Source organism: Lycium ferocissimum, chromosome 5 (assembly GCF_029784015.1).
Source record: "Lycium ferocissimum isolate CSIRO_LF1 chromosome 5, AGI_CSIRO_Lferr_CH_V1, whole genome shotgun sequence".
Taxonomy (NCBI): domain Eukaryota; kingdom Viridiplantae; phylum Streptophyta; class Magnoliopsida; order Solanales; family Solanaceae; genus Lycium; species Lycium ferocissimum.
This window is the reverse complement of record NC_081346.1, coordinates 23,097,755-23,169,843: the sequence shown is the minus strand read 5'-3', so window position 1 is coordinate 23,169,843 and position 72,089 is coordinate 23,097,755. Positions and strand designations below refer to the sequence as shown.

Sequence of the window (72,089 nt, the reverse complement as noted above, 5' to 3'; positions counted from 1 at the left end):
TTATACACAAAGGATTGATAACTTGAAGATGCCTGTTGGCTATCAACCTCCTAAGTTGCAGCAATTCGACGGCAAGGGAAATCCAAAACAACACATAGCACACTTTGTTGAAACTTGCAACAATGCTGGAACATATGGTGATTACCTCGTCAAACAATTCGTTCGATCCCTCAAAGGGAATGCCTTCGATTGGTACATAGACCTCGAACCTAATTCCATTGATAGGTGGGAGCAACTAGAGCAAGAATTCCTCAACCGCTTCTACAGCACAAGGCGTGTTGTAAGCATGATAGAGCTTACAAATGCCCGCCAAAGAAATGGTGAGCAAGTTGTTGACTTCATCAATCGGTGGAGGAGCTTGAGCCTTAACTGCAAAGATCGCCTTAGTGAAACTTCTGGGATCGAAATTTGCATCCAAGGTATGCATTGGGGTCTTCGTTACATATTGCAAGGAATAAAGCCCAAGACATTTGAAGAGTTGGCAACCCGTGCACATGATATGGAATTAAGCATTGATACAAGTGGAGATCAATGGTTTTCTGTCCGTGAGCCTCACGAAGATGAAGATATAGAAGACTTCCATAGTGGGGGCAAGTTTGAATCCAAAGATGAAATAGAAGAGTCTATGTATGTTACAACGCTCCTCGACGCAAGAGCCTAAACTGCAAGTTGAACCGCTCCTTGACGCATGAGCATAATCTGCAAGTTGAAATGCTCCTTGACACAAGAGTCTAAACTGTACGTCACAAGCCTTCAAATTCAGGCTAAATCCTCAAGTCGTAAAGCTCATCAAATTCGAGCTAAATCTTCATGTCAAGAAATTCCTTAAATTCGAGCTAAATCGACAGTCGTGAAGCTCTTTAAATTCAAGCTAAACCTTCATATCAACAAGCTCCTCAAATTCGAGCTAAATCTACAAGTTGTGTCGCTCCTCAAATTCGAGCAAAGTCTTCAAGTTTCAAAGCTTCTCAAATTCTAGCTAAATGTTCAAGTCACTGGGTTGTTCAACTATGAGCCAAATCTTCGAGTTGTGGAGCTCTTCAAATATGAGCTGAGTCTTCAAGTTGCGAACATCTTCAAATACGAGCCAAATCTTCAAGTTGCAAAGCTTTTTAAATTTCAGCCGAACATTCAAGTTGCAAAGCTCTTCAAATACGAGCCGAGTCTTCGCGTTGCGAAGATCTTCAAATACGAGCCAAATCTTCAAGTTGCAATGCTTTTCAAATTTCAGCCGAATCTTCAAGTTTCAAAGCTCTTCAAATTTGAGCCAAATCTTCAAGTTGCAAAGCTATTCAAATTTGAGCTAAATTCTGAAGTTACTAAGCTCTTCAAAGTCGAGCAGATTCATGAAGTTACAAAAGCTCTGTCTTCAAGTTGAATACTCCTGGCCTACCTGAGTTTAAACTGTGTATGGCACAACAAAAAAGATGTCCGCTAGGTTGAAGACCTTAAATGAGGTGGCCTGGGAAAAAGTTAGGACGTCAAAAGAAATCAATCTTTCTGAACTACGTTATGACTTGATCCTCTTCACGAGGTACGTAGGCGCTTAGAGTTACATTCTAAGTTCAGTCGCACATGTTTAACAAATAAAGGTGTGGCAAGATGTGGTCACCGAAATTAAAGTTGGGGGGCCATCACATTAGTTCTTTCAAATGCAAAAATATACATTGCTAAAGGATCAAGACGATTTGCGTCAAACTGAAAGGGACATTTCATTGCTTCAATATTACATTACAAGAATTTGATACATCCGAAAAATGGAGCAACGATGAAAATAGATAGATGACATCCTATACGAAGAGCTTAAAGTCATGTAAATGATTGAAAGCTGAGTTTCATTGTCGATTTATCTGGAAGGCTTCTCCCAAATTTTTTAGATGTCTTAAGATTTGATGAATCACCCTCAACGGCTAGCATCCGCATTCAGTAGTTGTGTTGATTGCTTGAGCATGGGTCTCTTTGTTAAGCCATGAGCATGGTGATTTTTGTGCATGTGTTTATTGAAGTTCCATATGTGAGAAGTTGTCTCTTTTTTTTTTTTTTTTTTTTTTAAAAAAAGAACCTCCAATCATTGGAGAGCCACCTTTGATGAGCTTCAAGAATACAAAAACAAATCAAGTATATCTTTGGAGAAGGAGCAGCTTTGCGAGATGATCTACTGCAACAAACCTTTCTTTTGCATTGAGATGTTGCTTGCTACTTGGTACTGAAAACTTCAATATATTCACATCTTGTGTATCTCCTTGGTTTGATACCCTCGGCATTCCATTACAAACCTGCAAGAGAAGCAAAGAGAAGGAAGTGAACAGTTGTGAAGCATGATATGAAAAGTAGCCATGTGTCTTATTGTAGAATCAATTTTGAATAAAAAATCATGTGGTTCAATCCAAGATAAGTTCAGTCTCAAACTTTGTCGTGACCGTAGGTTTTGAAGATTGGAAGTTGAAGAATCAAATGAATTGCAATTCGGACTCTGCAAGCATATGATATGAACATTGTTTTTGGCCTAAAGCATGCAAATCTAAAGTTTCAGCACAGTTGGGTAAACTTCGACAAGCTACTGCGGCTAATGTGGAAGGAATTTCGCCTTGAATTTTGAATAAATTGCAGATCTTTCAGTTACGCTTCTATACGATCAATTATCTCCCAAATTGAACACTTCAATCACGAGATATGATTTTTTTCCGCCCAAGCATGCAAATCTGGAAAGTCATTGCGGCATATCCATTGATCAACTTCAAAATTTAATTCAAGTCAATCCTGAAGGATTTTGGCTCTAATATTTTGATATGTCGCCTCTTTTGAAGTCTAGTTTCTTCAGAATCAAGAGGATCTCCATTCCATCATTCCTACATCAAAGAATAAATATTTTTGCAAAGATGCGCCAAGTACTTGATCGCCGAAGTTTGGAAAGGGATACCCCAAGAGTCAACCTCGCCAAGTCGCAATGATGATATGCACCACATAGTTTCTCTCCAAGCTTCAACAGTAGATGCTAAACGCTGCCAAAGGAGTGCTCCAAGTGCTTTTTACCGAGCCGCAAAGAGGAGACAGCTTCATCTACTTCAATGCCAAATATTAGACGAAGAATTCACCATGTACATCTTCGACAAACTCAAGAAGAGGATGCTCCATGATTCATGAGCTTCGTCGCCAAAAAAGATGCACCACGTGTGGTTCGGTGCCAAAGCCGCAATTGCAAACGAAGGTATACCAAGTGGTTCTTCGCGGATCATTTAGCCATCACTTAAATCTCCTTAGTTTGATAGCGAAACACTCTCTTGAAAACCTGCAAAAAAAAAAAAAAAAAATCTTGAGCTCTCAGTGCCAACGGCACGACACTTCAATTTGGCACGATAGACATGGATTGAGGCCCCAATATCACGAAGCTTTATCTTGCGGCCAATAGTTTGATCTTGAATATCAATCTCTCTGCCACTAATGCTAAGTCGTCTTGGCATGTCCATTGGATCTGTTGTCAAGAACTCAACTGGCGAACTTTACCAAATATGGAAAGGGGAATAATCCAAGTATTGAAACATCTATCATGATGAGAAGAATTGGCAGACGCGACTTCCTGACAAGTTGCAGACTTCAAGAGAAGCACCTTTTCATAGACTTGCCTGAGAAGTTGCCCATGACGTCCTTGGTCTCCTTTATAGACCATTCTGTAAGACGAAGAGATGCGGGAGTCCTCTTTCTAACAAGTAGGAAGGAGCTAATGGCTGGAGGATGAATCTCCAAGGCAACAACTTTGGCGTTCGCATTTCGTTGGTCGTCCACTATCTCTAGATGAGGATGCCGCGTATTGCGGTCATAAAAGTGCATTATATTTGCGGGAAATTAAAGCTATATAGATGCAACCGACAACCTACAAAAGAAATTATAAAGAAAAGCTCTATGAGTCTACTTTCACTCGCCACAAACTGTTTGTGAATTCAGTATTCCTAAGTCAAGACACAAGATTTTTCATGAGGCCATGCAAAATCGATACAAGCAGTGAATCAGATTTCGAAGGCTGAAAAGAAGAAAATACCTCAGTGAATATAGAAGCGATATGATTATGCTTTTTTTTTTATGACGTATCTCTACGAGTCTGCTTTTCGACACCGCAAACCGTTCGTGATTCCGATGTTCCTAAGTCAAGATATAAGATTTCTAAACTAATAAACCAGCGAATCAGAATTCAAAGTCTGATTCTTGATCAATATCTGAGCAAATATAGAAGCAATTTGGCCGTGGTTTCCGCATATGATGTAGCTCTGCGAGACTAGTTTCTGAAACATCAAACGGATCATGATTTCGACGTTTCTACATCAAGCTATGAATTTTCTACCACATCCGTGCAGAGCTGTGAAGAAAGTGACGAAAATTCATATTGGAGAGGAAAACTACCTGATAGAGATGGATTCAAACGAGCTTGATGATGCCACAAATTGACGTTCAACCACCATGAGAACACGGGGTATTTATAGATGTCAAAATCTGGTTCCTATATGGACTACACAAAGAAATTCTTGTTCTAGTTGGAATCAAGTTATGGAAAATTTAGGCTTATACATGGAAAGTTTAAGCTTATGGAAAGTTTAGGCTTTATATATGGAAAGTCTAGGCTTATGGAAAGTCAATGTTTCCCTAATAAATAATAAGGATATACCATGCAAATTATGAAAAGTTTAGGCTTATTTATGGAAAGTCTAGGCTTATGGAAAGTAAATAACTTGGTGAACGGGAATTACAACCGGATGCCACGCACATTTGAAGCATATTGTTTTCGAAATTACAATCTGCATCAAAAAGCTATGAAAACATTAGCCACTTTCTACTTTCAAAGTGCACTCCGCTGGTACAGCAAAATGTTAGTTTGATGTATGTGGACACAATTTACTAATGCTTGGCTTTCCTTGTTTCAAGCAAATTATTTTGATTCCTAAGGGTGGCAAGCTGGATGTCTTAGTGGATAAAGGCTACAAAGATTGTAATACCAAGTGCCCAAATGTGGCCATGTATCGACCCAAGAAAATGAAGGGGTTATCGGTACTTCAAGCCTAGTCTCTCGAGTTCGACAAGTCGGACACTTCAACAAGCCTTGAAGCAGGGGGCATTTGTAAGCACTGAAATTTAGTCAAACTTAAATCCACAAATTAATTTGGATCACATTCTAAATTCGAGATGTATTGGTCCAAACAAATATTATGGACTAATATAATCGGATTAATTGCTTAGGTCCAATTGATATTGATTTAATTGAAAGACCGATTCAATTGGGCTAGTCTATCTCATCGGACTTCACATGATGAGCCCACTCTATTATCCCAAGGTCCATCCATGTATCAAATGACGTGGCGCGCCAAGTCAAGTCAAGGACCAATAAAATCGTGCCACGTGCATAAGTGACGCAGCATGCCAAGTCAATAGAAGAAATAATCAAATGTCACCAAGTGTTCAAATGACAAGGTTCAACCAATCATATACATACCCTAGCTCTCCCCTGTAACTATAAATAGGGGTCTTCATAAAGCTAAGGAAGAAAAATACATAGAGAAGCTCTCATCCGCAAATCTTCCGCATACTAAGAAGTCTTCGCTCCAAGTGGTGAGCCGCAAGTTTCCATACCTCTACGTTCATGATTAAAGCTCGGCTCCGCATTCGTAAGTGAAATCTTGACAACAAGTAATCCGTCCATTCAAGAACAAGCAAAACCCTTGATTGACATCTTTTATAAGATGTATTCTTCTCCTCACGGCCGTATCTTGAGGAGAAGAATCAAAGGATTACATCTTTTTATTTAAGATCTCATAAAGATTGTAATCCCCGCACAAATTCTTGAAATCAAATATTATTCTTTGTCGCTATTTTTCTTTTCTTGATTATTATTTTCAGGAACGAAAGGTTAGTCGTTACAATGACCAATGTTATAAGATGTATTCTTTTAAACCATTTCAATATAAGAAGAATTGCAACTTATTATATTTTTCGTGTAGTTTTTGTATATCTAAATTTTAATTTCAAAATATTACATTTATTTAGTCTAGCCTCTCTACTCGTAAGGTAGGGGTAAGGTCATGCGTACATTCTTCCCTCTCCAGATCCACTTGATGGGATTATACTGTATATGTTGTTGTTTCATAATAAGTGGTGTTTTTAGGCTGGGCATACCCCTTAAGAAAACTACTCACTTCTAGAAAGCAAGAAGTATTTTGACTAACTTACCTTAATCAAATTCCTTGAAAAAGAAGTAGCTCTTTAATGATTTTTTGATTATGTAAAAATTCATTTATTTAAATAAGAATAAATTTGGAAGGAAAAAGCAATATATTCTTGATTTTGTGAAACACCACTTGTTTTATAACTAAAAAAAAAAAAAAAAAAAGATTAAAAACACCATTTACTCCGAAACGGAAGGAGTAATAACCTCACCTAGTGTTACTTTAGTCGCGTGGCTTTTACATTTTTTGGGAAAAAGTTTTGATTTGCCCTTGTAATTAAGAAATGATATACTAACTTTGTAATAGTTGGAATCAATCATATATACTCTTTGTCTCATTTTAAGTGTCGCTTTAGCTGAAAAAAATTACACCAAAATAATTATCACTTTAGGAATTCAAGACTAAAGTTGGAAATTGTTTCCAATTATATCCTAACATTAAAGAAGTTTTTAATATTACTCAACTCTTAAAAACCCATATAATATATAGGGGTAATTTATTAAATTGTACCTTGTAATTTTTTAATGGACCTGAAAAGAAAAGTACTCCATCTGGTTCATAATAGGTGTCCATATAGCATTTTTATTTTGGTTCAAATAAATGTTTACTTACATAATCAAGAAGGAATTAAGTTTATTTGTCCAAATTTACCCTTATTAAGTGCTGAGTGACCAAATCCAATGTGTCAAGTTAATAGTAACATACAAATTTTAATTAAAGATAATTTAGTAAGAATACCTTTTTTTTTTTCCTTTCTAGATGTTAATATTTTCTTAAGAGGTACGCCAAAGGCGTACACACTTATTTTAAACCAAAGGGAGTAACAATTAAAATGGGGCAATTTGCACAATTGCCCTTATTCGGGGGCTGTCTTTAATTTTTTCCCCTCAAATTGTTGGTCTTTAATTTTCGTCTTTCGCCTAAAAACCCCTGGGTTCCGGATTCGAACTCCCGCTCAGTCAAAAAATTAAAAAAAAATTGCAAGGTAGAATTTGTCTGCAAACTCTACCCTATAAGGCGGAGTTTGCCTTAAGGTAGCAACTCGCCTTCAGACAGAGTTTGCATGAAACTCTAGGCAAACTTTATCTTAAGGCAGAATCTGCCTTGCGAAATTCAAATTCTGTCTTGCGAATTCTTTTTAAATTTTTGACTGAGCGGTGGTTCAAACTCGGAACCTCAGGATATTTTCGGTCACTTTTTTAAGCGAGAGGCAAAAATTAAAGACTAACAATTTGAGGGGCAAAAATGGAAGACCGTTGCCTTTGAAGGACAATCTGCGGAAAAATATGATTAAAATGGGAACGAAGGAGTAGACCCATAGCCACTTGCTACTTAATTCATTATCGGCCAAACCCATCGCCAGCCCCCTGTGGTCGTCCAGTTCTTTCACTTGAACACCTCAAATGGCCTTTGTTCCATTTAGACACTTCAGGTGGGCAACTAATGTTCCATTTAGACACTTTTTTCGCAATCAGCTAAAATTGCAAAATGGGTGTCATACACTCGCGGATGACGTGGCATGGTGACTAATTAAAATAGGAAATGTGGCAATTGGGTGTAAAATAATAATTTAAAAATCAATTACAAGAAAAAAGAAAAGAAAAAAATTATTTTTCACCAAAATAAATAAATAAATTACCTAATTTTCTAAACCCCCCCCCCACCTACCCCACCCCTCCTTCCCCCTTTCTACACCTCTACTACTGCTGGGCACCATTTTTTTTTTCTAATGGCTCCATTTTTATTTTTTTGTTTTCATTTGATTTTGATCCATTTTGCAAGCATATAATTCAAAATTTGGCACTAATCTATAGCCCCAATTCATTATTTTTGTTTTTTTGTTTTTGCAGTCCTCCAATTCGGAAATTCGATTTTCGAATTTGAAGCTTTAAGTTACGTTAATAGCGAGTTCCTCAAATCTCAACCAAACAGCATCAAATTTCGGATTCGAACTCCTCTCGACGTTCCGGTTCTTTGAGATATCACTCACTCAAAATGGAGCCCGTTTGAGGCAACCTGAAAATTCAAAGTGGAAGCTCTAAGCTTCAACAATGGCGGCTTAAACTTTCTTCTTCAATGGAGATATGCTACATTCGGGAAAAAAATTGCGATCGGGAAGGTTTGTGTTTTAAAAAAAAAAAAAGTGACCTCCATGGAAGGAGCTTAGAAGCTTTGAAAGAGAAAATAATTAAATCAATTAGGTGCGCTAAATATTGTTCTTAAGAGCATTAAGAACTTGTTCATGAAGCATTCAGGAGTTTGGTTGAGAATCAAAGTTGTTTGAATGATTTTTGGAGCTGGGTTTGACGAGGAACATATTGCACAGTGAACAAAAAAAAAATTGCAACCAGTGGTGGTGTCAATTTGTTAATTTGCAGTGGAAGGGTTTGTCAATTTATTATCTTTGTTATGCCGGAAAACTTATCCGGTGGTGGTGTTGCGGTGGCAAGTTGATGGTTTATGGTGGAGGAAGTGTTGGAATGAAGAGAAGGAAGAAGAAGACACAAAAAATAAAAATAAAATCGTAAAATTAAGCCCTTCACGTGCCTGTTCTGTGTGAAGGTCACACAAAATTTTTCAACTCAGAGAAAAGTGCCTAAATGGAACATCAGTTGCCCACCTGAGGTGTCTATATGGAACAAAGGTCGCTTGAGGTGTTCAAGTGAAAGAACTGAACGACCACAAGGGGCTGGCGATGGGTTTGGCCTGCATTATCGTCAGCATCCCAATACAGTTGCGTATTTGCGACAAATCCAATCAATAAATAACATAATACGTACTTATTGAAGCAAATAATCACCTACTATATATTCTTAGAGTTTTAATGAAACTAGTAAACTTGTCTGCGCTTCGCGCGGTCTTAAGAAACATCCATATATATATAAAAAGATAATCAAGCTAATAACAGATTCACATATTATCCCTTTTTTTATGAGAAAGAAAACACTAACAAATAACATTTTTTGGATTCTAAAAGTAAAAAAAAAAAATTTAAAAAAAAATGATTATTATTGTCTAACTGTTGATTATCATGCTCTTCACTAATAGTACAGATATAACATTTCAAAATTATAATAGCATTAGTTAAACAAAGTAAACTTAGAAGAGAAGGAACAAAAACTATTTTGTTTAAATCCTAAAAATAAAAATAATTACCATCTAATATGACAAATTTATTTTCTTTATCTCTCAGACTAAGATGAGATTATGTACTCTTCTAAATTCTTACTTTGAACTTTTAATAGGGTTGAGTTTTCAACAATCTATAAGAACAAATTAAAATCTTAACTACGTCAAATTACCAGACAATTTAAGTCTAGTTAATCAACAAATTCGCCATTTAAAAAGAACTAATAATTCGAATAATTCTCAGTAAATAATTTTCACGCTCTAAATCAGAATATTATTTAAGTTAGTGATATAATGAGTGATGCTTTCTACTTTTTTTTTTTAATCCAATTTAAGTTATATGATTAGTTTCTTAAATTATCACATTACATGTCCTCTTAGAAACATCTATGAATTGGCAACGCATAGATAGATTAATGCCTTGTTAATTATCTTTTAAATGGCTAATGGAATGTTTGTATTTCTTGGCATAACTTTTAAGATGCACGACCCTAGGTTGTAAAAACCTCCAACCTTTTTATTGCTCCCATCTTCACAAAATACTTTTCTGTTTGCAAGAAATAATTACTTGTTGATAAACTGAATTCGAAATAACCTGTTCGATAAAGCCTATGACATGAAAATGAACGTCAAACTATTGAACTAAAACTAAAAGTAGAAAGGTTTTTTGTGCATTTACCTTGTCCAAAAAAGCAAAGAAAAAAAATAAAATTTTATCCATCTTTTTTCCACTCCATAGCATTTGACACAAAGATAACTCAAATCATAGTAAGCAGAATGAAGTTGTTGTAAAAATAAGCCGCTTTAATGCCTTCCTAAAGTTTTCAAGAACTTTCTTAGATCTCACCTTGTCGCCATGCCTTAGCCCCCTGAATCAATAATAATGATCAATGAAACCATAGTTAATTGGTAGGTGATAATGTGAAAACCATTGTATTGATATGAGAGAGCGTAGAGTAAATGGGAATCATCCAATTTTTTCACACAGCAATAGGGGTAAAAAGTTGGCCAAGGAAACCTCAGTAGACCTTGGCCAAGGAAACCTCAGTAGACCTATGTGTCTTACATGGTGATTGGTGAAATTTGATTCAGCTCTAATTTTGTAACGACACTACATGACAGCAAATTAAATAAATTTGCATTATTAGTTTCTATCTCTTCCAGCTGGTGAAATTTAATTCACCTCTAATTTTGTAACCAAAAACCCACGCTGTTGAATAGTTTTGTGATCTTTCATTTCCTAAACGTTTTCTACATTTACTTTCTTAAGCAATTGAGGAGATTATGTTTAAAAATTATTTAATGATACAAAAATAAATAGTATACAATTACAATTTTAGGGGAATAGGTCGTGGAGGACTAAACGTCAATAATGCAATTCTTCTCATTTAATAATGTAATTATTTAGCCGCTTTTAGATTTTAAAAAATAAGCTAAATAGAAAGATTAGGAGAAAAAGGCAAAAAAACCACAAAAAAGATAAATAGCAATGGTGGTCATGGAGAGGTGTCACATCATCTTATCTATGCCTAGCTTTATTATATATATAGACTAGTGAATTAGCCCGCGCTACGCGTGATCGTTAAAGAAAATCAAAATATGGCTAAACAACTATTGTTAAAAAAAATTTAATTGAAAAGATCAATCATCGATCAATTTGATCTTTTTCTCTGTTCTTCAACTAATACAATATGGTGTTCTAACCATATTTTCAAGGTTGATACCAACAACAACAACAACATACCCAGTTAAATCCCACAATGTGGAGTTTGGGGAGGGTAAAGTGTACGCAGACCTTATCCCTACCTCGGAAAGTAAGGAGACTATTTCTGAAAGACCCTCGGCTCAAGAGAAACATGACAAGAAAAGGTCAAATAAAGACAAGTTGATCAAAGCAGTATGAAAATGAAACTAACGAAAGCAAAAAAAAGTCATGATAAAGCGATGCGAAAAGAAGGTAGTATATATACGGATAAATAAGATAATCGAAGTACGAAAACAACAGATAGTAGTAGGAATCAAAAGACTTTTCAAGGTTGATACCAAATAAGAAAATATCAACTCGACAAAGTCAATATCGAACAAAATGACCCTCCTTAATTTTGACCTTCCCATCTCGTATGTCACAAGAATCATATGCCACTGGAGTGGCAAAACTGCGCCATTTGGTCATAGTTTTTTATTTAGGTATTTCTAGTAAATATTTTAAGTTAAAAATTTTGTTTCACACTTTTACAAATTTATTGAGAAAAAAAAAAAAAAAAAAAAAAAAAAAAAAGGAAGAAGATCACATATTCTCATTAGCTTACATTTTTAAAATCTCCTTTTTCATTTTTTATTATTTTTCATGACTATCTACCCTTCTTTTTCATATGTTTTTCCCTTATTGTTTTCCATCTTAATAATTTTTGCTCACGTAATCATACTCTTCTTTGTATTCACACCAACATTTTTTTTTTTTTCGGTTCTCCCGTTTTCACACTCTTTTTTATGTTCTTACCTTTTCTTGTTCAATTCCTCCATAAAATCAGTAACTAGCATTATCCTTCTTTTAAACAATCAAGTCAAATTCGTCTTTCTCTTTTTACTAATTTAATGGAATGATTTAAAAAATTCATATCATAATCATGATTTATGTGCTATATTAACCATTCATAAATAATCTTGATTATCTTCTGCTTGTATCTTCTACATTTGGTTTATAAAAATCACATGTCGATAAAGTTCATCAATGTACTCCAATATTTAAAAAAAAAAAAAAAAAATTAATTTACTCCAATATTTATCATGAATTATTCATTCTTGATGAGTATTTTCGAATGATCTTGCTTTTGTAATTTTAAACAAATTTTTAAATCTTCCATGTGGACTGCAGTAATATGTGAAAATGTGAAAAACTTGAGGACTGCATTAATTTTACATATCAATAAACAACTTTCTTATAAATTGAAATGTAGTTTGAAGATTACAAACTAATTTTACATTCTCATATTACATCAATAGATTTGTTACGTCGATCCACATGATAGTGGAAGGATATATAGATACTTCCTTAAGAAGCACACACGTATAGGTTGACTTCCTTACCCTGCTTCTACTTTGGAAAACACTCTAGACACGCAAAAAATGAACCTCACCAATGAAAAAAGAAACAGAAGAATAGATAATTAAGCAAATAAAACCTTTACAGAATGCTATAATTATGAGTTGAAAAGGAAAGAAGAACTACTTCATACCTACAAATAATTTCTCTCAAAACAATTTCGAACAGCGATAGTTAAAGCAGTACCATCTCAATAGCCTACTATGTTTGTATGTCGGTCCGGTCTTAAGAGCAAACGAAAAAAACTGTTGCATGAAATGGGAAAAAAGAAAAAGGGGAAAAACTGTTGACAAAAAAGAATGCTAGAATAGTTAAAGTAGAAACTTGTAATTCTATAAATTAACAAATAGAAAATACCAAAAATGACATTGCAATTTGATCCGTATCTTGGGTAAGATCCTTTTCTATTGCTGTATGGTATGTCCTCGTAGCCATAGTGAGATTAGGACAAAGAAAATTACATAGTGTTAATCTTCATCATCATCTGCAACAAAAGTCCTAATGAGATTAGGACAAGAGAAAATACAAGATTACAAAGAATCTACTAATTGTAGACTACACATAGCATAAAAGAAAGCTACTCCAACAAAGTTACAGAGCCTAGCTAGAAGAGTAACTTTCAATTATGGCTTCTCTGAATGATATCTCAATTTTTCCATGTTACACCAATAGGATTTGCTCATAAGGAAAGAAAAGGTTCTTGAAAGAGATTAAATCACCACTTTTCCCTGGCTGGTCTCTTAATTCTCCTATATTAGCATACCATTAAGAGGATCTTCTAATGTAAAATTAAATAATTGGGGGTTATGAACATGAAAGGTTTGAGAGTTATGGATATTATTACTATCAATTAAGAGTAAAATTTATGAAGATATAAAGGTGTGAGTTATGGAGATGACTTTTTAAAATAAAATAATTGAGATAAATGAGAAAAAAGTCAAAAAAAGCAGGAAAAAAATAAATAGAATTCTTGGTCAAAAAAAGGTGTCGTATCGCTTGTCTATACATCTAGCTTTATATTATATAATATATATAGATTATTAACATGCCCATCCAATTGCGGTAGGTATATATATTCTTGGAGTTTTTATGAAATTATTAACATGCCTATCCAATTGCGGTAGGTAAACCGTCAATTATATATTCTTAGGTGATTAACATGCCCACCTACTATATGTTCTTAAGAGTTTTAATGAAATTATTAACATGCCCATCCAATTGCGGTAGGTAAAACCTCAATTACAAACTGGCAGTCGTTTCAAAATAAAGCAGCTAAAATGCTTTATTTAATTATACTAGATGGCTTATGCTCGTGCGCACACTTTGGATTATAGTGTATCTATGTTTATGTAGTTGTGTTTGGATAGTGATAATATATATATATATATATATATATATATGCACACGTTCAAAACACGATTAATATAACATTGTAGTTTGTCTTTCCATATCTAAAACTTTATTATATTCGTGTTTGCTATGAATACAAAATCGGCAAAAATTTATTAATATTTTTTAAAGAGAAGACTTGTTTAAAAAGAAACTATTTTCCTCTCTTTGAGATAAAACAATAGCAATATTTAAGCATCAGTTGATACTTTCAATTTTAATTCGATTAATTTTAAAGTGTAAATACTTATTATTTTTTATCAAATTTTGATTTGGATAATTCTAATTCAAATTATTAAATTAATTTTACATGTTTAAAACGAAACAAAGTAGAAATTGATTTTCTATTTAAACGAAGAAATACTATTTTTAATTTTTGGTAAATATTCTCAGTTTAGTTCATTTTACTTGTCATGTTGTCTTTTGCATGGTTTTTTAAGGAAACCTGAGTTAGAATTATAATTTGACTAATTTACCTTATTTATTATTCGATCCCCATTTGATATTAATCTCTTTTCACATTTATTAGAGTAAGAATAAAAATGAAAAAGTAATTAAATTCTATGTTATTTTAAAATATAAATATTTTAAGTATATTTATTTTAGTAAACATAACAAATAAATGACATGGCGGAATAGCAAATACAGCAATTAAATATCTAGATTAGATCTCAGGCTAATATAAGAAAAGAAAGGAAATTGTATGTATTTGCCTACTTAACCTTTTAAAGAAAAGCAATAACATGGGTGCAATATTTTTTGCTGTGCAATAATTTCATTTGCTCCCACTAATGGGTTGATACGCATGTGGCAGTGAATCCACTATTATTGACTTGATGGGGATACTTTGGGAATTACATGAATATTGTTTGATTTTTTAATATATGAGGTGGGGTGTATGTTTTTTTTTTTTTTTTGACATTGCTTGTTTTTTAAATATGGGGTTCACTTTTTTTTTTTTTCATGAGTTTGGAGAGGGTGGGGTCCACTTTTTTTTTCATGAGTTTGGAGAGAGTGGTTTTTTTTTTTTTTTTTAATATTGCTTGGCGTTTTTAGTATGGGTTCCACCTTTTTTTTTTTTTTTTTTTAAGAGTGACTGACGACGAAGCATGAGTAAACTGATGCTTCTATATAGTAGAAAAATAGAAATATAATAGAGTATTCCTATCTACTTTTTAGAAGAGTTGGTAATATAAAGTATAAAATGTCATTTTTTTGCTCTAAAATAAAAAAAGTGGGTGGGACCACAAAGGATTTTTTTTGCCTTAAATAAAAAAGTGGGAAAAGGACGGACGGCAATCTTTAACTTTATAATGGTTCTTCTATATAGTAGTAAAGTAAAGTAAAGTAAAGTAAAGTAATATATATATATATATATATATATATATATATATATATATATATATATATATATATATATATTATGTTCAAAACACGATTAATATAACATTTAGTTTGTCTTCGTATCCAAAATTTTATTATATTAGCATTTGCTATGAATACAAAGTTGACAAAAATTTATTAATACTTTTTAAAAGAGAAGACTTATTTAAAAGGAAACTATTTTCCTCTTTTTGAAATAAAACAATAGTAATATTTAAGCATCAGTTGATACTTTGAATTTTAATTCGATTAATTTAAAGGTATAAAATATTCTATTGTTAATGTATATCGATTGGGCCTAAACAATACCTATTATTTTTTATCAAATTTTAATTTGGATAATTCTAATTCAAATTATTATATTAATTTTACATGTTTAAAATGAAACAAAATAGAAATTTGATTTTCTATTTAAATGAAGAACTACTATTTTTTAATTTTTGGTAAATATTTTTGGTTTAGCTCATTTTACTTGTCATGTTGTCTTTTGCACGGTTTTTTAAGGAAACATCAATTAGAATTATAATTTCACTAATTTACCTTATTAATTATTTGATCTCCATTTAATATTATTTTTTCTTTTATGACATTAATCTCTTTTCACGTTTATTAGAGTAAGGAAAAAAATGAAAAAGTAATTAAATTCTATCTTATTTTAAAATATGAGTATTTTAAGTATATTTATTTTAGTAAACATAACAAATAAATACCATGGCGGAATAGCAAATACAATAGTTCAATATCTAGATTACATGTCAGGATAATATAAAAAAAGAAAGAAAATTGTACGGTTTGGCTACTTAACCTTTTGAAAAATAAAAGTAATAATATGAGGTCCATATTTTTTACTGTACAATAATTTTATTTGCTCCCACTAATGGATTGATACGCGTGTGGCAATGAATCCATCATTATTGATTTAATAAGATACTTTGAAAATTACATGAATATTGTTTGATTTTTTAATATGGGATGCACTTTTTTTTTTTTTTTAACATTGTTTGTTTTTTTAATATGGGATTCGCTTTTTTTTTTTTTTTTTTTTTTTTTTTTTTTATATTGCTTGATTTTGTTAATATGAGGTTTACTTTTTTTTCTTTTTTCCGTGAGTTTGGAGATGGTGGGTTTCCACTTTTTTTCTTCTTTTTTTAAAAAAAAAAAAAAATATTGTTTGGTATTTAGTATGGGGCCCACACTTTTTTTTTTTAATGGAGGACGGACGACGAAGCACGGGTCTAAACCCATGCTTCTATATAGTTAAAAATCCGTGCATATTGTTCATGAGAATTGAGGACAATATATATATATATATAGTGGACATGTTTAAATCGTGGGCTACGTCTCTATCTATCTATAAAAAAGATAGGCAAAACTACGCATATATACATTTTAAGAAAAAATATTTACGAAACGTGATGATAGTTTTTCTTATTTACAAAGCATAACGATATTTTACGAAACATGACGGCTTTTCATATATTTTTAGTTTTTTAATTTTATTTTCAATTTTTTTTAAAAAAAAAAATAATATTTTTTTAAATAATTTTTTTAAAAAAATATTTAAAAAAAAATTATTTTAAACTTATAAAAAAAAACAATATATATATATATATATATATATATATATATATATATATATATATATATATATATATATATAAAAAAATTGTTTGCTCAAAGGCTTAAAAATTTACCTCAAGTTTTTGTGTATGAAAAATGTATGTGTAAGTGAAATTTTTAATATATTTTTTCATACACAAAATGTGAATGAAATTCTAAGTCTGAGCGTATATACACATTTCATACCATTTTCATACATAAAATTTTGAGCCTAATGTTTAAGTCTTGATAGAGATACACACATTTCATACTTTTTTCATACACAAAATTTGAGCGAATTTTTTAAGCCTTGAGCAAGATATACACATTTCATAGACAAAAATTTAAGCGATAATTTTAGAGTCTTGAATGTTGTATCAAAGTTGTATACAATGTTGTTGTAGTTATATTAATTTTAGAGAAATCCAACATGAACTTTATACACGAAAATGTGAGCGAAATTCTAAGCCTTGAGCGAGATACAAATTTCATACCGTTTTCATACATACAATTTTGAGGTGATTTTTTAAGCCTCGAACGAGATATACAAATTTCATACAGTTTTCATACACTATATTTTGAGCGAACTTTTTAAGCCTTGAGCGAGATATACACATTTCATACAACTTTCATACATAAATTTTTGAGCAAAAAAATTTAAAAAATAAAAATAAAAAATATTTTTTCTTAAAAAAAGTATGTTTGTTATAGGGTTTGTAATGTTATGTTTTGTAAATAAAAAACTATTGTCACGTTTCGAAAATATTTCTTCTTAGTATGTATATATACGTAATTTACCCAAAAAGATAATGGGAAGCCCGTGCTTGCCCTGGCCAACATGAAAAATGAGTCGGTCTGATAACAAAATTATGAAAGTTTTATTACATAAACACAATTACAATTCAAATTGCATCTGTTATAATCCTATATTTTTACGTACGGACTAACGGGTTGAGCGCTAGCTTTAATGGGCTCCTTGCCTTCCACGATTGTAATGAAGGGTTCAAATCCCATTAATCGTGTATAATTCCTTTTTCCTAATTGATATCTCTCCGGATGTAATACGAAGAATTTTTTTTTTTTTTTTAAAAGTACAAAACAACTAATGTATCTTAATCCTTTTTAAAGAATATATGTACACACGTCATAGTGTTTTTCGGGTTCAATCTAAATCCACCTTTTTTTCTTTTAGTTTTCTCTATGTTTAGCTTTAATTTTTCATGAACTTATTATGACTCAGTTTCGGATACACCCCTTATATTTTAAAATCAAACACTTATACCTCCTATGCTACGAGAATTATGAACCTTCACCCTATGAGGTATATTTGTACTAGGTATATTAAAATGTAACTATGAAAAATAAATTACAATTATAAATAAGCCTTTTATGTATTTATTTTATGAAATTTAATAAAGAAGATAATATTTCTTTGAATATCTTTATTCATGCATTTGATTAAGATAGAGAATAAATATTTCTGAAACATGTATCTTTAGAAACTTATTAATAAGAAATGAATACAACTTACTTAATAAGATATACAGTCAGAACTTCCTATAACGACATCCGCATATAATAGCAACTCTCTATAATAACCACGTTTTTTTGGAATCGATTTTTTATGTTATATTTTACTTCTCTATAACAATATTTGCCCTATAACAACGACAACCAACTTTATGATAGCACACTCTTTGTAAAATTACCCCCATATAACAACTATCTTCTTTTTTGGTAATATAATAATTAACTATCTTTATAAAAATAGAATATCTATGATTACCACTAATAAGTGTAGAGATTTTGACCAAATATTTGATCATTTAATACAATATTTATGATAAAAAATATCATATGAATATATATATTGTCATCATTAAAAGATTTTCTTTCGTTATATAAAATGCGATTAAGCTTAGAATTTAGCAATTAAAAATAAAAAATTAGATTTTATACATTTTTTTTGCCTATAACAACAAAATATTATTTAAATGTCAATGTTGTTATAGGTGTATAACAATAATTCTCTATAACGGCCAAAAAATTTCGGACCCAACATTGTCATTATAGAGAGGTTTACTGCATGCCGGACTATTAGTAATAATTTCCTACACTTTAAACATAATTTATTTTTATTTTATTAAAAGATATAAAAATCTTTTAAATATTAATTAACACATTTTTTTTAATATTCTATTAATTTTGTACAATAACCAAATGTCGAAGTAAAATTTAATCATACCTTATATGAAATTTTTTCTTGGAATGAAATAAATAAAAAAACTTACCGTAAATATTTATTATTTTATGCTTATATAAATAGAGCAGTAATGATCCGGTCCAGGCAAAATATCACCACATCATTAAAGACCACACACATGACTTCTTTATGTAATGGCTTAAATGCCCTCAAAATGAATTTTAATCTCCAATAACTAACATGTAGATCCATGTGGCTCCCTGAGTCTTCTAATATCGTAAGTATAGTATATATAAACATAAACAAACCCCTTAATTAAATGTCCAAGGAAAATTTCAGAAACAGCTGGAGAGAAGTAAATAGAACTATGTGGCTTTTCAAGAGAAAAGGGGCATCTGGTTTTTCAAATTCATCAACGGCCGAAGAAGTCACCCATGGAATCGACGGCTCTGGTCTCACTGCCATTGTTACTGGTCGATCCACTCTCCTTTCTTCGTTTCGCTTTTTTTTTTTTTTTTTGGTATAAAAATAATCCCTTTATTCGTTTGGAAGCGTATGGTAATAATTTGACGTTATACTAATGTAAGTAAATGCGTGTAGTTATGAAAAAAACTCGTCTGCTTTGATACATATGAGGTTACATCTCGTAAATACGTGTATTTAGAGGCACTACTAGAACAAAAGTTTTTCCAAGGACATTCCGCAGGTGGGAGACAGGTTCTCTGAGGGTCCGGAAGCAAAATAACCCAAAAAAAAAAGGTATGAACCAAAAATCGCCGGGAAAAAAAAAAGCAGTGAAAAGTACCTTTAGCATGAAAATCATCGTTAAAAGACTTAACGGAGACGGACCGTTAAGTCCTTTGCATGATTTTTCATGCGTTATTGGATCTGTTTTTTTTTTTTTTTTTTTTTTTTTTTTTTTGCCCTTTTCTTTCTTTCTTTCTTTCTTTCCTTTTTCCTTTCTTTCATACTTTAGCCGTTGATTAATCATGCTTTGAGACTTCAAAACTTGAATATTTCGTATAGAACCTGATATTTTTTTTGCACTGATAATGTAGGCCCAATACATCAAGGATATATAGGCGTTCGGATAGTCATTTTAAGGGTTGAAAAGGTGCCGAAGTAAGTTTTGTTTGAAAAAATTTAGTGTTTTTTCATACTTTGACCAACGAATAGTCGTGTGTCGAGACAAACGTCAACATTTTATATAGAACACGATATTTTTTTTGCACAATAATGTAAGCCCAATACATCAAGGATACGTAGACGTTCCGATAGTTATTTTAGGGGTTGAAAAGGTGCCCGAAGTAAGTTTTGTTTGAAAAAACTTAGTGTTTTTTTTTCATACTTTGACCAACGATTAGTCATGTGTCAAGACTCAAACGTCAATATTTTATATAGAACACGATATTTTTTTGCGTACAATAATGTAGGCCAATACATCAAGGATACGTAGACGTTCGGATAGACATTTTAGGGGTTGAAAAGGTGCCCGAAGTAAGTTTTGTTTGAAAAAATTTAGTGTTTTTTTCATACTTTGACCAACGATTAGTCGTGTGTCGGACTCCGAAACGTCAATATTTTATATAGAACCTGATATTTTTTTCTGCGTACAATGCCCAATACATCAAGGATACGTAGACGTTCGGATAGTCATTTTAGGGGCTGAAAAGGTGCCCGAAGTAAGTTTTGTTTGAAAAAACTTAGTGTTTTTTCCATATTTTGACCAATGATTAGTCGTGTCCAAGACTAGAAAACGTCAATATTTTATATGGAACCGATAATTTTTCCGCGTACAATAATGTAGGCCCAATACATCAAGGATACGTAGACGTTCGGATAGTCATTTTAGGGGTTGAAAAGGTGCCGAAGTAAGTTTGTTTGAAAAAACTTAGTGTTTTTTCATACTTTGACCAACGATTAGTCGTGTGTCAAGACTCAAACGTCAACATTTATATAGAACACGATATTTTTTGCGTACAATAATGTAGGCCCAATACATCAAGGATACGTAGACGTTCGGATAGTCAATATTTTGTATAGAACCGATATTTTTCTCGCGTACAATAATGTAGCCCAATATATCAAGGATACGTAGACGTTCGGATCGTCATTTTAGGGGTTGAAAAGGTACCTGAAGTAAGTTTTGTTTGAAAAAACTTAGTGTTTTTTTCATACTTTGACCAATGATTAGTCGTGTGTCAAGACTCCGAAACGTCAATATTTTATATGAAACTTGATAATTTTTTCTGCGTACAATAATGTAGGCCCAATACATCAAGGATACGTAGACGTTCGGATAGTCATTTTAGGGTTGAAAAGGTGCCCGAAGTCATTTTACGTATCCTTGATGTATTGGGCCTACATAATTGTACACTTAAAAAATATCGTGTTCCATATAAAATGTTGACGTTTCGAGTCTTGACACACGACTAATCGTTGGTCAAAGTATGGAAAAAAACACTAAATTTTTTCAAACAAAAACTTACCGAGGCACCTTTTCAACCCCCTAAAATGACTATCCGAAAGTCTACGTATCCTTGATGTATGCCTACATTATTATACGTTAAAAAATATCGTGCTCTATATAAAATGTTGACGTTTCGGAGTCTTGACACACGACTAATCGTTGGTCAAAGTATGGAAAAAACACTAAGTTTTTTCAAACAAAACTTACTTCGGCACCTTTTCAACCCCTAAAATGACTATCCGAACGTCTACGTATCCTTGATGTATTAGGCCTACATTATTGTACGCGAAAAAATATCGGGTTCTATACAAAATATTGACGTTTGAGTCCCGACACACGACTAATCGTTGGCCGAAAGTATGAAAAAAACACTAAGTTTTTTCAAAACGAAACTTAACGGCACCTTTTCAACCCCTAAAATGACTATCCGAACGTACGTATCCTTAATGTATTGTGCCTACATTATTGACACGCGAGAAAAAAATATCGGGTTCTATATAAAATGTTGCGTTTCGGAGTCTTGACACACGACTAATCGTTGGTCAAAGTATGGAAAAAACACTAAGGTTTTTCAAACAAACTTACTTCGGCACCTTTTCCAACCCTAAAATGACTATCCGAACGTCTACGTATCCTCGATGTATTGGGCCTACATTATCAGTACGTAAAATATTATCAAAGTTCCATATAAAATATTGACGTTTCGGAGTCTTGACACACGACTAATCGTTGGTCAAAGTATGGAAAAAATACTAAGTTTTTTCAAACAAAACTTATGGACACCTTTTCAACCCCTAAAATGACTATCCGAACGTCTACGTATCCTTGATGTATTGGGCCTACATTATTGTCAAAAAAAAATATCAGGTTCTATATAAAATATTGACGTTTCGAGTCCGACACACGACTAATCGTTGGTCAAAGTATGAAAAAAACACTAAGTTTTTTCAAAAAACTTGCGCCGGACCACCTTTTCAACCCAAAAATGACTATCGAGCGTCTATATCCTTGATGTATTGGGCCTACATTATTGTACGCGAGAAAAAAATATCAGGTTCTATATAAAATATTGGCGTTTTCGGAGTCTTGATACACGACGATCGTTGGTCAAAGTATGGAAAAAACACTAAGTTTTTTCAAACAAAACTTACTTCGGGCACCTTTTCAATTTTATAATGACTATCCGAGCGTCCTACGTATCCTTGATGTATTAGGCCACATTATTGTACGCGAGAAAAAAATATCGTGTTCTATATAAAATATTGACGTTTCGGAATCGACACACGACTAATCGTTGGTCAAAGTATGGAAAAAACACTAAGTTTTTTCAAACAAAACTCTTGAACCTTTTCAACTCCTAAAATGACTATCCGAACGTCTACGTATCCTTGATGTATTGGGCCTACATTATTGTACGCAAAAAAAAAAAATCATGTTCTATATAAAATATTGACGTTTCGGAATCTTGACACACGACTAATCGTTGGTCAAAGTATGGAAAAAACACTAAGTTTTTTCAAACAAAACTTTCTTCGGCCATCTTTTCAACCCCTAAAATGACTATCCGAACGTCTATGTATCCTTGATGTATTGGGCCTACATTATTGTACGCAGAAAAAAATATCAGGTTCTATACAAAATATTCAAGTTTTGGAGTCTCGAAGCATGATTAATCAACGGCTAAAGTATGTAAAAAAGTGTGAAAGAAAGGAAAAAGGAAAGAAAGAAAAGGAGAAGAAAAAAAAAACATATCCAATAACGCATGAAAATCATGCGTTAAGGGACCTAACGGGTCCGTCTCCGTTAAGTCCTTTAACGCATGATTTTAAATGCGTTAAAGTGCTTTATCTCGTACCTCGTTTTTTTTCCGGGGTATTTTGGTTCATACCCCTTTTTTTGGGGGTTATTTTGGTTAGGACTCGGTTCAAACACTGAAAACTTTCTAAGGTGCCGTTTGGTCATAAAAATTATTCACTTTTTTTTGAAATTTTTTTCACTTTTTTCACTTTTGGGCTTTTGGTCGGAAATATTCCGAATATAACTTGAAGTTGTATTTCGAAATACAAAAAACTCAAAAAACTTATTTTTCAAATTCTTTTTTGACTTTTTTATAATTACATTTCACCAAAAGCTACCATTTAAAAAACTATGGCTAAACACAATTCTAACTTCAAAAATTTCAAAAAAAAAGTGAATTTATTTTTTATATCTATGGCCAAACGCCTACTAATTTTTCCGTGTTAAAACACTACTATTTAGATTTTTCACCGGTATTATGTGGGAATAGCCACTGAACAATTTTCAGTGGGAAAATAGTGATTTTTTAGCAGTGAGGCAAGAAATTAGCAACATTTGTTTTGCTAATAAACATGCATGGATCCATTTGCAGGAGCATCGAGTGGTATTGGTGCTGAAACTAGCCGTGTTCTTGCTCTGTGCGGAGTTCATGTTATCATGGCTGTCAGGAATATGGCTGCTGGAAAAGATGTTAAAGAAGCAATAGTAAAAGAAATCCCTGCTGCTAAAGTTGATGTAATGGAGTTAGATCTTAGTTCATTTGCATCAGTAAGGAAATTTGCAGCCGACTTTGTACCATCACATCTCTCATTGAACATTTAATGTAAGTGACAGTATAATACTGGAAGAATTGCACTTTTCTTCCCAAGTTTTCCAAGAATCTTACTAATGGTTCCTGTTTTTCCGTTAGTAATAATGCTGCAGCGCCGGTGGAATTCCCTTTACACTTTCGAAGACAACATAGAGCTGCAATTTGCCACAAATCATCTAGGTACACGTACGTCTGTTCGTAAATTAAGTGTATTAATTTATTTCTGCGCAATATATTTGTCACGAGGCAACTTCCTTAGATGTTCAGGAAGGGCGATGTGAGGCAAAACAACCGACTTTTATGTGATTACGCTAGAGTTACGGGTAAACTAATATCAAGGGGGACATTAAATTCATACTTGCTAGCTGTTATTTTATCTTGGGACCATAATTATTCCTTTTTCTTGTTGTGATTGCAGGTCATTTTCTTTTGACAAATTTGTTGTTGGACAAGATGAAGGAGACATCACGTGAAACAAAGAAAGTGGGAAGGATTGTGAATGTTTCCTCGGAGGCTTATTGTACAATTGCATATCGCGAGGGAATTCGCTTTGACAAAATTAATGATTCCAAAAGGTAATCTAACTAAATTTTTGATCCTGAATTTCCAAAAGCTATCTTGTCTACGTTGTTTGTTATGTTATCTGCAGCTACAGCAGCTTTGGAGCATACGGCCAATCAAAGCTGGCCAACATATTGCACGCGTATGAGCTCACAAGACGCTTAAAGGTGCTTTTCAGAAAATAAATCTTATGATATAAATAAATCTTATGATATGTCTTCATTCCTCGCGATAAATAAACATATTTCTTGGAGTAGATATTTGTGTATTTCTTTTTGTACATCGAGAAATCGTTGGTTTAATTTACATTGTCTGACTTCTGCAGCCATGCCAGGCATAGCTTTGGCTAAGAGGTCGATGCCATTCAATTGAACTCTAAAAATTTGAGTGCTCTTTATTTCGAACAGGAAGATGGAGTGGAAATAACGGCAAATTCACTTCATCCTGGAACAATCACAACCAATATTTTTCGTCATATGGGTATTTTTAATGGTAATAATAAGATTCTATTTTCTTCCTTTTTCTACATATAGTAGCTGCTGTCTGATTAATATATATATATATATATATATATATATATATATATATATTGAGATATTTCATTTAAACTATGCTCCCTTTTCTGTATGTTACAGGTCTTATAAGCAAGCTTGGAAAATTTATATATATATATGTATGTATGTATGTATGTATATATTGAGATATTTCATTTAAACTATGCTCCCTTTTCTGTATGGTACAGGTCTTATAAGCAAGCTTGGAAAATTTATATTTAAAAATGTTCAACAGGTATGTTCCACATCGAAGCATTTAAATTTGCAGTATGCACAATTTCTTTTGCAAATTTATAGAATTTTTGGCATCTTCCAGAGCAAGTAGCTTAGCTCATGCCGGGAAAATTGCCTACGTAGTATGAGTTCTTTTTATTTTTTTTTAATTTTTTTATAAATAACATTAACGCTCTTGTCGTGAATCAGTTGGATAAATATTCATCAGTCTCATTTAGAAACATAATTGGCAAAATTTCCAGCTATTTTACATGGAGAAGGATGCGTTTAACTTTCATTTTTAATCTTCTCTAGGGAGCATCAACCACCTGCTATGTGGCATTGCATCCACAATTGAAGGGGATAAGTAGTGAACATTTTTGGGACAACAATTTGGCGACAACAACAGCGGTGGCTCGGGATGTGGATTTGGCTAACAAACTCTGGGATTTCAGTATGGATTTAGTCAAATAACATTCACTACATTTTGTTAGTAAAGGAGAAAAATGACACTGTATTTGGTCTTTTGTACGTTATGTTTAAATTCCCATTAGTTAGAGATGGATTTCTGGTTGTATTGTTATAGTATATCAAATCCTCAGCTTTATGGAAAATGTAGAACGTCTCTGGGAAGGAACTGATTGTTCACCAAATGAAAAGCTTTGTTGAGAGCGAAAACGATCGAGGAGGTAAACTCTTAGGCAGAATTTGATTAGATGTAGATTTTGTTTTGGAGGTATAAACAGTTGCTTGTAATATCTTAAGCCTTAATTTTAAGGAGCTGTTTAGCCAAATCCACATCCCGAGCCACCGCTGTTAAATATGTATTAAAATTTTTGTTAAATGTGTACAAATTATTCAAGAACCATCAACCTAAACAGCTCCTTAAAATTAAGGCTTAAGATATTACAAGTAACTGTTTATACCTCCAAAACAAAATCTACATCTAATCAAATTCTGCCTAAGAGTTTACCTCCTCGTTTTCGCTTTCAAATATTCAAGTTTTTCTGTTTTGTTTGTAAACCATCAAAGAATTTCACCATAAACCAAATGCTAAGATAGGGGAGCATAAATTTCGGATAACAATGAGTATAATTTTCCAACAAATTGGTTCTTAACAAAACGTATCCCGAAATATTAGTGCTATTATTATGTAAAGCCCCGTAAGCAAAGCTGCCGATGTATGGAGATTCTACACAAACAATCCGAGCTGTTCATGCAGTGCAACGACAAACTCCGTGTAAGCAAAGTTGCCTGTTGCACTATCTTCCAGTTGACATCTCTTTATTACTCCTTGCGGTTCAAAATAAATAGGGAAAAGGACACTGTGTGTCCACTCAACCAAACCAATCCTACATTTAACTATTGTTTGGGCTTAATTTCATTAGGTGTCCGTTTATTAAAATAATGTCAAAAAAAATGGCGGTCGAAATTTTAAAAAAATAATGCCAAAAATTTGCGACCCCAATCAATGTTAAAAAAAAAAAAAAGACTTTTTTTACAGCATATATACATATGTTGGAATTATATATACACTTTATATACAAGAATTATACATTTTATATACATATCTTTGGAATTAATCAACATTTATTATAAATAAATTATACGTTATACATTTATTATACACATATTATACAATAATGATATGATATTTATTTTTAACATATACAGTAGTGATACATATTATATACCACAATGATACGGTTTCTACAATACATTTTTTATACATAGGGTATACTTTTTATACAAGATTGATCTGAGTTTGTATACACATGCTAGAATCATATACACTTGCTATACAAAAATAATACATATTATATACAAAAATGATACAATTTTCTATTTTTTACGTGGGTTTGCCTTTGTCTTTGATACACATTATATACACAAATGATACATATTATATACAAAAATGATACATACCTTAGTGATTCATATTTTATACAGTTTCTATTCATTACAGATAGGTACTAATACATATTTTATACACAAATGACATATATTATATATTAAAATCGCCTCAAACATTTTTGTGTTTGGGTTTTTATTTGAAAATTGTCTTATTTAAGTTTTGGCTAATGGATGGGATTAGTTTAATTGCTACATTTTAGGTTTGCGAAAAATTGGGCTAGAGGGTGGGATTATTTATGGCCGACCGGCCATATATGTCCTTTTCCCAAATAAATATTCACCTAGCCTTTTTCACATCCTTTAAAATACTACTCCTTCAGTACAAAACTATTGAGGATGTACGCAGTGGCAGAGCCAGAATTTTCACTGAGAGGGTTAAAAATATAAACTAATAACAAACGAAGAAGCTAAGGGGTTCAACATCTACTATATATACAACAACAACATCTACTATATATACATAAAAAATAATTTTAACCTTATATATGGGGGGTAATCTTTTGCCGAAGGGGGTTCGGGTGGACCTCTTAGCCATTACCTGGCTCCGCCCCTGATTGTAAGTTTGGGCACATGGATTAAAGAATTCACTAACTCCTAAAAATTAAGAATGGTTTGACTAAAATACCCTTAATTATAATTTTCTTTTCTTTTTAGGTTGACATAATTATTATGGAGATATGGAAGTGTGTCAAGGGTAAATTTGGGGGAAAGAGCTAAATAGTTTCTTGATTTTTTTAAAACATTAGTTATTTTGAACCAACCTTTAGTGGCTAAAACCTCAATTATTTTGGACCGCACGGAGTAACTCCAGTAAGAAGACATTAACTCCTAGAAAAAAATAGGTATTTTGACTAAACTAGCCTTAATTAACAAGACTCTTGCCTATTTCTTGCCTTAAGTAAATAGGAGTAAATCTGGAAAAAATAAAGTTAATTCCTTCTTGATTATGCAAGTGGACACCTATTTTGAACCAAAATAAAAAGGCTAAGTGGATACTTATTTTGAACCGGAGAAGTATATACTATATATACGTACATACAGTGATAGAGATTCTACAAAATAAACTAATTAATGCCAGCCAACGTAACTTGCCATGTTCATGAGAACCCCTAATCTAAGGAATATTTTATAACCAACATAAAGAAAAAGGAACTCGATGGACTCCAGAAACTTTGATCCTTTTAATAAATATTTCCCTATTCAGAGTTCTCTTTTTTTTTTTTTTTTTTTTTTTTTTTTTTTTTGGGCGGGGGGGCCGGGGGGGGGGGGGGGGGGTTGGGGTTGTTGTTCTGAATCTTTTGTCGTCAATAAGCCAATCCTAATGACAAGTTGGAGATTCAAATCCAGACAAGGAAAATGTTAAAGCCCTCAACTCCTACCCCGAATCATCTTCGGACCCTCAATCTTTCATTGTTTGATATGCCGGATCCTAGTAACTATGTAACAATTCTGTTTCACTATTTGCCGAGCAGTGAATTTAACAATATGGAAATAGTGATAAGCTGCAGAAATCTTTGGCTAAGACATTAGCCAAGTTTTACCCTCTAGCTAGCTGGAAGATTTAATAAATATGACCTTTCAACTCACTGGTATGACCAAGGTGTTGATTATATATGTTGAAACCCGAGTCAATGCGGATAATTTGGAATCCAAGTGAATACATGCAATTGTGGGGGCCTAGTCACGGGTATACAAATTTCACACATCGCAGCAGATAGTTTCAATTTAGCAACATTTGTCAATGAATGCGCACACGTTAACCAAAACAGGGACAACAAAAGATTGTCTCCTGAATTTTGGTCATTTGTCGTCCCTCTTTCCCACAAGAGTACTGCCACTAGAACATCATCAATTTTCTTCACTGCCTTCCGAAATAGTCAGCCCTAAGATTGTCACGAGGAGGTTTGTTTTTGATGCTATATCGCAATAGCAAAGGTCAAAGACATAATAAATTCTAGTGTCCCATTCATGAAACCGACTCGAGTGATGGCCGTTTGTCGTTAATATGGAAAGTTCTTGCAGGCATTTCCTCAACCAAACATGGCCATTCAAGGGACTCTTGTTTAACATTTCCTATTAATGTGAGGGGAAAATCAAAATTACCATCTTTAGAATATGCTCTCGGAAATTGTTGCATATCTGGAATTGCAACTTTTGAGGCAAACCAGTACTCATCTTGACAGGAGTTAAATGATTTTGTTAACTTAGTAGGAAGCACAACAAGGGACACATCAATAGGCATTGGTAAGGCGAGCATCGATGATATTACCTCTATGATTGTTGATGTAAGCAGAGAATTTCTAAGCAAATTTGGTCAAAAAGACGAGATGGACATTTATGAAGCAGACTTTGGTTGGGAAAGCCATTATGGGTGAGCAGTGCTAGCAGAAGTTTTGAAGTAATTATTCTGATGGACACAAAAGATGGTGATGGAATAGAAGTATGGGTTAGTTTGAAGGAGAATAACATAGCTGAATTCGAGAGAAGTCCTGATATTTTGTCCTCTATACATATATAAAATTCGAAATTAGCATTTTTATTCATCGATTTGGATAAAATGAGACTGCTGCGTTGTGTATCTTCCTAAGGATGTTATCTTTTTCCTTCACATTGCTTCTTGTTGAAAGATCATTCATATATATTGGTAGTAATTTTTTATTTTTTTTTAACAATGTATATTAGTTAACATATCATGCATTAATTTACTGCAACGTTATGCTGTAATTTTAACCATAGTTAGATAGTGGAGCATAAATTTCGGATTACAACGAGTACAATTATCCAACAAATTGGTGCTTAAAAGTAGTGCTTTAGTGCTCCGTAAGGAAAGCTACATATTGGCTATTGCACCATTTTCCATATGTACATATATGGAGATTTTACACAAACAATTATTAATGTTGTGCGAGCACTGCACCATCAAACTCCGTGTAAGCAAAGTTGCCTGTTCCACCATTATCAACTTCACATCTCTTTATATACGTACAGTAAGTGATACAGATACAGATTCTACAAAAAAAAAAAACAAGCAGAGTAGCAAAAGCTAAACGACTCGAACTGACTGCAAAAGCTAAACGACTCGAACTGACTTTAACTATGTGGATTTTCAATAGAAAAGGGGCATCTGGATTTTCATATTCCTCCACTGCTGAAGACGTTACCCATGGAATCGACGGCTCTGCTCTCACTGCCATTGTTACTGGTCTGTTTTCACCCATCGGATATTCACGTTGAAAATTGCTTACAGTTTTGGATTCTTGAAATTTGTGTCCCTCTTTATACTGTCATGTTATCTTTAACTACACTTAAAAGACTCCTGTCCAACACTACGCCTCATATCGCGTGTAAGTAAACGACTAGCTTTGCGTCCATTTTGTTCACTGCTCTGTTTTTTTTTCTAAATCTGCATGGATTCCAAGAAATTTTAGGTCTTTCATGACCACTTTCCTCCATGTGACTTTAGGTCTTACTCCATCCGTCCCATATTAATTGTCCACATTACTAAAAATATTCGTCCCAAAATACTTGTCCATTTACAAAACCAAAATAGAATTAATTAAATTTTTCCTATTTTGTCCGTAGCTAATTGTTTTTTAAAGTAACCAATATTGATTAGAGTGAAATATATTGGAGAGAGATAAGAGTAATATAGTAAAACTACACTTTTATTTATGATTTCTTAAAGGGCGCGAAGGGGAAGATGGACAAGTAATATGGGATGGAGGGAGTAGTGCATTCTTACATATTTTACTCTAGTTGTTTTACTTGTACTTTTTGTCGAATGCCATTATTTTGTTGATGTTGTCTAATTTTTGTATGAACACATTATCCACATTTCCAGGACATTCATCTTGTACTTGTAGATAGAGGCCCATAAGGCATTGTTGGTTTCAGAACTATTCAACGAAAACAAGACCTTCACTTTGTTGTATTATGTATCGTCCTATACCATGTTGACTCCCATATATCCTCTAGAGATGCCAAGAGCACAAAAGAAAACTTTGATTGCTCAACAATATTCAATTTGAACAGTTAGAGACAGGGTGGTATTCCTTTTCAACTTCCTAACTCCAATTAGTGCTCTAGTTGTTAGATGAACAATCCATCTAAAGGAACAAGTAGCTGATTTGGACTCTTTCATGAGTATTTATATTAAGGGTTCAGGATAAACTTATGTTTTGAACCAGAACAACAGAATTGGTAACTAAATTTCATTCAGAATCTCTTGATGTGCTCTAAAGCAATAATGAAATATCAAGATTCCCTCCTAGTAGTAGATAGGCAGATCTCCTGATAAAAGCCTCGCTATTGCATAATGGGTCCACTCATAGATTAGAGTATTTGAAAGGCCGGGCAACTGTAGAATGGATGAAGCTATGGAGTGTACTATTACAGTTTTAGTGTCAACTCTACAATAGTAACTAATTAATTGGGAATCTACAATTTTAGGTTTACCTCTTCTGCATTTGCCCTACCATTGCTACTGCTGATATATGATAAAAATTGAGATTGGCGTTACTAATGTAAATACGAGTGATTATGACAATCTGTTGAGGTTACATCAGAATCTGTCATGCAAAGTCTGTGCAATGCAAAGCCAAGCACAAAATGATATTGAGAAGCAGGAAATTTTAAACATTTAGCAGCAATTGATTTGCATATAAACATCCATTTTCAGGAGCATCGAGTGGTATCGGTACTGAAACTACCCGTACCCTTGCTCTGCGTGGAGTTCATGTTATCATGGCTGTCAGGAATATGGCTGCTGGAAAAGATGTTAGAGAAGCAATAGAAAAGGAAATTCCTGTGGCCAAAGTTGATGTGATGGAGTTAGATCTTAGTTCATTGGCATCAGTAAGGAAATTTGCAGCTGATTTTATATCATCAGGTCGCCCTTTGAACATTCTAATGTAAGTGACGAATAAGAGTGGTAATCACAAAGTGGAAGAGTTTGCGCTTCTGCAAGAGTCCTTTCCCCTCTTCATTTATCTCCGTACACATGTACTAACATTATCTTGTCATTCTTAAGTAATAATGCAGGCGTGATGGCAATTCCCTTTACACTCTCCAAAGACAACATAGAGCTGCAATTTGCCACAAATCATCTAGGTACGACTGTTAAGTTGGTTCTGTGCACATTTCTATCACGGGATGAAGAAAAGCATAATCAGGTGCTATGAAGATATGGCAAGTTGACGTCTGGAAATAAGAGGAAAGCCTTAAATAGTACTAGTAGAATCTTTTCTTTCAAACAATAGCTCATTCAGAAAAATGATAGAATCAGGTTTAAATGTATCTCCTTGCCGATATTACTAAAATGAAGATTCAGTTCCTCAAACAAAGGACATCAATGATCGAGTTGTCAATACCTTTTCATCTTAGACTTCATTTATTAATGCGGACGTAGAAAGCCTTTTCAGACCTGAATCAACTTGTATGTGCAACAATCAGGGGCGGATCTACTTGGGGGCCAGGGTGTTCACCCGAACACCCTCGGCAAAAAATTACAATGTATATATAGGGTAAATTTCCTGTGTTTATGTGCATATATTAACTTTTGAACACCCTCGGCAAAAAATGACAGTGTATATATATATATATATATTTTTTTTTTTCGAACACCCTGAATGAAAATCCTGGATCCGCCACTGGCAACAATGATACAAGGGAGATAAAGCATGATCTTAGATTAATACTGCTAAGGTTTTCTACGTTGGAGCCAGTTTTCATATGGACGTAGAAAGCCTTTGCCTGTACTTTCCACTCTTCAATCACACAATACATATGTGACAGATCTTACAAGGTTTGTATTTAACTACAATATTAGATGAAAGATGGATGATGATTCTAAAATTGCACTTTTATGAGGGAAATTCATACCCACTTAATCATCTTAGCCATAATTATTCTCTTTTCTTGTGCTTGCAGGTCATTTTCTTTTGACAAATTTGTTGTTGGACAAGATGAAGGGGAGACATACGTTAAACAAAGAGAAAGGGAAGGATAGTGAATGTTTCATCAGAGGGCTCATCGTAATGTCACATATCGTGAGGGAATTCTACTGATAAAATTAATGAACAGCAAAAGGTTATATTAAAGTTTCAGTGCTAAGTTTAATCATGACTATAAATAAACCTCTGTTTACCGGAATCATTGTTTCAATCGTTTGCTGACTTTTGTAAGCATATGAGGGAGTGCTGTCTTACAGCTCCAGAAGTTGTATGCTTGTGTGATATATTTTGAGAAAGATGTTTCCTAATGTGAGTTACTGGATGTTATACTATCCGTTTTGGGAATCCTACTATGAACTACGTTGGTTATCCCTAATTTCGTCATCACACTCTTGAATTGATCATTGATCTTATTTGGTTTCGCTCAATCTTAGTTCTGTTAATACTCTTGAACTAATAAAAGACGACACAGTTTTCATGCTCACAGTTGGTGACTCATTGCGATCATTTGAAATTTAGAGCTGCCGTGAGAAATATTTACAGAGACAAAAACAGATTTTCGGACTATTGTATTCTCTGCTCTGTACTTTTGCATAGAGAACAATCCCTCTATACATCATGCGGATCATTTGTCTTGAGAGAAACAAAAGATGCTTTGAGGGGGGAAAGCAGAAGATATCTATTGACAAATATAAGTGCTACGGAATCTACCTTTTTTTGCTGCAATTAAGAGATAGTTGATGATGTATCATATATTTTTGATTTGTTATTAGAAGCTCTGAGCTAATTGCTATAATGCTGTAATGGAACTATTGTAAATCTGCTTTATACTCTTGCAGCACCTTCTTGGTACTAGCTGCAACTAAATTACTTATTTTATTTTAAAAAAAACGTATTTGGCCTTTGTAAATTGATTTCCACTCTCTGTTGTTTGGAATCTGTTTGCAGCTACAGCAGGTACTTGGCATACAGCCAATCCAGCTGGCTAACATACTGTTCAAATGAGCTCACAAAACGCCAGTGTGTTTTTCTCATAAATAAATCTTATATTCTGCTTTCTCGTCTGATTTTCGTCTGGAGTTCTTGCGTATTGCTCCATTCCAAGAGACAAATGCATTTGTTGATAGTAGAATGTATTTCCTTTTGTCCCATCAAGAAATGCTAGGTTTGCAGTTACTGGAATCTGTAGTCAATCATAGCTGGAGCTGAGGTATCCATGCTATGCAATTTAGACTCTTAAGAATTTTAGTTAATCTTTAATTTGAACAGGAAGATGGTGTGGAAATAACTGCAAATTCACTTAATCCAGGAGCAATCACAACCAATCTTTTCCGTCATATGACTCTCATTAATGGTAATAATATTCCCTCTTTATGTCTCCTTTTCCTTTTATCCTTTTCTATTAGCTGCTAGCTTCAGATTAATATTAATGAAATGTGTAGTACGTTATGCCTTCTTTAGGTATCTGGAATAGAGCCTCTGGCCCTCTAACTGTTACTAAATCATGGCATTGCATGACAGCAAATGGCTTTTGCCTTTTGATTTGTAGTTTTCTGGAGTGCCAGTATCTTTCAGACCCTCACATTCTGCAAATTAGTTCTTAATTCTGTTTTGGTGAAGTCTCTTTTTTTCCCCCTAGTGGACTTTGCATGGCCTTGTGAGGCACATTTATCTCTATGACATTTGACATTTCTCAAAGTCTCTTCATGTAGTGCTAAGCCTACAGGTCGTTATAGAATGTTTACTTGTAATGTTTGTGTTGCATGCTGCCTAAGGAGAATATTTTCATAACATCATCCTTTCTGCTTCCTTATCAAAAAAACAACATCATCCTTTCTGCTTAAATTTGGTAGAAAAGTAATGCGGCGTTTTCTGTATTTCCCAGGTTTAGCAAGTACGGTTGGAAGACTTGTGCAAAAATGTTCAACAGGTATGTTCTGCTTGAATCATTCAAGTTTGCAGTATGCAAGTTTCACCATTTTCCACAGATTCTTTTGGAAGTGTAAACAGGTTGCCAAATGATGAAATTCCATTTTTCCTCTTCTGTAGGGAGCATCAACCACCAGTTATTTAGCATTGAATCCACAAGTGAAGGGGGTGAGTGGCGAATATTTTCTGGACAACAATCTGGCTACCCCGACGACGCTGGCTAGGGACATGGATTTGGCAAAGAGACTCTGGGATTTTAGTATGGATTTGGTCAAGTAACAAACAATATGTACCAGTAAAATGGAAGACTTTCTATTTCATCGTTTATTATGTTTATTAATGTATTAAGAGTTAGAAATGGATTAGTTGCCAGTATTCGTAGTGTATCTTTCAGCTTTCTGGCAAATGTTGAACGCTCTGGTAAGGAATTGAGCATTTTCCTGAGCTTTTGCGAGGTCCTACTCTCCGTCTCAAATTATTTTTTTGTTTTTATTTTTACAGCGCCCGCAAAATATTAATTAAGAATGTTTTATTTGATTAATTTTAACCCTTATTTATATCTAAGTTATAATCTCTCTTTATTAAATTTTTACTCTATTTTATGTGTCATATCCATTAATGACACAATTCTATTAAGGGTAAAATGGGAAAAATAATTGTGCCTTGAATTTTTAAAACGATAAATAATTTGAAATAAATATTTTTAGTAACCATGACAAAATTTGAGACAGGGAGTACTGATTTAGCTTTCTTTGTTTTCTAATTTCCGTTATGTTCTCTCTCTCACACCTAAATTCACTTAAGATTGAGTGTGTCTAGTACAACGTAAAATATATTTCTTTCAAAAACTTGATCAAATTATCCCTTTGCTTGTCATCGAGAAAATATTTTCCTTCTTACGAGAATGTTAATTTTTTGCACCAAATAAGATAAAATCCACAACAATCTTAACTGTTACTGGATGTTACTTGTTCAACCTATGTATAAACATTATTATATATTTTTATGTAAAAACATTTCAAAAGGTCATTCAACTACTGAAATTGATATAAAAGTTTATTTTGTATATCAATAAAATTTCAACTTTTCTTTTATAAAATCACTCAACCAAAGATTATGTTAAAACTCGACTTTGCCCCCTTAACATTTTGGGTTTAAAAAATTATACCCCTTTATATTTTGAATGGATAATAAACTTCCTTAATCTTAAATCAATGGCTAGAAATGAGTTGGATTATTGCGTATATTTTTAAAATGTCTTGATTGCGATTAATATTTAGCTAAAACTTCCTCCCGTCTGTTTGCACCCATATTTCTCACGATCTCATTTCTTCCAAATTACTGTTATATTCATTTTAAGGAAGAAAAAAAAACCTCATTTCAGACCACAACCGCTTCTCCCCTCTCACTGTGCAAAGCTCTTCGATCAAATTCCCAAGCCGGATACACTGAATCCGAGTTTCGTGATCTTTTTTTTTTTTTGAAGTCTCAAGATGAATCTTTTGCAAGAGACCGAAGATTACATCTGTGAATCCATCGAGAGACGCTTGATTAGCAGTATATTTATCAAAGACAGAGAGAAGAAGAATAGTGTATAGCACTTCATGGGACGATGCTGTTGAGAAATCCGTACAGTTATTTCACGCGCTGATCCCGAGAAAGTAATTCTTATTCCACTCCCTAATTATATCCTTTTTTTTTTGTTATATGTTTTATCGTGTAAGTTCATGTAATTGATTATTGATGGTAGTAATTTTGGTTGCAAAAGCGCTATGTGATGAAATACAGACATTCTGATGGTAGATTGGTTCTCCCTTTACTGTGTATGTGTATATATATATATAGAGAGAGAGAGAGAGAGAGCCCTGTTTTCGAAATTTTCTATTGTTTTATAAGCCAAATACTTAATTCCTCTTTGGGAATTAGATCTTAGTGATATGAACTTGAATTATGAATTGGGTTTAAGTCTTTTATGTGAGTTCTCTTGATTAGCCTACACTTTTGAAGCACATATGTTTAGCGTGTGTATAAGAAGCAACAACAACATCTGGTAAATCGCGGTATGAGAATGGCAGAGGGAAGAGGTAAAATGTCTGTGACGACTTACACTGCATCTTGGAAGATAGAATTTATTCCGGAAGACCGCAAGAGAAAAGCGTGATGAAAAAGGTCGGATAAAGCATAAACGATTGAAGAATACGAAAATGAAACTAACGAAAGCGAAAATATGTGTATAAGAAGATATACACTATTTTTGATGTGTTTGTTCTTTAATTTGTAGTTTCGTTTCGTTATATTTTATTCATTTCCGACTCTAGCGCCGCAGGATATTGCTGAATGGATAATTTCTTGGAATTCCTTGGATGTTGGAGTATAGAATGTTTAACTGTAAATCAACTAGAGTGACGGTTAAATGAAATTTGGAAGATACAAATATAAGAATTTGAGATTAAATATTGAATTTGAATTTGAATTAAAAGATAAAATATTTGATTTTTATCTTCTATAGTTGTATCGAAATAAAAATTCAAAAGGTGGAACATAGACTTGAATTGAGATCAAAGAAAATCTTATCTCTATTTATGATTTGGGCATGAGGCCCCCATTTTGACAACACCTAATCCTTTCTCCTTGACTCTATTCACAAACCCTTCAGGCAATACTTCTTCAACATCACAACTTCGGCTATCGCTCCTTGGATACCTCAGTACCCATAAAAAGTTTACATTGCTAAGCTCAATTCCATGAGCAATCTCTTGAATATCTTCCTTTGACCAAAGGTTTTCGCTTTCAAATAATGCGTAGACAGTTGAAATTCGATCTATCTTGTCCAGCCATTGTATAATATCGGGATCGTCATGAGAATTATCAGTATTGTTTTCAATTTGCCCTATAAATGGACCAATACGTAAAATCTTCTTATTGGTTATAGAGGACAGGGTAGTGCGTATATTTAACCTCAGTTTCCTTTCAATTATTGAGCAAAATAATGTTAGAAGACTTGTCGAGTGCGCTAAAGCAGAACAATATTTCAATAAATGCTGTTATAGATCTAGTATCCCTCGGGCGCAGTACTGGTTGTACCTCATTGTCATGGAGACAAGAGTTCTGAAAAGGAAATCATTGGGAGCACCATCTTGCTAATAAAGATGATACAAAACAGAATATATGATTTAACTTCAAGACATTTTTTATGTTAATAGCAATCAAGACATTTTGAAAATATATGTAATAATTCTACTCATTTCTAGCCATTGATTTAAGATTAAGGGAGTTTATTATCCCATTCAAAATGTGAAGGGGGTATTATTTTTCAAACCCAAAATGTTAAGGGAGCAAAGTGGAGTTTTTTATGACAAATTTGGTTGAATGAATTTATAAAAGAAAAGCCCTAAGTTGAGTGACTTTATTGACAAAACAAAGTTCAATGACTTTTCTATATGACTCCTCATAGTTGAGCGACCTTTTGAGATATTTATTTTATATTTTTAGTACTCAAATATTTGTCAGAAAAGTATCACCACGACCCCATCTCCAAAACACTTAAAAATAGCTAGGAAGTAGTATTTCTTTTAAGTTTTAAGTACGTTATTTCTTTCTTCCTTTTTTAATCTTTTTTTTTTATTACATAGGGGGTAGGGGAAGGAAAAATGGAGAGGGGATTACAACGTGGAGATTCGAACCCTCACCAATAAGATGAAAGTTCAGGTAGTTACCAACTGAGCTACCAGATCTCAACTAATAGCCTGTTTGGCCAAGCTTCTAAAATCAGCTTATTTTAAAAAGTACTTTTTTTAAAAGTACTTCTCAAAAAATTACTTTTGGCTGTTAGTTTGTGTTTGGCTAATTAATTTAAAAGCACTTTTGAGCACGTAATTAGTGTTTGGCGGGCTTTTAAAAAGTGCTTCTATGCGTATTTTTTCAAAAGTACTTTTCAAAAAAGTGCTTTTGGGCAAAAGCTAAAGCACTTATTTTCTCCCAAAAGCTTGGCCAAACACTTTACTTTTTTTTTCAAATAAGCACTATTGAAAAAATAAGTACTTTTGGGGGAAAAATAAGCTTGGCCAAACAGGCTATAAGTACGTTATTTCTATTGCTTACCAATGAACATTTAATACACCCAAAATGTGGATATCACACTCAAACTATACAAGCGACCTATTACACTCCCGAATATCGTAAAAGTGAATTATTTTACCCCTGATACATCTATAACCAGTTGCACATGGGGAGGTGTTACACACTCGCCCGCCACGTCAGCGCCACGTCAGAAACCTTCTAATTTTTATATTCTTTTCATTTTCCTAACCTTCTAATTTTTATATTCATTTCATTTTCCTTTCTTTATTCATTGATTTTTCTTTTATTAATTATATTTTACACTAATTCATTCTTAATTATTCATTAAAATCCTCCAATAATTATATCTTCTCATCACTAAATAACCCCACCCACCCCATCTATTTTATCCCACCGAAACACCATATCCTCCACCACCGAAGCCACTATTATCCATCCATTGAAATGAAAAAACCTCCAACAAGAAGATAAACGACCAAACACGAAGGAACACCCATTTTTTGCTTGTTTGAAAATTGACGAGAAATCAAAAAGCCTTTTTCTTTTTCTTTTGTATATCACTGTGGAAGGGTGATGAGGCTACTAGAACTAGTTGAAAAAATTAAAAAAAGAAAGGAGAATGGAAAAAAAAAAAAAAGGAAGGAGAAAGAAGATGGAGGAGGCGTGAGGGTGTGCAGATGAACGCGAAAGGGAGACGAGCTCATAGGAGCTCCAAAAATGGCAGAAATGGGATGAGGTCAGTGAGAAGGGGGGAAAATGAAGAAGAAAGAGAGGGGTTTGGGGGTGGGGGTGGTGTGGCGTGAAGATGGAGGAGAAGAGGAGGGACGGTGTTACACCTCCCGTTTTCGTCGCAGGAAAGTCCTTGGCCTATTGGTGGTTTATACCCTTATCATGGAGATCCGTACCCGAATTTTCAGATATTAAGTATTTTACCCCGTGTACCAGAGTACTAGCACATGTTCCTTGCAATTTACAGGATATGTTCATACCTTCTGCTTCCATCTATAAATAATTAGTCCCACGACTTTATTCCTTATTTCCTCATTCCTAAACCAGAGTAAACTCTTAAATATTTCCTCTCAAACAGTTTCCATTATATTGGAATAGTTTGTTTTAGCAAGATCCGAGCCCGTAAAACCCGAGCTAGTGAAGAAAAAGGTGATTCCTAGGGTTTCTTTGAAGTTGATGAACTTGGGAATTGGAGTTGGAGTTTGATTCTTGGTATTCTAGTCCCTTCAAGGTATGTATATGATTTCTACCTTTGTGTTTAAGTTAATTATCAAGAGTTTTAGTGGTTTTAAGCAAAGGGAATTATAGTTATGAAAGTTGTAAGTTGAATAAGAGTAGAGTTGGACTTGAGGGCTATGTTGGAGGGATGATTCGGAGTAGAATTGATTAAGTATTGATACGGTTGTTGTTAGTGTTATTGTTGATATTTAAGTTAAAGTGGAATTGAGGAATTAGTGAGTTATGAAGGAGATGTTGTCTGAACTTCGTTAAGTCCTTTTTTCACTTGAATTGGATAGTAAGTGTTATGAAGGGACTAATTGTGGTCTATGTTGTCTTGATTGTAGACTTACAAGTTCAAGAAGTAGACGTTGGATGATTAGATACGCTTCAAGGTATGTTACCGTTGTCCCTTTTATTCTTTTGGCATGATCCTTATTATCTGAACGAACAAAGTAAGCGAGCGAGTTCCAAAGACTCTACTCTTAGATGATAAAGGATTTATCGTCTCCTTTAATTCCTATGGTCCATGTTTATGGTTCCCAGAGATCTTATGTTACCCAGAGTAGTCCAGAGTATATCTTTCGAGCATTATATATATATATATATATATATATATATATATATATATATATATATATATATATATATATATATATATATATATGTTAAGCTATTTTCCTACACCGTGCCTAGATGGCCGGGCAGCATAACATCATGCCTACATGGTCGGGCAGCACAACACCGTGCCTATATGGCCGGGCAGCACCACTAGTGGGCGGCGTGAGATGACTATCATCCCGGATGCGGGATAGTGATGATGATGATGATGATGACACCGTATCTATATGGACGGGCAGTTTACTATATATATATATATATATATATATATATACACACACACACGGATGTACATGATTTTTACGAGTGCGTGCATATCATACACCGAAGGTATCTTGAATACATATGCGTTCATACGATCGACTTGTTTATGAGTTTGATTCCTTTCATGATTCTTATACATATGTTACTTTCTTATGCTTTGCGTATGCTCCGCACATTGTACGTACCGACTCTCTATTGCTCGGGGGGGGGGGGGGGGGGGGCCGCTGCGTTCATGCCCGCAGGTACAGATAGACAGACAGGCGGTCCAGCTCAGTAGGACTCCCATCCAGCGGTGGTTAGTGCGCTCCACTTGATCCGGAGTTGCGGTTTATTTTGGTATGCCATTCTTTTGAGATGTATATGCATATGGGTATGACGGGGCCCTGTCCCGTCCTTTCTACAACTTTTATTCCATTAGAGGTCTGTAGACAGTTATGTGTAGATGACTTGTGAGGTAGCCTTGTCGGCTCCCATTCTTTTGTGTACAGTCCATGTAGCAGCCTAGTTGGCTTGCATTGTTATCTTCAGTATATATATTTGCATGATGCACAGTTCCTGATATTATTCTTTCATGAGTCAGTTTAATCCAGATTGAGTTGCTTGTGGACTCTTATTATGCAGTGTTGTCTGGGTATGAGTATAGGGGTGTTTGGTCACTAGAGATCAGGCACTCGTCGCGGCCCATCGGGTTGGGTCGTGACAGAAGTGGTATCAGAGCAGTTCCGTCCTAGGGTTGTCTACAGACCGTGTCTAGTAGAGTCTTGTTTATGGGTGTGTCGTGCACCACACTTATAAACGGGAGGCTACGAACATTTGAAGCTTGTTATTCTTTATCTCTTGGATCGTGCGATTCGCGGTGTGTTAGAGTTCGCTTATAGTTTGTTACGATTTCGGCGATGCCCGCAGAAAGCTACGGCCCGCCCGAAGGGCGGAGGGTGGGCGGTGAGGCCACCAGCCATACTCAGCGGGCAACCAGGGCTCGGGGCGAGTCCCAGAGTGAGAGCCCATCCCAGACTTCGCATACACCGCCTCCAACACCTGCCCCAGTGCCCTCAGTCCCTCGGCCAGATGCACCGGGCCAGGATATGCAGGATGTTATACAGCTATTGACCAGATTGGTAGCCGCTCAGGCGGAGCGTCAGGGAGTTGGTGTTGATCAGGGAGACCGAGCTTGTAGTGTGAGGGTTAAGGCTTTCCTCGGGTTAGATCCTCCAGAGTTTTCTGTGTTGAAGCAAAACATGAATCCTTAGGACTTTATTGATAGTATGCAGCGGACTTTGAGGGTTATGCACGCTGATGAGGTCGAGTCAGTGGAGCTGGCATCTTATAGGCCTCGTGATGTTGTAGTACAGTGGTATCAGGCATAGGAGCTGTCTAGGGGAGAGAATGCTCCTCCAGCTGTTTGGCGAGAGTTTTTAGATGCTTTTATTCGTCATTATTTACCACCAGAAGTCCAATGGGCCCGAGCAGATAGATTTTTGCGTATTGAGCAGGGCAGTATGAGTGTTCAGGAGTATTGTGTACACTTCAACAACTTGGCTAGATATGCTCCAGTTATGGTGGCTGAGATGAAGGACAGAGTTTATCGCTTCGTGGTGGGTCTAGGGCCACATATGATAGATGAGTGTACGACAACTACATTATAGCTGGGCATGGATATTTCCTGCATACAGGCATATGCGCAGAATTTAGAGGATCGTAAGCGTCAGCGGAGGACAGAGCGCGAGCGTGACCGGAGCCATGGTAGGAGGGCCAGATCCTTAGATGTTGCAAGTGAGTTCAGGGGAGGACAGAGACAACAACATTCTTGGTATTCATTTTATTCAGCAAGGAGTGCACCTCAGCGATTTTCTGGCCCTAGATTTGATTGGTCTTCTTACTCAGGAATGGGCCAGAGTTCTAGAGAATCAGGTTCTCAGCGTAGACCAGATTCAAGCCAGATGAGATCACCGGTACCGCAGTGTACCCAGTGTGGTAGATTACATTTCGGACAGTGTCGATTTGGATCCGATGGTTGTTATGCTTGTGGTCGGCCAGGTCATGTGATGAGGGAATGTCCGTTGAGGGGTGATATAGGCATTATTTAGCCCACCGGGTCCGTAGCTAGTTCTTCTTCGTCAGTACACCCTCCAGGGACAGCTCCTCAGACATCAACAGGACGTGGTAGAGGAAGGAGTGGAGAATCTAGCTCCAGTGGGCCTCAGTACCGTGTTTATGCATTAGCCGGTAGACAGGATCGTGAATAGTCTCCTGATGTGGTTACAGGTATATTATCAGTTTCTTCCCATGAATCAGTTTGGGATAGAGCCTGAATTGATTAAACCGTTTGAATCGTCGTGAATTACAGGTATATTATCGTGAATCAGTTTCTTCCCAGGTTCCACTTTATCATATGTTACTCCTTTTGTTGTTGGCAAGTTTGGGATAGAGCTTGAATCGATTAAACTGTTTGAGGTGTCTCGTTAGTTGGTGATCGGTTATAGCTAGCGAGTATATCGAAATTTGTGTAGTGGTATACTGTAACCGCATACCTTGTGATTTGATTGAGTTAGACATGATTGATTTTGATGTTATTATGGGCATGGATTGGTTGGCCTCTTGTTATACTAATGTTGATTGCAGAACAAAGATAGCTCGATTCCAGTTTCCCGACGAGCCAATCCTAGAATGGAAGGGTAATCTTTGCATCGCCGAGGGGTATGTTTATTTCCTACCTCAAAGCAATAAAGATGATCAGAAAAGGGTATATTTATCACCTAGTTCGGGTCCAGGATGTGCAAGCAGAATCACCAACCCTTCAGTCTGTCCATGTAGTTAATGAGTTTCCAAAATGTTCCCAGTTGAGCTTCCAGGCATTCCACCCGAACGGGAGATTGATTTTACTATTGATTTATTACCCGATACTCAGCCAATATTTATTCCTCCTTATAGAATGGCACCTGTAGAATTGAAGGAGCAATTGCGGGACATGTCGACGAACCGCCGAACAGCACCGTCAATAGTGGTGCAGCCTATGAATCTGCAGGAGCAAGTCGATGGACCGTCGATACGTCGACGATTCATCGACCCTCCCGTTAACCCATATCGCTGGAACCTTCTAGTTCCATCTATAAATAATTAGTCCCACGACTTTATTCCTCATTTCCTCATTCCTAAACCAGAGAAAACCCTTAAATATTTCCTCTCAACACTTTCCATTATATTGGAAGAGTTTTAGCAAGATCGGCTTGTAAAACAGAGCTAGTGAAGAAAAAGGTGATTCTAGTGTTTCTTTGAAGTTGATGAACTTGGGAATTGGAGTTGGAGTTTGATTCTTGGTATTCTAGTCCCTTCAAGGAATGTATATGATTTCTACCTTTGTGTTTAAGTTAATTATCAAGAGTTTTAGTGGTTTTAAGCAAAGGGAATTATAGTTATGAAAGTTGTAAGTTGAATAAGATAGAGTTGGACTTGAGGGCTATGTTGGAGGGATGATTCGGAGTATAATTGATTATATTTTGATATGTAAGTATTGATATGGTTGTTGTTAGTGTTATTGTTGATATTTAAGTTAAAGTAGAATTGAGGAATTAGGGAGTTATGAAGGAGATGTTGTCCGAACTTCGTTAAGTCCCTTTTTCACTTGAATTGGATAGTAAATGTTATGAAGGGACTAATTGTGGTCTATGTTGTCTTGATTGTAGACTTGCGAGTTCAAGAAGTAGACGTTGGACGATTAGATACGCTTCAAGGTATGTTAAGGCTGTCCCTTTTATTCTTTTGGCATGATCCTTATTATCTGAACGAACAAAGTAAGCAAGCGAGTTCCAAAGGCTCTACTCTTAAATGATAAAGGATTCATTGTCTCCTTGAATTCCTATGTTCCATGTTTATGGTTCCCAGAGATCTTATGTTACCTAGAGCAGTCCAGAGTATATCTTTCATGAGTCTTTCATGCATTATATATATATATATATATACACGCGCGCGCGCGCGCATATACGTATGTTCGGTTATTTTCCTACCCGTGCCTACATGGCCGAAGCGACGTAACACCGTGCCTATATGGCCGGGCGCGCCACTAGTGGGCGGCGTGGGATGACTATCGTCCGGACGCGGGATAGTGATGATGATGATGACGCACGTATATGGACGGGCGATTTATATATATATATGTATGCACGGATGTACATGATTTTTACGAGTGCGTGCGTATACGCTATCATACACCATGAGGTATCTTGATGTACGGATGCATTAAATACGGACGACTTGTTTATGAGTTTGATTCCTTTCATGATTAACACTTATATATATGTTACTCTTGCTTTGCGTACTCGATTCATGCCGCGGTACAAATACACGAACGGGCGGTCGGCTCGGTAGGACTCCCGTCCCGGCGGTGGTTAGTGTGCTCAGCGGTCGGAGTTGCGGTTTATTTTGGTATGCCATCTTTTGAGATATATATATGCGTATGGGTATGACGGGGCCCTGTCCGTCCTTTCTAAACTTTTATTCCATTGAGGTACGCAAGAAGTTATGTGTGTGACTTGTGAGGTAGCACTTGTCGGATCCCGTTCTTTTTGTGTACGATCCGTATAGCGACCTAGTTGGCTTGCATTGTTATCTTCAGTATATATATTTGCATGATGCACAGTTCCTGATATTATTCTTTCATGAGTCAGTTTAATCCAGATTGAGTTGCTTGTGGGCCCTTATTATGTAGTGTTGTCCAGGTATGAGTATAGGGGTGTTTGGTCACTAGAGATCAGGCACTCGTCGCGGTCCATCGGGTTGGGTCGTGACAGACGGGGCGGCGGCGTGGTGCAGGGATAGAGCAGGCGTGAAAGGAGGAGAGAGAGAATGAAGAAAAAAAGGAGCAGGGGTGAAGGGTGCAGAGATAAAGAAGAAAGGGAGGGTGGGAAGAAAAAAAGGAGGGTGGGCGGGTTTGGAGGGATTGGGGTTGTGGGGGGGGGGGGGGGGGACTACAAAACATTAAAAAGAATAAACAAATAAATTTTAATAAAAAACGCGCCACTTTTTAATTATTTTTTATATTTTGTGCCACGTCAGCTTGTAAGGTGGTATTAAATTCACTTTTTAGATGTTCAAGTGTGTAATAGGTCGTCTATATAGTTTGAGTGTGAACTCGACATTTCGAGTATAGTTCAGGGGTCATTTGATGTATTTTGCCTAAAGTTTAATGTCCTATTTTGCCTCAATTTTAACATGCAACTTAAAAAATATTATTGGGCAAAAATTGAGGGCCAACCATCCACAAGTTTGAAAGAAATTGCAATATATACCTAAAGCAGGCTTCATATCAATATACCTACTTTGATTTATTACACGTTTTTTTTTCCCCCGCTAAATGATTTGTTACATCAACTTGTCTACTTCAACGCATTAAATTCTATAAAATAGAATTAGTCTAGAAGCACTCTTAAATGATTGGGACCTTTTTTTTATACTATATAAAAAAAATCTCCTTGGCAATATAAAACAGTAAGTCAAAGAAAGGAAATGTCCAAATCTTATAAAAGTAAATCTCACATTGTCCATTTAAACTATTGACCATCTAGGACGGTCCATGCATTTCTAGCTTTCTTACCAGTATCGTTTGGCCCGTCTTTAAGCTCGGGCTCAAACTGACTTTAAAATTTTAATTTGTAAATATCTTTTAAATTTTTTCTACTCTTGCTTCTTTATTTTTGTAACACCAATCTGATACTTCGAAAGACTTTTAAAATATTAAAATACAAACGTACCTGAAAATTAACGGAAAGTATTTTTCTTAGTTTATATATTAGATTTTAAAAAAAAAATCAAACATTTGAAAGCTCTCATAATTTCCATTTTACTTAATTTTTTTGAGATTAATAGTCTCTGATGATCCAAATTTAGTTTTCATATGTTAAATTAATTTCATTTGCTTCTTTGAATTGAATCCATATTGCCTAACTTATTTTTTTTTTACTAAAGATATTACAATATTCAATTAATGTCAAAAATATTCGATGCAAATATTGTAGCATGATGAAATCAATAAAGTTAATTTATAAATAAATATAAATAATTAAAAACCTTGATATTACAAGAATTTTTTGTAGATATTCTTTCAAATTAAATCACAAAAAATTACTGAAAAGTCAATAGAATTAATCGTTCTGACTTTAAGCTTTCTTTTACATTCCAAAAGATGCATGTTAAAAAATAACATTTTTTACCTTTTCTTAATTTAATAAATCATTTTATGAAATCTACATTGTAATAACTTTTTCATGTTAAATGTAACTATCTATATAAAATATTATTATCCGATATTTTGCAAAATATTTTAATATTTAAAAAAAGGTAAAAAAAAATATAATTTTTACAATTGTCTAGTATTATTACTTTTTGAAAATCAAATTGTATTTTCTTTAACTACATTATTTTTTCAAACATTTTCAATATATAAAAATAATATTTTATTGTTACTCTTTTAATAAAGTAAATAAATTTTATATTAATAGTGTGAGCACGTAATTAATTAACTACTGTATTTCGGAATTCATTTTTTCGATTGAGATGGAGGGACTGTAATTTACATTTTTGAAGTATTTAACAATGATATTTATTTATATTTATTTTCTTACTTTAAAAATTAATCCAAACTTAAGTGAAATCTTGATAAATTACTTATGTTCGCCAGCATGTACGACATAAGATTGTAGTGAAAAATTAAAAAGAAATTACTAAATGGACGAATAAAAAATTAAAATAGCTAATGATAAATGGTAAATAACATCAATAAATAATAAATAGTATTATCAAAATAATATTGTAATTCAATCATTAAGCCTATATTAAGATAGAATTGAATGACATGATAATTCTTTATACGTCTATAATAAATTTTTAAGGAAAACATAATTTGAAATAAGTTTAATAATATTTTTACATAAAAATTTTACAAGTTTAATAAGTTTAATAATATTTTTACTTAAGTTTATTTATTTGTGGTAGCTACTGCTCCCTTTTTTCAGACTGCTCTATTTTGACTTATTCGCTTTCTTTAGTTTCATTTGCATTTTGCTTTGTTGCTTGTGCTTATCTAACCTTTCTCGTTGTGTTTTCTCTTGGTAGAGGGTCTTTCGAAACTTGACCTCTTTATCTTAGAGATAGGAGTAAGGTCTCTTGTCAACTTGACACTTTACTATCGACCGTTATTGTGGGATTTCACTAGGTATGTTGTTGTATAAAAGATTCAAATATGTATGAGTATACTTTGTGGGGCCTCTATAACCTTTTCCATAACATCATCTTTTTTAGTGGCATGAAAAAATCTTTAAAGTTCTCAAAATTTTTCGAAATGTGTGAAGATTCACAAAGCCATAAATTTTTCAATTAGGGATAAAAAGAGTAAAAAAAAATTCACGTGAAGACTACAAAAAATAGGTATTCTCCCTTATATATAGTAGCAAAATAATGAAAAGTAGACAATAAAAATACAAAGTAAATTTGACCTTAAAAATAAATTTGGAACCTAAAAGTAATTAATTGAAAATTTTAACATTAAATTGGAAACTTTTGTGAGGACTACAAATACTCCTTGGTTCTCCCTTATATATAGTAGAAATGTTTTTTGTACATCACAATATTCATGTAATTTTGAAAATGAAAAAAAAAGTCTAAATTTTGTTTCATATAATGAAATAATAACAATCAATTTATTTAAAAAAAAATAATCGTGCGTAGCTCTCTAGAACAAATATTAATAATAGCATTTACTCCATGACTTTTAATTTAAGTGTCATAATTTTCATTTTAGTCCGTCTTTACTTCCTTATTAAAAACAATTTGATTTTAATTTTTTAAGTTGAAATGATCTATAACCATAATTATTTATGATTCATTTTAAATCATAAATTTTAATTAAAAAAAAAATCATGCTCAATCACATACTCTGCATAAATTGGGATGAAGTGAATATTTGGTCAAAATATTATATAAATATGTCCCAGTGTGGCAGAAGCAGCCAAGGGAAAAATCCAAGAAAAAGAAAGAGGATAGCTTAAGATTAATCTGACAAAGTTGGTGTTTTTAAAGTTGTTGCTTTGAGAAAAGGAAGAAGCATGCCAATGTGGTTTCTTAGCAAAAAGGGTCCTTCTGGTTTCTCATCAAACTCAACAGCTGAGGAAGTAACTCAAGGAATTGATGGCTCTACTCTTACTGCCATTGTTACTGGTACTTAACTCTCTTTCTATTTTTCCATACTGAGTTTGTAGGGAAATTTTACCTGCCCATTTCTTCTTCTTTTTTATTTCCAGTAACAATTGCCTTCATTGTTAATATGTTTCTTTCTTGGTTTAGTATTAAAATAGATTTTGCATAATACAATTCTGATTTCTAATTTTCTTGATGAATCAGAATTAAAGCAGAAAGGTGCAATTTTTGCCTCAACTCAGGCCACTCATAATATGTTATATGTATATTGTTCGTGGCGGAACTATGATTTTTACGTAGGGGTGTCAAAATATGAAAAGGTAAACATTGGACAGAAATTAAAGGGATTCAACTCATAGGGTATATACATAAAAAAAAATCACTAATCTACACTACAATTTTCCAGCGAAGCCTTGGATACATGTGGCTCCGCCACTGTGTAAGAAAAGGGGCAGCCCGGTGCACTAAGCCTCCCGCGATGCGTGGGTCCAGGGAAGGACTATCATCCCTGTTGAGATGTAAATTTGTTTTGAAACAGTTTCATGTATTGTATACTTCCTCAGTTGTATATTTCACAAAGAAGAACTAGCCGTGTTATTTTGCATGAATCTAGTATGATACTATGGAATGAGAAGATCCCAAATAGAGCAGAATACGTATGGACGATTCATTTAGCTGTCCCCAACTCGCTTGGGATTGAGGCATAGATGTTGTTCTTGTATTTAAAAATTCACCGTGTCTCAGTGTTCTCATTGTCTTTGTGGATACTTGCTACCACTTACACTTTTATATCGGTGATCATTAAACAGGAGCATCAAGTGGAATTGGTGCTGAAACTGCACGTGTTCTTGCATTGCGGGGTGTGCATGTAATTATGGGGGTCAGGAATATCTCTGCTGGAAAACAGGTTAAAGAGGCAATTATTAGAGATGTCCCAGAAGCTAAGATTGATGCCTTGGAGTTGGATCTCAGTTCACTTGCTTCTGTGAGGAATTTCGCATCAAATTACAATTCTTTAGGCCTTCCTCTAAACCTGCTTATGTAAGATGAAGTTGGATAAGTGTAGACTTCTTTTGTTTTGGTTACTTTTTATACTCCTACGTAAATGCATAGCAAAGCAATTTTGAGTATTGCTATTTGTGCCTTCTTTTCATGATTTAGAGTTAGTAAAACTGTATTAGGCGTACTTAATAAAAAATAACATACTATGACCTCTTCATTAGTTTGTTAAGTAGTACTTGGTCAGGATGGAAGTACGTTAGCTACTGATGTTGAGTGGGTTGAAGCTGTGTGCTTAATCTGAAGTCTCTGAAAACCAGAACCCTGTATTAGAGAAATCACACATATCTGATGTGAGTCTTATGCACATTTCTATTTCTATTAAGTTCTCAGAACAGGTCTGGTGGCCCGGGCACAAACTATAGATGTATGTATGTGAACACTGAAACAAGAGAAAAGTAAGAAGTTAATATGACACCAAGGGAAGCTAACCGTTGTTATGTGTTAGTTCTCAAACACAGCATGCTCCAGGTCAATTACCTAATCTAAATGTTGAAATAGAATTTCTAGTATGATTTTAAGAAATGTAGAAAAGAAATTACTTAGTACATTAAGTTCCAAACTATATTCTATACTATTTTTAAGTCAATATAACTAGACTTTAACACCAAAATGAATAGCTGAGTCGATAAATATCACAGGAATCATCTCCGATGTACTGTAACTCCATATTTGAATGTGACATAATGGAACTTATTTGGTTAATCTCCATATTTTTCCTTGTCTGCTGTACATATGATAAGTTTTCTGTTTCTCTGTGATGTCAATATAAATATGGAGATCACTCTTCCATATTTCAATTATAAAACTCAGACAATACAAAATCAACATTCAGTTTTTAAAAGCATGCAATTTCTATCACTAACTAATGCAAATTTTTGGACAGTTCCAGTTCTCTCTTTCGTGTTCCTTCACAAGATTCAGATGACACAAAAGTAAAATTCCTGACATTTTGAAATTTAAAGTAATCTGTTATACTAATTTCTAAGATCAGTTTTCACTCTATTGACGACCCCTTTTTATTATTTTTTCTTGGCTCAAGAAGGGATTATTCATCATAGGTAATAACAGTTGCATATTCCTATAACTTAATACAACTAAAAAAGCCAACAGACGGAATCCAAGGCTATTTAGATTTGGTTGCTGATTCAGCGAAGTTCAGTGTGCTGGTAAATAAGCTACAGATGATATTATCATGTTCAGCCTTCCTCGCACAACATCTAGGGTGAACAGAACTTACATTTGTATTCATGGTACTTGTGCTTTAACTTTCTTTTAGGCAGACTGGTGTGCACAGAAATAACTAGATAATTTCACTCTTGTGGCAAGTAACAATGCAGGAATCATGGCAACCCCATTCGCACTTTCCAAGGATAAGATTGAGCTGCAATTTGCAACAAACCATGTTGGTAAGATGCACGGCATTTCCCACTACTTAACACTGAAACAAAATAATCAAAGAAAATGAGAATAATAGGACTGGGTATCTTCCTTTGGAGATGATATGGTTAATACAAGGTAACACAAATATCCAGGCCTTAAACACTGGAGTTATGAGGTCAATTATTTGGGCTAAGTGTGTATCATCTAACAATGTATATCCTGCTTGTTAGACTTACTTTGATGACCAATTATTGATTTGCTTGATTTTAGATGATTACCTTGTCTTTACAGCCAAAATTGGCTCAGACGCTCAGTTTATGTTTACATTGTTACTCCCTTGTCTTTGGTGCCCATAGTCCTTAATTTACGAGGTTGTATGTTCCTAGATTTAAACATCATCTAAATTTAATGCAGGCACAGTAGTTGGTGTTTTTAGTGTGAATGCTAATGTTTTAATTTCGTAGTCATTTGTTTGATAAGGTTCTGTATTCTTAGATTTCTGCATAACTTAATGACATCTTGTGGGCAAATTATGTTTTTGGTGATACTGAGGTCGAACTACATCACTCTAGAGGATGATTGACGAAGTATATTTTATTGCAGGCCACTTCTAACAAATTTATTGCTGGACGTCATGAAAAGAACGGCCTGTCAGAGTAGAAAAGAAGGAAGAATTGTTAATGTCTCCTCACGCCGCCACAAATTTTCTTACAATGAAGGGATTCGGTTTAACAAGATTAATGATCAATCTGGGTGAACATGCTATAGTCTGACATATCTTTTGAGTGCTAATTCTTTAGGTGTTAAGTCTTTGATTTTCTTCCCTAAATTTGCCTAATGTATATATTAGTGTCCATCATTGGTAGAAGATGTTGTATGCACTGCACAGAGTATCTGTAAAGAACTAAAGCATAAGAAACTTATCTTTGCGATTCTCCCAATCTCTCTCATAGGGACTGTGCATCTGTGAGAAACAGGCCCTAATTTCGTTGTTGTCTCTATCACCGACCATGTTCGAATGAAAAAGCATTATAACAGTGCTATTTTCAATGACTATTGGAAAATATTTATGCCCTACACGAATTTAAAATTCGGACAATAATTGTGCCCAATTCTCGGTGATGTGAGGGACAAAGATGTTTTAGCCAAAGTAATTGATCATTTATCTGTAGTCATAAGGAGTATGTATTTGTGTTGTTTTCAGAAAATAGATGAAATGTGCTTATGTTTAGAAAAATTGACACCGGACTTTGTCTTATGTGGATGAATGATCCTCAGGTATAATAGCCTATCTGCATATGGTCAGTCAAAGCTTGCCAATGTGCTGCATGCTAATGAACTTGCTAGACGTCTAAAGGTACGCACTGATCAAGTTAACAGTTTAATGTATTTGAAGATTGACCTTTTCTAATACATTTGGTAAAATATAATCCACCAGACTATACAAGTATGTTATATAAATATGTCAAATTTGACTCTATCATCCCTGACCTGGTAATTTTCAAATGGATTTACCATGAAGACTGAAACCTCTTCAACTGTAGAAATTTTCCTGGAGTAGATTGAGGATTTTAAGTGGCATACCATAATGGTAGAAGTGTTTTCTCAATGTACTTTCTGCTAAACAAGCATTTAATACAAACCTATAAGTTTCAGCATTTGCTACAAATGTTTTCAAGGAGGCATCATCCATTACAGTGCCTGTGATATTGCATTTTATACTTCTTGAGTTGCAATTTTTATCTTACAAACATTAAAGTACCGTACTCCTAGAATAGACACTGTCAAAGGTTTCTCCCTCTTCTTTTCTGATTAGGCGTGAAGTAGTTATATTGAATCCTCTCTTTAACTAATATTACTAGGCTTACAGAACCTTTTGGTACCTTGCTTGACAACGGTACCAAGTATAAGTAGCTGATAAGCTCTTTATCCATTTTAAGAATAATAATTTGGTCATTTGCTTGAAAAGGATGAGGGTATGGAGATCACGGCAAATTCGCTTCACCCAGGAGCCATTGCCACCAACCTTTTCCGTCAGCACAACATTATCAGTGGTAATCTCTTTGACTTCTGAGTCTGCATGGGTGCTACATATAAAGCTCAACTGAATGGTATACTCGACATTACTGCAAATGTCTAAAATCGTGCTTCTTTGGTATTTGTACAGTGCCAGATTTCACTTTTTTCATAGGTTTATATAAGTCTTGTACTTGAAAAGAAAAAGGGAACATTGGCCAAAATGTCAAAAAGACAGCTGAATGTCTATGAAAAAGCAACAGATCCTCCTAATTCATTAATGCGAAGTTTAAGATTATTTTACTGTCATGATTATGCTTGTGGTACCCGCTAAAGCATGACCTCAAAAATCAAATCGAAGCAATTTAAAGAATTGAAAGGAAAAGGCATGTTGCTTCATGACTTTATAGGCTAGGATTTAAGTTAAATTTGCTGGTGTTGAGAACGAATAACACTACCCAGATGATCCTCCCACGAGCTTGGTAACCATCTAACAAGTCAAATCTGGTTCGAAGCCCTTGTTAACTGTCCATAGTGGGCCTTCTCAGTGTTGCTTATGTCTTGTTCTTTACTAAAGTTTGTGAACTTGTTACTTACATTTGATGGAGCTAGATGATGGGGTCACTGCCTTTGGTCAAACTTATAAGCTCTTGGTTGCATGCCTATTTATCCTTCATCTATCTTGTTACTGCTCAAAATGCTCTTTGTGGGCATTTTGAAATAAACTAAAGATCCTCTCTCAGATCTTTTGTGCCATGTTGTATTCCGGGTTATCTATTGTAAGTAACCAATAAGTATTAGAAATGAATTTATGAATCAATATACTGCAGGGCAGTATCTTCGTTTACCTTTGAAACTAGAAAGTTTCCCCTTCAGAGCACCTTACTGATTCTCCATAGTCTCAGAGCAACCAAGCATCAACTTATAAGGTACCATGTTAATCCAGGGTAACAAAATCATAGAAAGTAGAGTTGATGGATGATGAAAACACATTTTTGCCTTACCGAATTCCACGGATATACAATTTTTGTTTAAAGAGAAGTATAATCAAGATTTATATCTAACAGAAAACTAACTGGATTTCTGCTACTTTATTTTATGACTTTCATCAACATCTTCATAATTTGGTCAATATGTCCCTTCAAATTCACAGACCCTGAGAATAAAGGATAAGTACTTTGAGGTCCTGTCACTAGTATCCTTTCTGCGTGGAAGGTGTTCACGTTTTTTTCTTTTCTAAAAAATGACATTGTATTTATCCACTGTCTTTCTCGATGTGATGCAGGCATTGTTAATGTCATTGGCAAGCATGTGATGAAAAATGTTCAGCAGGTAATTGTGGAGTGCTGGAAGTCCTATTAAATTCTTTTGTTTTAGACTATGTGTAGCAAGAAAAATCTTTAACAAACACACAAGGGAAATGGAAAGCTGAGAATGAAACATCTAAAGACACTTGGTTTGCTAGAATTTGAATTTAACTTTAAAATCATGATTCATGGGTTATATCCCAAATAGAATAAGATATCAAGAGTCTACTGTTATTTTTCCTTGAACAAAGTCTGGTTGGAATAAGACCCAATTGCTCTAGATACTATGCAACCAATCCTTCTTCAGAAGATTATGAATAAGCAGTACTGAAAGAGGAAAGTACGGTTTGTCATCCTTTATTTTTTAGTTTTTAAAGTAGCGTACCTCACTGGCCGTTTCTTTTTTCCACTTCTACTGTCATAGCTTCAAGTCTGTGATCTTGTGGAAGTAGCTAGCAAATCTAGAGATTTCATACGTGCCAAAGAGATTTCATTCCCTTACCCACACAGGTGATCATGGAGGGTAAGGGAATTAAATCTCTTTGGCAGGTATGAATAGCTGTCATGAATCAAAGTTTCAGAAGTCATAAAGACAAGAAAAACTTTAGTTTTGGCTGTTCTATTCGTGCACCTTTTTCTGTTTCATAGGCGAAAATGTTCTTTCCATAAGTTTCTTGACGGAATCCTCTATTTGCTGATGTTGTCTTGTGAAAGTGGTTTCAGGGAGCTGCAACAACATGCTATGTGGCTTTGCATCCTGATGTTAAAGGTGTAAGTGGCAAATATTATGCGAACTGCAACATAGCTGAGGCGAGTCCCCTAGCTAACGATGCTGGATTGGCAAAAAGATTGTGGGATTTTACCATGAGTTTAGTTGGGTAACATATAGCATGCGATTTTAAACCTTGCTTTTGTGTCAATGGGTTTTGCACATTAAGTTCTTTGCCGTGTACCAGCATTCACTTTATACTGATCTGTGTATCTTGTTTGCAAGATTACAACACTGGGAATCCCTGAACCTTGTCTTGGGCTCATTCCCATGTTGTGCATTGGGAGGAGTCTCTTAAATGATGCCCCGAATGCATGTGACCCTTAAAACAGCAGCTCTGGATCATTGTAATTTTTACTATCATTTTTGTTAGTGAGATTTTTTTGACCTGTAGAAGTACGATTCAAAATACAGTGAATCATGAACTCACGTTTACTCTCTTCCATTTAAATAACAGAGTGTTGGTTTGAAATAGAGTTCGAACTCACATCAGCAACCCGCTTCCTTTAATGGTGTATCCATGGCGTTTGATTTTGCTATCGTAATCTAAGTCCCATTAACTGATATAATCTCCAACTCTTGTGCATTCACAAAAAGATGGGCCACGCGTCAAACGTCTTCTGGATTACGACATACTCAAAGTTTGACTCTGTGAGAATCCAGCAACAGCCATAAAGACAAACTACAGAAAATAAATGTGCTGTCATCTTTGATTGTTTAATCAACAGTATCAGCAATATTTTCAGTTACATTGTTCACTGTACAGCAACCCCAAGCCCCCCCCCCCCCCCCAATTCTATTTAATTTCCACGCTTGCTTCTTTTGTTCTCTCTTCTATGGGACAGCATAAATATACAAGTTTGGTACCACAAATGTCATTTTGAAGGATCAGCTGTACATTGAATCACTTGAAGCTAGCTTCCACGTGCAAAACTCTCCTTTCATGGCTCAGGTTTGGTTATCAGATCCGATCTTAGGCACTCCACATTTTACAAACCGCTTCACTGTCCACAGATGCTACAATGAAGGTGGTCAAAAGATTCACTGGGAAGTAAGCTTCATCTTTTTAACACTAGACCCAAGGGAGGGAGGAGGTGATAAGATCAGCTGATTGATATCGACAATTGATAAAGTTCTGCTCAAGATGCTATTTTATTTCCAAGTTTCCCCCTGGTGGATCCTTATTGTGCAAATCAGCTTCCTTCAAAGTTACCAAGATACACTGATAGTAAACAATGAAACTGGAAACTTTCCCGTGAATGTTCACGCTTCACCTGTGCGACCTTCCAAAGGAGGGCAAGGGTTTAGATCTAGTGAAGGAACCAATTTCACATGATCCCTCAAGAGTTGCTGAGACACCCGATTGGCCAGCACTGACTGCCCATCATAAAGCTCTCCTCCTGTGGGCCTCCCGAACTGCTTTCCAGGAGCATCATTTTGAGAGGATGCCAATTCCCGGAAAGCATGAGATCCTGACGGTGGCCCTCGTAAAACATCAGGATCCCAGTAAGAAGGTCCATTCATATAAGGACTCTGTGGAAGTGGTGCTGCCTCCTGTAAGTAAACTGACTGATTAAGGTGATGAAATGGGATAGCACCAGTCCCTCCAGAGAGTGGTGTTGATGAGCCAGACATGGTGATAGGGCTTGATATGGGTGAGGGAGACAGCCTCCCATTTAGGTGTTGAGGTGACCTTGGATGTAAAAGAGGGCTACCAATTGGAGAGACAGGGCATGATATGTTTCTTGTAACGTGGATGTCACTGGAGATCAAAGAAGAATATCAGTGATCATAAAAGATGAGTACTACCTTCATTATTTTCTCTAGTATATTCAGAATTAAAATTTGAATGGCAACTGCTTTCTTTTGAAAGATTCTCAATTAAGAATTAGAGAATACAAGTAATTTAAAATGATCATGAGAAAAGACCTGCAGTGGAAATTAGATTTTGACACTCTGGATGAGTGGATTGCAAGTCTTTCTGATTCTGATGTAGGGATATTCCTTGCCTGTCCAATGCCCTAAGATTCATAAAGAACACACCGATAAGATTAAGCCATGCCAAAGAAGTCCAAGATGGAGATCTATAATGTTTACATCGTAGTGTAAATTTCACTTGGAATTACTATTCTACACATTCAGACATCATGAATTTAATATAGTAGCAATTAATCTTTGCTCTCCCCTTCCTTTAGGGGATGATTTAGAGCCTGTTTGGATGGGCTTAAAAAAAGCAGCTTATAAGCTGTTTTCAGCTTATAAGCTGCTTTAGATAAGCTAAGCCAAACGGGCCCAATTAATTTTTTGGGCTTATTTTAAGCACAAAATGGCTTTAAGCTGGCCAGCCAAACACTCAAAAAAGCTGAAAACAGCTTATAGGCAACTTATAAGCCAATCCAAACGGGCTCTTAGTCCTTTCTCTATTAGACATTCCAACATGGACTAGAGAAGACCGTCTGTTCTGAGGAAGCATGCTCCCTCATACTGGTGCTAGAACAAAGATATTACATCTATTGATACAGCAAACAGTGTGATAGCATTAATATGCATCACCGTTTCAGATATCCAGCGACATGGGAATCCTCCATCTAAATTTCATTTTCTTAAAGATAAAAGCTCCCTCCCTCCAAAGCTGCTGGGTTTGAATGAACCCATAAGTTATACAGTATACACTAGATCCGCCCAGCTTACACTAAAATGAATCAAGAAGCTAAAAGTAACTCAATTTCTCTTTCTTTTTTTTTAAAAAAAATTGTAGAGGTTCACCTATACTTTCTCTTTTTATATTTTTTTTTTTCCCCTTTCCGAAGGGTGAGGCTTTTACTCTGTTATTAATCAAGAAGATAACAAGAACTAAGCTCACCAACCTTACTTGAGGTTGAATACTACAAATGACATGAGGGGCAAGCAAATTGCACCTTCAAGAAAGCAAAGACAAACGAGATTGCAGGATAGAACGCAATGCAACTGGTCAGCAAGTAGAAAGTTTCTCACGGTTCCTTTTTTGCAATGAGCTTGTCTTAGTAATTTCCTTTTGTCACTTTTTAAGTATTTCCGACTGTTAAAAGATTCATATCCAAAAAAAAAAGTCTCACAGTTCACAAAAAAAAGATAATGGAAACTACTAGGTGAAGAAAAATACGCTCCTTATCATAAGGACCCGTCTCTTCCACTAGCCAGGAACTGTTGAGAATAAGCTACAAATTCGAGTACACAGATTATATGGCTACACATCAAACAATATAAAACCTTGGCCATATTTACATACCAGTTAAATTATTTACTTCTCCAGAAGGAAACGACCCGTTTCAATGTTACCTTATTCCCAAAAAAAAAAAAAAAAAAAAAAAAAGGGAAACGACCCGTTTCATAGAACTGAATACATATTCCAGTACATTATTATCGACATATGAGATTGGTACTGTACGAGCTCCAAGAAACTAATCTTAACCAGGAAAGAACCTTAAGAATATATTCCATCAACAGATTTCAAATAAAGAAAGCTTGACTCTTGGATATATGTAACCAATCAGTTAATTTTGCCAAAACTAATTGCTGATCCATAATACACTATATCACTCATCATTTTGTGGATACAGAAGAATAAATATGCCAGTGCACTTTTACCAGTATCATCAGCATAGCCTTCCTGTTTCTGAAGATGAAGAGAAAGGACTAGCAATGTCCTATCAACGGAGAGAAAAGAAGACCAAAATAAAAAGAACTGTACCGGAGATTTTACGCCATTTGATCCTGCACATGGAGGAATATTTGGCTTCTCCAGAGTTGCAGCATTTTTCACAAAAGGATGCTCCAATAGCTGAGCAGCAGTAGGACGATGACGCGGCTCACGCTGCAAGCACTTCCTCACAAAATCTTTTGCTTCATCTGAGAGCTGTTCTGGTATAGCTGGGAGTTCTTTACTATTTCCAATCTTAAACATAGCAGCAACCTTTGGGCCAGAAGACATCAAACACCACATATTATATGTTAAGGGAATGAACTAGCATTGCACAACTTGCAATCTCAAACTAAATTATGGCAAAGCGTTAATCTCCAGAAAATTTCCAGAAGAAAAACAAGGCAGGAAATGCTCAAATAATGTTCTCTCGACCAAGTTACTCACCCCTTCATACTGGCTCCAAGGAGGCTTTGATGTAGCCATTTCTAAGACAGTGCACCCAAGACTCCATATATCAACAGCAAGGTTAGCCCCACTAGAATTCTTTATAACCTGAAACAACAGTAAAGAGGCACTTTGGAGTCAAATTATAAGGAACCAAGGCACATTAAAAGAACTTTAAAATACTTCCCAAATCAAATCCTGACCTCGGGGGCCATCCAGTAAGGGCTTCCCTTGAATGACAATGGACATGATTGCCCTGTAATCTGCAAATTTGTGATTATAAAATTTAAGAAATGAGGCTCCGCCTGAAGAGCACACCCACAGACGGTAAAGTATCCTATACAGGGTAGACAATAACACCAGTGCATTACTTAATGGATTAAAGTCTGTATTTATCAATTACCGCTCCAAAAGCAAGGAAGAAGTTAGATGATTAGAAAAAGATTTATCCATTCCAACAGCAATGTTATTAAGATGGAAGAGCAGATCTGGAAGGGGGGAAAAGGCATATGCTATCTCCAATTGATTATTTCATACAGCAATCGCAATCAGCCAAAAATATAATACCCTTAGAAGTCTTACATGTTTTGCCATTCCAAAGTCTGCTAACTTTATGCGCCCATTTGGATCAACAAGAATATTTGCTCCTTTGATATCTCTACGAAAATGCAGAGTTAGACAATAAGGGTCTTACAGCTAAAAGAATGATACTTTACAAAAAATGACCCAACCAAAAAAACATTATTACCTATGCACTGTGTTTTTAGCATGTAAATATGCAAGGCCAGATAAGATTTGTTGAGTATAACTACGGATCGCTGCCTCTCCAAATGCGCCATATTCTTGTAAAAGCTTATAAATGGACCCACCCGATACATATTCCAAGTAAATATACAGTTTATCGCCAACCTGATTGAGGTAAACAATTCAGAAGAAATGACAACTCATAAACATCAAAAAGTTTAGCAAGCAAACATATATAGCTCTCATATGATAAGGTTTACAATTGTTCCCTGCTTAGATCTTGCGACTAAGATTTGGAGTGTTATGATTTTGAACCAAATTATTTAACAGTAACTAAAATGTCAAGTTCTTAATTGAGAAGGCTGCTAAGTTTGTTTGAAGCTCACCGTTTCTGTCCCGTAGTACTGAACAATGTTTGGATGCCTTAATCGGCTTAACAATGCAATCTCCTGCAAAATACTTGAACATAAGAGCATACTAAAAATGAAAACTTATGAATATATTATGACTCAGGAACCAACAACTCTAAGCAGTCCACAAGCATTAAACCTTCATAGACTGCTCACTATAAGATAAACTTACTTGTGCCAACTGCTTTGCACTTTCCTTTGACTTTGCATCGTCTGAAAATAATGTAACCTCCTTCATTGCACACATCTCACCGCTATCACTGCAGATAGACAAGGTCAGGTATTAAACAAATCTTCAGGCTATCAATCTTTGAATTGGACTTGCCAATGGCACGTCATAAGTAACATTTCAGATTTGTATTTACTTCAATAAGCCATGGTCAATGAATGTACCTATTAAAACCAACATAAACGTGTCCAAATGTGCCTCTTCCCAGCAATTTTCCTTTTTTCCAACGAGAGCCAGGGCTAGCAAGGTTCTCGGCTCTACCTGGACTTCGGGGCACCGAGGGAGAAGTTGCAACTGAATTGGAATGTGAAAACGGCGAAGAGTTGGAGATTGTCAAAGGAGGAAGAGGCAACGGGTGACTTTGTGGTCTTCCATCATCAGGCCAACTAGTCTGCAATTCAGAGGCTCCACCTACAGCCCTCGGATGAATTGGTGTGACAGCGCCACTGTGAATTCTCGAGCTAGGTCCCGGACTTGTCATCCTAGGACTAGGAATAGGGGAGTACTCTGGACTTCCTCTACAAGGCTGCCAAAACAGTTGTCCCGACATATCTCCTCCCATTGAATTATGTCCAGAATTCTGACCTGACCCAGGGCTTGAACAATGGCCAGATCCAAGTGAAGGAAGATCTGGATAAGCCCTTCCTGCCCATAAAGTAGAACTAGTAACTTGCTCACTTCCAGCAGATCTCATAGGACTTCTAGAAGGACTTGACATAGAACTATCAGGAGCACTGCAAAAGGTTCCAGGAGGAGGGACCTGTAGGTTGGGCACGTGACTACCTAAAGGTCTTTTAGGAGATACAGAGGAAACATTTCTACTTGGCGAAAGACTAATTGGTCTTGTCGTTTCTTTCGAGCTAATTTGTCCAACTGCAGATTGATCCTTAACAACTCTTCAAAACCAACAAGAAAAAGAATTGTGTCAATCAAGGTAGTATAATTACATATCAACAGCAAGCACCAAATTTTTTAACAAGAAAAACCACAACCCAAAGCAATTAAGGCCCGCCAAAGGAAAAGGAGCTGACTTATGAAAGAAAAGAATCTATAATGACCAAATTTTCTTCTGAATGACCTTCTACGGTTGCTAACCTGGAAGGGCTACCAGCAGCAGTTCTGCTCCCAGTTTCATAATCAGATGCAAGTGGACTACGTTGACGTGAATCAATAGGATCATCACTCTCAATAGAGCACTCGCTTGAAATAGAGGCAAAGACAAGCTCTCCATCTGTATCTGGGTCCAGTCTGCGCCTGATGCATGCAGGCTTGGGGAGAGGCAGAAACAAGGATGGCTTTGAGGCCTTCTCTACTCTGGACTTTGCTGATGCACTGATTGCAGAGTCCGACCTACCTACATTTGCTGGACGCAGACCTGGAAGTGGTAGTGGCTGGGCCAGAGGCCTTTCAGCAAAGCTTTGACTTCTTGATACATGTTTGGAAGGTGATGACGCTCTTGATTGTGCTTGGGACAGAGAACCCTTCTCAGAAGCAATGTCACTGTTATGCCTTCGAGAACCTCCTGATTTACCGGGAGATTTAACTTCAGCTGGACCCTTAAACTTGCGATGCCATGTATCAATAAAACTTTCTTTTGATGCTTTCTTCTTAGCATCTTTTGATGATGACTTCCACCATGAAGGCATATCTCCTTGAGCTAAAAAGCAGCAAAATCGATACAACTTACTACAACATAATTTTCAAATATCCAGCCTTTTATTGGACAATAAACCTGCAAGCAGAAAGAGACAAGCATAATTAAGTTAAGAACTTGAAGAAAATAGACACTTAATCCATTGCGATAATGCATATGTCAATCCCTCCATTTCTGAAGATAAATATTACATAAAAAATATTCCAATACAGGCATGAATTTGATATGCCCCAGATAAACTATCAGCCTCGCAGTCCCCCCACACCCCCCATATGATCAGTGTGGCGGCGGGCATCCTTATACGGAAGAGCGATCTTTCAGGATTGATCATTGTGTGTCACCACGACCGAGGACATACTTACAGTGTTACAGATGAAAGAATTAGTCAACTAAAGCAGTCAGCTTCATGATACAACTATGGTAACCAATACTTAGGTCAACAACAACATACCTAGTGTGATCTCTGTGAGAGGTAGAGAGGCTGTTTCTGAAGACGGTAACCAATACTTACACCAGTTCATCAAAAAAAGAACGTGAGAAGAATCAATTTGAGGCCAAGGGGTTAAGAGTCTGGACAACCACAACTAACATCACACGTTCAAACCTTTTTTCACCTCCTATTGGTCCGCATAAACAGATAGTTTGGTTCCAACAATTTAACTTTCACCTAAGATCATCTATATAATAAAACAGAAATTCCCACTCAGATTCTTTATTTACTTATTTTTGACAGGTACTAAGAAATTTCACAAAAGAATTCCTAGCAAACCAATTAAACACTAATCAGCCATGAACATGAAATAGTACCCATGATCCAATTCAAAGAAATACTCCCTTCTAACATCAATTTTTTTCCCTTTCCTATAAGTCCTTCTGACACCAATCTTGAAAGGGTGGAATCAAAATATATTTTCTTTTACCGCCTCTCAACGTGCTTTTTTTCCCATTTCAAAGACTATTGGGTCTCTTTATATGGGAGAATCCTCAGCTCATCATCCACGCCAAACACAACTGGTGAGAGAAATTATTATGAAATCTCCTATACCCAATCTTTCTTCATAAGTCCCAGCAAAGAATATAACTTTTCATTTCTTGCCATCTCCCCGTGTTTTCATCAAACACCAATAGTTAGATAAAATGTATCTTTTACATAATACTCTTATCACTTAACCATGGTTAATCAACTAGTGTTCCCCATTAGAAATAAATCAACTTGGTTCGGTTAAGTTTTATAGATGATGCTACTGATCAAAACTCAAAATATATAGCCTTTCCAGGCAGATCTAAAACACTAACAATGCACTTAAAACTAGTAAAAAAGCAAGTATTACTTAACATTGTTTAACAGGTTGAAATAAGTTGCTAAAAATAGAAAAGAAAGATCACCAAAAATCTCACCATTAAAGTGCTCGACTATCAAATAATCGAGCACAAACAACTCGCTTGAAATTGAATCCAATTCAAGTAATATTAGCTCAAATGAAACCCTAGAAAAATCTCAACTTCCTTTTCCCCGCTACGAGATTTTGCCGAGAAATAGAGAGAGAAAGAGAAGTTGAAGAATATGAATTGAGAGAAAGTTATTATTATGTTGAAGAGATCGCGTAAGAATGGAGATGGTGTTTAGAGAGAGAGGAATGATGAGAAGAGCTGCTAAGTAAGAGAGAGAAACACCACTGGAGTGGAAAAAGAGGTGTCCCACAGTAAAACAATTTAATATTAAATGACTCATTTCCTTACTATAAAATAAATTACTAGTCTATTGCGTATATTTCCATGTTTTATTGAGAAATTAATTTGCAATGAAATACTTTTTTGTTAGACTAATTTAACACTGGATATGTTGTTGTTGCTTTTTTTGGGCGGAGGGTCGTTCGGAAAAAGCCTCTCTGCCTCAGGTATGAGTAAAGTGTGTGTACATTCTACCCTTCTTAGACCACATTTGTGAAATTACATTGATATTTATTGTTGTTATTGTTGATTAATATGTATAAAAGTATTTTTTGATCAATATATACTAAAACGCTTTTAGTGAACTATTGAAGCTATACAAAAAAAAATTAATCGTTGCTAGTGACAAGACTTACTAAATTTGAGGGTTAGTGAGTAGCATTCAAATTTGATAACTAACCACCGCGCGTATTCCTGAAAAACTAAAGTTGCATTTGGAATATAACAAATTGAATTTTTTTTTTTTTTTGGCTAAAAATATTTTCAAATTTTGAATTATATTTGCATGAAAGTTGTTGCTTCTTTTTTTTTTTAACGAGGAAAAGATTTTTGAATTTTGGAAAAATTGAAAAACAACCTTTTTTTAGAGAAGAAGAATTAAAATACTGGGGAAAAAATGTCACTTTTGTTGCAAAAACTATCGAACAACACATTTTCAAAACTTGAAATTCTTTTTTGCCAAAAATTGTTTCACCTAACTTTTCGTTACAAATGCAACCAGAATGGTAGTAGTATAATGAAAGAATTTAACAATAAATGATAGTAGTAGTAATTATTACTATGAAGCACGGAAATAAATTTTATAATTATGAAATAATTAAAGTTGGGATTCCATTGTGTGTTCCTTCTTTTAATTTCTTTATTGTTTCCGTTATCTAATTCCCATTGTAGCAGTAGTTGCTTTTATGGAGGTGTATGGCTCACGTACAATGCAATCTACGTCTTGCCGTATACGTGTGATTATGATCTAACGGTCAATTATATTTTTTTTCATTTTCTAATTTGGTTGATAATATATTTGTAGCAGAGTAATCTTTCTTTGATATGGACAGTGTAGAGCAACTTAGTACTTGAAAGTGACAGAAAAATAAAACAAATTATGTACTACTAATTTCTATTTATTTCTCTTTGTTCGTGTTTTTTTTTTTGACAATTACACAAACCTCCCCTGAAATTTGAATATATAATACTACTTACTTTCCTTGTGCTTTTATTAAATTTCACACAAACCTCCACTTTTATTTATTATTACTAAGCAAATTATATGTTTAATTTCCAATGAAATTAGTATCCCTTATGCTTCAATTTTATTCTTTTGTGTAGCAAATTGCATTCTCATATTGTATCAAGGGATAAGGGAACAAACACCTCTAAACAATAACGAAACTCCAACTACACACCTAAATAATGGGAGGACCCTTACTCTCCAACCCCCCCCACCCCCACCCCCACACACACAGAGACACCCTGAATTTATCTTTTTGTATTATTTACCCCCTTTGAACTTGTTTTTTCATATTATTTAGCTCATTCACTAATTAGCTAGTAAAGAAAATAAGTAAAAACACATCATGTGCAAACACACGCTTAATCTAAACTAAAAAAAAAAATAGGTCTTAATGTTTTTTTCCATTTGATTCTTTCGAATTCAAATGATTGGACCCCATCAAGTGATTCAGAAAAGAAAAAAAAGAAAAAAAGAAGCAATGGGAGATCGTAATAGTGAAAGAAGGAGGAAGAGGGGTCTGAGAGAGGATGAAGATCCGGTTGTTTGGGTTTGAAAAAAACAGATACAAAAAAGGCATTAAGACTCATATTTTAAAGTTTAGAATAAGCGTGCGTTTGTACATGCTGCGTTTTTACTCATTTTATATAGGTAATTAGTGAAGGGGATAAATAATACAAAAAAATTAGTTTAAGGGGGTAAATAATACAAAAAAATAAGTTTAGGTGTAATAGGATTCTTGCATAGTTTAGATGTATAGTTGGCAAATTCATCATAATTTAGGGGTGTTTATATGTCTTATCCCTTTTACTAAAGATGAATCTAATCCTGTTGTCATTCATTCACCTTCTTCAAATAAATAGAGAAATAAAAATAAAACTAAGATGTAGTGCAAAACAAAAATTTAAAAAACAATTATTAAAAAGGTGAAATTGTTAAATATTTTCAGGTCAATTATACAATATTTAACTAATTAAAAGGACTAAATGAACGTCATTTTGTGTTAGGATATTTGAAGCAAATCTAGACATTTGTTGTTGCTGTTTTTTGTTCTTTATTTTATTCAAAAAGAAGAGAAAAGACGAATAAAGAACTGTCTTGGCAAGAGAAGAGAAGGAAAAAGGAAAAAAGTGCATGAAGTAATTAAATCATAGCAAATAAAATTACTATTTGTCCTTTTCCGTCGGAATATAAAAATCAGTTTTATACTAAATTAATATGTTTGGGCATAAAGAAAATTTTCCTTTTACTTTAATTATAATCCACTTGTCGGGAGTCATTGTTAAACCAGTATGGTCTTTTCTCTTTCTAACCTTAAGAATTAAGGCCCCTAAGAAGCAAAGAAAATGGAAGGCCATTAAAATGATTAAGAGGCAATTTCCTATAAGATATTAATAAACTCTTTTTTGTCAGTTTATAGAATATCAAAATTGACAAGAAAATTGCCATTAAAATTTCAAGAAAAATGTCTTGAGGAAAGACATAATGATGAATCTAAGGAGATACATTTTTGTATTATTACCAATTTTTAATTACGTGAAATAGACACATATAAGAATCAACTCAAAATCAGCACTAGATGCCAATATCTATAACATTAATGAAAATAAACTTTTAGAAAAAAAAACATAAATAATAATCAAAAGTGTGTTCACGTTATGAAATAAAATTAATAAAATGCAAATTTTGAAAATGATAATGTTAATAATATTTAAGGGTTTAGATCCTATCTTGTGGTTCTTCCTCCAATTTATTTTAATATTTGTTTCATTATACAAAAATGTTGTACAAATAGTGTTCGACTGAAATCTAAAAGAATCGTTCAATTTTATATGAACACTTAGCCACATGTGTTGCATGTATATTTCATTATATTTATTATAAAATTTGTGTCTAATAATTTATTAACAATTGAAAATTTTTTACGAATTTTTTACTTAATTAGTCTGTATAGGTGTTTCTGCATCGGTTATATTTCTTTTGAGCCGAGGGTTTATCGGAAACAGTTTCTCTATCCTAAAGATAGAGGTAAGGTCTGCGTACATCTTACCATCCCCAGACCCCACTTGTTGGATTACACTGGGTATGTTGTTTGTTTAGTCTATATAGGTGTCTCGCATGTACTACTCTAAAAATGAGAAGAGACAGATGAAATATACAATTCTCAATATGCGGTTTGTATCTAAATATCCTGCACGTTGCACATGACATTATCTAGACCTTTTTATGAGTGGCATATGTAAGTTATTTCGTTAAGTTCAGTGGCATGGTTGAGCTTTTCCCCAAATTCTTATAATACATGACTCTCTTGGGTAACCAAACTCACTTATGTAGTTTTTTTGTTTATCATTGATGCATGATATTCAACCTTTTGGAATTAAATTCTTATATAAACCTCCATCTTTTCTAATTTATGTAATAAATTAATAATCTTATGTTACAAGCTTATAAGGACAAATTTGTCGCTTATACTAACAACATTCACAAACTATACTCTCTTATTTAATTTGATTATGATTTTAATCTTATTTTATATCATTCACAATTTCACGTACTTTATGGCTCTTTAAAAGATTTAAAAAACACATAAAATTTGTTTAAGAAAAAAAGAGACGAGTTTAAAAGAGAGTACACAATGAGGTGTAGGTCGGTATGAAAATACATATGAGTGTGTGAATTAAGAGTATGTATGTGTTTTCATTGTGGAATTTTGGGTATTATAGTGGTTGGAACGTGGTGATGGCTTCAAAAAACGACATAAAATTTGTTGAGACAGGATTAAAAGAGAGTACACTATTGAGGTATAGGTGGTAAGGAAAGTACATATGAGCATGTATGTGTTTTCATGATAGAATTTGTGGTGTTATAGTGGTTGGAATGTGATAGTGGCTTGGGAAAAGGACATAAAAAAAAATTCAAAAAAAAAGGGGGGGTTTAACAGAGATTACACAAATAAGGTGTAGCTGGGTGTGAAACTACATATGAGTGTGTTAATTAAGAGTATGTATGTCTTTTCATGGTGAAATTTGAGATGTTAATAGTAGTTGGGATGTGATAAGGGACTGGAAAAAGCTTAAATAGGCCACTGAACTTAACGAAATGACTCACATATGCCACTCGTAAAAAAAAAAAGGGAAAGGGGGGGGGGGGGGGGTTAGCTGAGAAGGAAGGGGATTGTTAAGTCAGGAGTGGACGGAGGAAGGGCCAAAGAGGTTCATCCAAACTCCCTTTGGTGGAAAAATTACACTGTTTATATATGGTTAAAATTATTTTTTATGTATATATAGTAGACATTGAACCCCCTTTGGCTTCTTCGTGTGTTTACTTTTTCATATTTTGAACCCCCTTAGTGAAAATCCTAACTCCGCCACTGTGTTAAGTAATGAACGGTTTAGATAATGCACGTGGCAAAATCTGATAGTAGTAGGGCTCCGCTAGTGGTTAGTGGCACGAATGAACCAAATGTGTCGCAGTTTTATGTCCAACTATTAACGAGTGGCATGAATAGGCCATTACTATCTATCTTATATCAATTTCTACCTATGTGTAACGTTATGTTGTATTTTTATTTTTAGTTGATATTCAGCTAAAAGTGTATATTCATATTAAGTTATCACCTCATTTCTTATGCATAATTGTGTTGTTACATCTTTATCGTGTGTTTTGAGTTTTTTACGAATTTTGTGTGTAGGAAATGTGTCAAATGAACATGGATCGGCACGGGTGATTTTGGCATGGTTTGTAGCAAATGAATGAGATTGGAGAATAGCTGAGCTCGCTCGAGGTCCTTGCCCTGCAAAACTGGTAGGCGAGCCAAGAAGACCAAAAAAAAAAGAGTTGGCCAAGGTCGTCTGCAGTCCTCGCGATGCGAGAGTCCAGGCGAGCCAGGAAGTCAGCCCCACCCGATTTTGGACAGTGTTAAACGATCACTTACACACCCTAGGTCATATATAAACTCTAAGAAACATCTTTTGAATGGTTACACACTATTTTTGGAGGCAAGAACGCACAAGAAGCGCAAGCAACGAGAATTCGAGTTAGAGTTTCAATTTCTTCCATTGTTTTATTATTTGTTCGTTATAAAATCTATGCTATGTTCTTAAGCAACATTATGAGTAGCTGGATTTCTTCTCTATGATTTTGGTGGAACTATTTGTTGAATAAATTCATGATTTGTTTAATTATATCGAGTCATTCTTCTTTTATGTTTTAGTTGAGCAACATCACTTCTAAGTCATTAAGAGATTAGTTACTTAGAATTAAAAGTTGGATTAGAAATAACAAAACTTTGACATATCCTAATTCCTATGAATAACGTAAATTGTTAGCTAGAGTTAGTTCGAGAGAATAATTCTAGAAAAATACTATACTTGATTGAACGATATTTGTGATAAGAAAAGATCATGATTGATAGAGAATAGTTTGGCGAGATTATGATTAATAAGTTAAGAATTTATTTCAACAACTGGGGAAATCAATATCCTAGGCCTTTTGCCATCGAAAGAAACTCTTTTTATTTACTTAATTCTATTACTCTTGTTGTTTATTCTTGGTTGGTCTAATTTAAAAATGCAAAATATTATACCTCGGAAAATTGATTAATTGATAGTTGATGATAAGAAAGTGTGACTGAAATAGGGATCAAATTCGAACTTAAAAATTAGATTATATTTGCGACGATCGTGTAGCTTAATAGTACGAGTTTTGAGTGTGATCATTAGTTTATGTAATCAGATTCACCTATGTACATATTAGTTTTTATTTAAAACGAAGTACTATTTAAAAACTTTTCAAACATTTTGTTAATAACTTCGAATAATTGGAAAAATATCCAAGTAACATAATAAATTTTTAAAAATAAAAAATAATTTGCTCGTGTGAATAATCTCGTTAGTGAAAATAGCAAAAACTCAAAATATATCTAGAAAGAATGACACTAATGAAAGACACCCCCCCCCCGCACACCCCTACCCCAACCCACCCCCGGTGGGACTCAAATACTTAATACATGTAACAATGACATAATACTTACTGGAAATAACATTAGATTTTATGACAAATGTGTATAAATCTTCTCTATTTTAATCTAAATGAATCTAAAATCATAAGATAGAATAAGATATGTTATCATATGAATTTAAGGTGAAACCAAAAGAACAACTATCATAATAATTTTTTTAAATGATCTAAAAGGATTTTATAATTCAAATGGGCAAAATAGCCATCGGTTGGAATAGAAGGGGAAGAATATCAATAATCTAAAGTTGGACGGAAATTTAATTTTTAAGGCAAAGTTAAATAGGAAAAATAATTTATTAAAGAAAAAAATTGATAGAAGTTGGTATATTCCCTTTCTTAAAATCCCCAGCGTTGCATTTACATAGCATTTTCTTGGAATGTCAAATGGGCATAAGTGCGTTTTAGTAGGCAAACTTGAGATTTACGTCAATAGAGCTGACATGTTACACTTACACCAATAATCTCATAGTGACAAATAGGTGTACACAAAGACAGATAAAACTTCTATTTAGCTTGAAGATCTGCATATCTGCAGGTAGATATTATATTATCATTGTCATTTGCATATCATACATGGTAAATGGAGTAAGAATTTTGAGAAAATACATTTGGAAGCACTATTTATAAATTTGGTCAAACACTAATTGCTACTGACCAAAAGTGCTTCTACCACAAATCCATAGTGACCCGTTCTAATTTTCACTTTTGGATAATAAACTTTGCGCCGACACACCTGATCTCAAATGCTAAATTTTTTGACCCCTTGTAAATTCAAGTATCAAAATTGATTTCCAAATCCTTAAAATACATATTCTAGAGTTAA

The 72,089-nt window shown here is 34.5% G+C and overlaps 2 protein-coding genes and 3 pseudogenes across 2 annotated transcripts; 4 read left to right on the top strand and 1 right to left on the bottom strand.

The window, feature by feature from the left end:
• The first annotated feature begins 19,277 nt into the window (after positions 1-19,277).
• Positions 19,278-26,085, top strand: LOC132058313 (short-chain dehydrogenase TIC 32, chloroplastic-like; annotated as a pseudogene).
• Positions 26,086-26,600: 515 nt separating this feature from the next.
• LOC132057661 (acetyl-CoA-benzylalcohol acetyltransferase-like) lies at positions 26,601-29,853 on the top strand (annotated as a pseudogene).
• A 551-nt stretch (positions 29,854-30,404) lies between these two features.
• On the top strand, positions 30,405-35,494 carry LOC132057660 (short-chain dehydrogenase TIC 32, chloroplastic-like; annotated as a pseudogene).
• Positions 35,495-49,399: 13,905 nt separating this feature from the next.
• On the top strand, positions 49,400-56,524 carry LOC132056533 (short-chain dehydrogenase TIC 32, chloroplastic-like). The gene is made up of 8 exons (XM_059448776.1): positions 49,400-49,615; positions 50,404-50,635; positions 51,983-52,069; positions 52,640-52,789; positions 53,315-53,393; positions 54,006-54,090; positions 55,338-55,384; positions 56,083-56,524. The coding sequence occupies exons 1-8, from the start codon at positions 49,504-49,506 to the stop codon at positions 56,239-56,241; spliced, it is 951 nt and encodes a 316-aa protein (XP_059304759.1). The 5' UTR covers positions 49,400-49,503; the 3' UTR covers positions 56,242-56,524.
• A 432-nt stretch (positions 56,525-56,956) lies between these two features.
• LOC132056532 (mitogen-activated protein kinase kinase kinase YODA-like) lies at positions 56,957-64,985 on the bottom strand. The gene is made up of 12 exons (XM_059448775.1): positions 64,690-64,985; positions 62,733-63,369; positions 61,802-62,533; positions 61,581-61,668; positions 61,385-61,447; positions 61,003-61,163; positions 60,837-60,912; positions 60,458-60,517; positions 60,255-60,362; positions 59,859-60,080; positions 58,058-58,149; positions 56,957-57,890 (listed from the first exon to the last, which is right to left on the bottom strand). The coding sequence occupies exons 2-12, from the start codon at positions 63,281-63,283 to the stop codon at positions 57,392-57,394; spliced, it is 2,652 nt and encodes an 883-aa protein (XP_059304758.1). The 5' UTR covers positions 63,284-63,369; positions 64,690-64,985; the 3' UTR covers positions 56,957-57,391.
• Between the last annotated feature and the right edge of the window lie 7,104 nt (positions 64,986-72,089).

What these genes read in the sequence shown, in the direction of transcription:
- LOC132056533 (XM_059448776.1), top strand. Translation starts at nt 49,504, where the DNA reads ATGCCAATGTGGTTTCTTAGCAAAAAGGGTCCTTCTGGTTTCTCATCA. An exon ending in CTTCCTCTAAACCTGCTTAT is followed by an intron (nt 50,636 to 51,982) that starts GTAAGATGAAGT and finishes TCTTGTGGCAAG; the next exon opens with TAACAATGCAGGAATCATGG. An exon ending in TGATGAAAAATGTTCAGCAG is followed by an intron (nt 55,385 to 56,082) that starts GTAATTGTGGAG and finishes AAGTGGTTTCAG; the next exon opens with GGAGCTGCAACAACATGCTA.
- LOC132056532 (XM_059448775.1), bottom strand. Translation starts at nt 63,283, where the DNA reads ATGCCTTCATGGTGGAAGTCATCATCAAAAGATGCTAAGAAGAAAGCA. An exon ending in GCTAAAAACACAGTGCATAG is followed by an intron (nt 60,913 to 61,002) that starts GTAATAATGTTT and finishes GCATTTTCGTAG; the next exon opens with AGATATCAAAGGAGCAAATA. An exon ending in ACTTTGGAATGGCAAAACAT is followed by an intron (nt 60,518 to 60,836) that starts GTAAGACTTCTA and finishes ACAAATTTGCAG; the next exon opens with ATTACAGGGCAATCATGTCC.